Source organism: Carcharhinus amblyrhynchos, chromosome 7 (genome assembly GCF_965287045.1).
Source record: "Carcharhinus amblyrhynchos chromosome 7, sCarAmb.v2.hapA, whole genome shotgun sequence".
In the NCBI taxonomy this organism is placed as follows: Eukaryota; Metazoa; Chordata; class Chondrichthyes; order Carcharhiniformes; family Carcharhinidae; genus Carcharhinus; species Carcharhinus amblyrhynchos.
In genome coordinates, this window is record NC_137330.1 from 101,861,923 (window position 1) to 101,934,011 (window position 72,089).

At 46.4% G+C, this 72,089-nt stretch overlaps 2 protein-coding genes across 6 annotated transcripts in view; one reads left to right on the top strand and one right to left on the bottom strand.

Annotated features, from left to right (window-relative positions):
• Positions 1-7,819: 7,819 nt before the first annotated feature.
• mtres1 (mitochondrial transcription rescue factor 1) lies at positions 7,820-29,585 on the top strand. Of its 4 annotated transcripts, none has more exons than XM_080192844.1 (5): positions 7,820-7,901; positions 18,968-19,065; positions 20,144-20,578; positions 24,341-24,413; positions 27,597-29,585. In XM_080192844.1, exons 3-5 carry the CDS (start codon positions 20,157-20,159, stop codon positions 27,771-27,773), a joined length of 672 nt encoding a protein of 223 aa, XP_080048970.1. In that variant the 5' UTR covers positions 7,820-7,901; positions 18,968-19,065; positions 20,144-20,156; the 3' UTR covers positions 27,774-29,585. The 4 variants fall into 4 exon arrangements, with proteins under 4 accessions (XP_080048970.1, XP_080048967.1, XP_080048968.1 ...); XM_080192841.1 differs by having other exon boundaries at positions 20,152-20,578; XM_080192842.1 differs by having other exon boundaries at positions 18,968-19,043.
• Positions 29,586-59,323: 29,738 nt separating this feature from the next.
• bend3 (BEN domain containing 3) overlaps positions 59,324-72,089 on the bottom strand; it is a 14,699-nt gene continuing 1,933 nt past the window's right edge. The window contains exons 2-4 of one of the 2 annotated variants that reach the window (XM_080192845.1): positions 71,601-71,710; positions 67,414-67,616; positions 59,324-64,516 (exon numbers count right to left, since the gene is read on the bottom strand). In XM_080192845.1, coding sequence (XP_080048971.1) covers positions 62,255-64,516; positions 67,414-67,616; positions 71,601-71,703 — 2,568 coding nt within the window. In that variant the 5' untranslated portion in view covers positions 71,704-71,710 and the 3' untranslated portion in view covers positions 59,324-62,254. Of the gene's footprint in view, positions 64,517-67,413; positions 67,617-71,600; positions 71,711-72,089 lie in introns of those variants that run through there. The other variant, XM_080192846.1, reaches the window with a different exon arrangement.

Genomic DNA, 72,089 nt, shown 5'->3' on the forward strand with positions numbered 1-72,089 from the left:
AGGACAATCCTTTCATCCCAGGAATAAACCTGGTGAATCTCCTTTGCATTGGCTCCAGTGTTACTTTTTTTTTACTTTAAAGTAAATGAAGCGTTTTTGCAATGCCATCATTGTCAGAATGGAGGAAATCTGGCAATTTGCGCACAGGAACAGCCAAGTGTTAATAATCAGATAAACTGTTTGTGTGATGTTGATTGAAGGATAAATATTGGCCAAAACACCAGGGATAACACCACAGCTCTTCTTCAAAATCAGACAATCATAAACTCTCTACAGTATAGAAGGAGGCCATTCAGCCCATTGAGCCTGCTCTGACAACAATCCCACCCAGGCACTAACACTGTAACCCCACAGATTTACTCCACTAATCCTCCTAACACAAATTTAGCATGGCAAATCCACCTAACCTGCACATCTTTTGGAGTGTGGGAGGAAATGCCATCCAATTCTTAAGAGTTGTCACCATCCCAATCATTTCCACAGCTAACATTAACCAGTGCTTTTCACAGAAATCAAATCAGTCCAAATCACAGCCAGAAGGACTGTGAGGAATCTGCAATGTTAATTTGACCACCTTCACTAGCAAACTCGCTGTAATGTCAGGGGATCATTTATATCCATCTGAGAGGGCAGACAGGGCCTTAGTTTAACATCTCATCTGAAAGACAGCACCTCTGACAATGCAGTATCACATCAGTGCTGCTCTCGAGTCTGAGTCTATACTGTTATACTTAACAACATGCAAATCCTTCGAAAAATAAACTGGAGAGAAATAACACACAAGGGAATAACGGGAGCGACAAATCAATTCCTCACATCAGTATTTTAGAGAAACTCAAATGTTTATGATGGCCATACCCTAACCTGGAACTACTAAGGCATGTTAATTCAGTATTTTCCCCCACTGCCAACTAAATTGCAGAAGGCAGCAACTCTAGAAATCGTTTGGCATGAATGAAAAATAAGTCAATTTTCATGTGAACACAGTGGGGTTCTTTTTTAATGCTGAAAAAATGGGGTCTAATAACTTTACTTCATTGTTAGCATGGTAAAACCCCCCTGTGTCTGCCAAATTTATAATCTCATTTACCTTATGCATCTTCATTAATTGTCTGTTCTTTCCACATGCTTATGAGAATTAAGGTACTGCAACCACCCCCCAGTTCCACAATCCCCCCCCCACACAATTTTAGTGTATAATTCTAATCATTCCCCAGTCATTGAATACAAGGGGTAAGAAGATTACAAAGTGGGTAGACTGAGGAGAATAGAGAGGCAAGGCAGAGAAAGGAATATTGAGGGAGGTGCTATTCATCAAACCAGGGCAAGACCTATCAAACATTATTAATAAGATCCCATTAACCACTTACAAGGCACCAGTCAGGGGTGTGATGGAATACTCCCCGCTTGCCTGGATGAGCTCAACTCCAACAACATGCAAGAGGTTTGACGCCATCCAGCACAACACAGCCTATTCATTGGCACCCTATCAGCCATCTTAAATATTCATTCTCTCCAAAATGTACCCAAACAGGTGACTAGACAATTTTCACAGTAACTTCATTGTGGTGTTAATGTAAGCCTACTTATGACACTAATAAATACACTTTTAAAAACTTTAAATGGTGATGGTAGCTGTGGGATGTATCCTCCATAAAATTTCCTGCAGCGACTTGGCCAAGGTTCCTTCAGCCCTCCACACCTGTGGCTTCTACCACCTAGAAATGCAAAGACAGAGGATATGTAGGAAAATCAACACCTGCTAATTCCCCTCCAGGGCATCTCGACTTGGAAATGTATCGATGTTCCTTCACTGTCACTGGAACTCCTTCCTTGACAGAACTGTGGGCGTACCTACACTGGATGGACAGTGACAGATTAAGAAGGTGGCATTTTCAAGGGCAATTAGGGATGGGCAATACATGTTGGCCCAGTCAGCAATGCCCATATTCTATGATAGAATTGAAACAGGGCAGCTGTCTACATTCAGGTAAAATCATTGAGGCTTTCTTAAACAGAGACAAAAATTTAACATGTGACGCACTGACATTCTGTTAGCTCCTATACGAGGGCAGGGTGATGGGCAGTCAAACCTTATGATGAAACAGGACACATCAGAGGTTTGAAAAATTGATTGAGGGTGGAGGAAGGGAGGTTAGTAAAAGAGAGTATTACAGTAGTAGAATCTGGAGATGACAAGAATTTTGGTAAGAGTTTCAAATAGTGGGGGGAGGTGGGGGACACAGGGCCTGAGGTAGAGGAAAAGACAAGCATGTGTTGCAGGGATGAAAGCAAGCAACCCTGGTTATGGATAATATATGAAGTTGAAGATTTCCTCAGAGCTCAGCAAGCCAGCAAGATTACAGATGATCTGGTTCTACTTATGGGGGTGGTGAAAAGAGAAGTGGAATCAATGGCAAGGGTTTGTGGCAGAGGCCTTTGAAGGCAATGTCTCCAGTTTTCTCAGTATTGAATTGGAGGATGCTGCAAATCTCATTTAAGGCTGAGGCCATAGAAGTAGCCTGGCAGCATAGAAGCAGTTGGTAGATGTGGCAGAGAGGTAGCTAAAATCTCCAAATTTGGAGATGATACAAAGTTGAGTGGGAGGGTGAGCTGTGTCGGGGATGCAGAGATGCTTCAGCGTGACTTGGACAGGCTGAGTGAGTGGGCATGTGCATGGCAGATGCAGTACAATGTAAATAAAAATGTGCTGATCCACTTCGGTAGTAATAATAGGAAGATTATTATTTGAATGAGTGTAAATTCTGGATATCCAGTGAGACTTTGGTGTCCTTATGCATCAGTCGCTGAAAATAAGTGCACAGCTACAGTAGGCAGTAAAGAGGACAAATGGTATGTTGGCCTTCATAGCAAGAGGATTTGAGTACAGGAATATGGATGTTTTACTGCAATTGTACAGGGTGTTGGTGAGGCCACACCCAGAGTTCTGTGTAAGAGCAGATCCTTATCTGAGGAAGGATGTTCTTGCTATATAGGGAGTACAGCAAAAGTTTACCAGGCTGATTTCAGGGATGGAAAGCCTGTCATATGAGGAGAGAATAAGTCAGTTAGGATTATATTCATTGGAGTTTAGAAGAGTGAGTGAGGGTCTCATCTCATACAAAGTTAAAAAATTCTAACAGGATTGGATATGGTAGTTCCCGATAGTGGGGGAGTCCAGAACTAATGGTCATAGTTTGAGGATACGGGGATAAACCTTTTAGGACTGAGGTGATGGGAAATTTCTTCACCCAGACAGTGATAAATTTGTGGAATTCACTACCACAGAATGTTGTTAAGGCCAAAACGTTTTGTGGTTTCAAGAAGAAATTAGAAATAGCACTTAGGGAACAAGGTATATGGGGGGAGGAAGGTGGGATCAGGCGTTTGAATTTGATGATCAGCCATGATCAAAATGAATGGTGGAGCAGGCTCAAAGGGCCAAATGGCCTACTCCAGTTTCTAGTTTCTATGTTAGTATCTTGCATACTTTTAGCAAGAATTCCTTATTTCTATTCTCCATTCTCTATGAAATAAAGGCCAACGTTCCAATTGCTGTCTTAATTCCCTGGAATGTACATAGCATTTGTGATTTATGTACACGGACCCCGAAATCTCTCTGTGCTGCAGCTTTCTGCAGTCTTTCTCCATTTAAATTAAATTCAGCTTCCTACCAAAGTGCATAACTTCACACTTTCCTGCACTATATTCCATCTGCCAAGTTTCTGTGCACTCACTTAACCTATCCATATCCTTGTGTAGACTCTTTGTGTCATCCTTACCACTTGCCATCCCACCTACACATACTAGCAACATTTAAGAGGCATCTGAATGGGTACATGAATTGGAAGGGAATAGAGGATATAGACGGAGTAAGGGCAGAAGTTTTTTTTAGTTTACCTAGGGCATCATGATCGGCACAGGTTTGGAGGGACCCTGCCCCCTCATCCCACAACCATCCCCGTCCCATCCAACCTGAAGCAGCGTACAATACAGCCAAGCGATCTCACGACCAATGAATCAGGTCTAGGCTCTACAGTCCTGCCAAATCCAGTCGTGAATGGACAATTAAACAGCTAATTGGAAGAGGATGCTCCACAAATACCATAAATATCTCCATTCTCAGAGATGGACAGTGCAAGGCTGAAGCATTTGCAGCCATCTTCAGCCAGAAGTGCTGAATGAATGATCCACCTTGGCCTCCTCCTAAGATCTCCAGTATCACAGATACTAGTTTTCAGCCAATTCAATTCACTCCACTTTATTTTTTGGGAAACAGCTGAAGGCACTGGATACTGCAAAGGCGATGGGCCCTGACAACATCTCAGCAATAGTGCTGAAGGCCTCTGTTCCAGAACTTTGTTCTATCTTTGTGTCATCCACAAACTTAGCAATAGTACATTCACTTCCTACTTCCAAGTCATTGATATTCATGTGTGTGAACCCCAGGGTGGGAAGCCCCCTGCCAAGGGTCATTATTACCATCAGTATCAGCAGGAGTGGTATTCCCATTCATCTTCTACCCTTGTCTTTCTGGACGGTAGAGATCATGGGTTTGGAAAGTGCTGGCGAAGGAGGCACATTGATTTGCTGCAATGTAACTTAGATAGGACATTGCTGTCACTGTGCATTGGTGGGATGGTTATTACAGTGAATGTTTAAGCTGGTGGATGAGATGCCAATCAAGTCGGGCTGCTTTGTCCTGGATGGTGTCGGGCTTCTTGAATGTTGTTGGAACTGCACCCATCCAGGCAAGCAGGGAGTATTCCATCACACTCCTGACTTGTGTCTGGTAGATGGTGGACGGGCTTTGGGGAGCTAAGTTACTCATCACAGGATGCCTAGCATCTGATTTGCTCCTTAACTATATGGCTGGTCCAGTCCAGTTTCTGGTCAATGGCAACCATTAAGGTGTTGATAATAGGGGATTCCATGATGGTAACGCCATTGAATGTCAAGGAGCAATGTTTAGATCCTCTCTTGTTGGAGATGGTCATTGTCTGGCACTTAAGTGGTGTGAACTTGCCACCTATCAGCCCAAGTCTAGATAATATGCTGCAAATGAACATGGACTGCTTCAGTATCTGAGGAGCCATGAATGATCCTGAACATTGTGCAGTCACCAGCGAACATCCTCCCTTCTGATTTATGATGGAGGGAAGGTCATTCATGAAGCAGCTGAAGATAGTTGGGCCTAGCACACTACCCTGAAGTACTCCTGCAGTGATGTCCTGGAACTGGGATAATTGACCACCAGCTACCACAACTATCTTCCCTTATGCTAGGTATGCCTCCAGTCAGTGGAGAATTTTGCTCTTGATTCCAACTAACTTCGGTTTTGCTAGGGTTTCTTAATGCTGCACTGAAATGCTGCTTTGATGTCAATGGCCTCACCTCTGACCTTCAGCTCTTTTGTCTATGTTTGGACAAAGGTTGTAATGAAGTCAGGAGCTAAGTGGCCCTGACTGAACCCAAACTGAGCATTAGTGAGCAGGAGCATTGCTGAGTCAGTGCTGCTTGATAGATTGTCGACACTTTCCATTCCTGATGGTGCTGTAACTGATCGGGTTGGAATTTTTTAGACAGCACATAACTGAAAAGTTTTCCACATCGCTGGGTAGATGCCTGTTGTGTAGCTGCATGGAAACAGCTTAGTTAGGGGCTGGCGAGTTCTGGAACAGAGGCCTTCAGCACTATTGCTGAGATGTTGTCAGGGCCCATCGCATTTGCCGCATTCAGTGCCTTCGGCCGTTTCCCAAAAAATAAGACAGAGTGAACTGAATTGGATGAAAACTAGTATCTGTAATACTGGAGATCTTAGGAGGAGGCCAAGGTGGATCATCCAATCAGCACTTCTAGCTGAAGATGACTGCAAATGCTTCAGCCTTGCCATCACTGAGAATGGAGATATTTATGGTATTTGTGGACCATCCTCCTCCAATTAGCTGTTTAATTGTCCATCACCATACACTACGAATGTAGAGCCTAGATCTGATTCATTGGCTGTGAGATTCAAGTTATTACTGCCCCTTTTATTCCATGAGCTATAACTATGCTCACAAGCCTGTTGTTAGACAGAGTAGATTCAGAAAGAATGTTCCCAATGGTGGGGGTGTTTGAGGATAAGGGGGAAATCTTTTAGAACTGGGGTGAGGAGAGATTTCTTCACCCAGAGGGCGATGAATGTGTGGAATTCACTACCACCAAATGTAGTTGAGGCCAAAACGTTGTCTGGTTTCAAAAAGAAATTAGATATAGCTCTATAGGAACTAAAAGGATATGGGAGGAAGGGGGGGATCAGGATATTGAATTTGATGATCAGCCATGATCAAAACGAGTGGCTGATTCCTGTTTCTAGTTTCTATGTTTCTAAAGCCTGTTGTGCGGCTCTTCACCAAACATTTTTTGGAAATTCATGTCCACCATACCAACAGCATTATCCGCTCCATTGGCTCCATTGTACGCTGCTTCAGGTCAGGGGTCGTGGGGCGGGGGGTCATGGGATGAGAGGGCAGGGGAACTGGGGGAAAGGGCAGGGAACACTTTCAGAGCACCCTCTACCCCTTTTCCTGATGCTGAATGCCAGACAATGAAGGTTTACAAGTCAGCTTTCGGAAGGAGTGGGAGAGCCACCAAATTGTGGTGGGCTCAGCGACAATTAATTAATGAACCTAATTAATTAATGAGCCTAATTGACATTTCACTGGCAGGGAGTGGGTTTACCACAACAGGCCCTTATCTTTTGATCTGATTTGATTTATTATTGTCACATGAATTGGGATACAGTGAAAAGTTTTGTTCCTTGTGAACTAAACAGAGAAAACATGTCGTTCATAGAGTACATAGGGGAGAAGGAAAGGAGAGGGTGCAGAATGTAGTGTTGCAGATAGGGTGTTGAGAAAGACTAACTTAATATATAATAGGTTAATTCAAAAACATGATGGCAGGAGGGAAGAAGCTGTTCTTGAGTCAGTTGGTATGTGATCTCAGACTTTTGTATCATTTTCCCGACGCAAGAAGGTGGAAGAGAGAATGTCCGGGGTGCGTGGGGTCCTCAGTTATGCTGGCTGCTTTGCCAAGGCAGCGGAAAGTGTAGACAGAGTCAATGGATGGGAGGCTGGTTTGCACAATGAACTGCTCTATGTTCACAATCCTTTGTTGTTTGTGGTGTTGGTCAGGGCACGAGTCATTCCAAGCTGTGATACCTGGAGCCAGTTTTCCCAATGCTGGGAATTTTCCCAGCCCCATGCCCACTCCAGCAGGTCTCCATTAAATTCTGCCCATTCTTTCTTACGTGCCATTTCCGTATCAGAAAATAATGTAAAATATGGAAAATAAATGTAAAAATATATTGTGTCAACAATCACAACTTGCCCCAACCCATCCCAAATAATAAACTCTAAGAAAAATACAGCACAGGAACAGACCCTTCAGCCTTCCAAGCCTGCACTCTACCTAGAAGAAAAGATTGTTTCAGACCAGTATTCTTATTTTACTGGTGTTTCATTTTAGAGTGTACAAGACCAGTATCCTAATTTCACCGGCAGAACGTAAGAATTTACCCACATTTAAAGTTGCCAGCTGATTTACCATATATACATAACTAAGTTTCTCCTTGAATTTGGGGTCTCTGTATTGCAGGGGATGAGGTTGCAATTAGACTAACTCTAAAGGCAGTAGCCCCCACTTGGTGTAACTGCAGAGCTGAATTTTAACACTGGGAGTGTATTGGTAGCAGTTGCACATTTCTCCCTGTGGAGGAGCTGGTGGTTCAGAAGCACAAGAGAAGGAAGCTCATCTTGTTCACTTTGTGGTGCAGTGCAGTCTTTGTGCACAAGGATCAAGGGGAAAAGTTAGAGAAGGAGAGAGAGAGAGATATGTGTTTGGCGTCTTGTAAACAAGTAAGGTTATTGTGTAAAGTTACTGTGCAATGTTTAACCCTGATCTCTGTGCCAGGGCAGCCCTGCTGGGCACCAGGGACTTTCTGTATGTGCCTGGGGCCCTTCCTTTCCCATCCCCTCTGCCCACCTGGCATTATACGTGTGTAAGGTATGGGGCTGGTTATCCAGAGATCTGGCACAACACTGCCACTGGGCAACTGGGATCTTTAAGGTTTCCCCTAGAATCTTTCAGTTTTACTCTGGCAGTTCTTCTGTGCTTGGCTCGATGTTTGTCTCATTTAATTTTGTGGATAAGTAGCCCCCTCCCTGGATGCCACATTCTGCAGTCCAGTTGAGTGAGGGAATGCTTAATTACTAATTACTGTGCACAGTTCTGGTCGCCTCACTACAGGAAGGATGTGGAAGCTATTGAGAGGGTGCAGAGGAGATTTACAAGGATGTTGCCTGGATTGGGAGGCATGCCTTATGAAGTTAGGTTGAGGGAGCTAGGGCTCTTCTCCCTGGAGAGACGAAGGTTGAGAGGCGACCTGATAGAGGTTTATAAAACGTTGAGAGGAATAGATAGGGTGGATTCTTGGAGGTTATTTCCCAGGGCTGAAATGGTCGCTACGAGAAGACACAGGTTTAAGGTGCAGGGAAGCAAGTACAGAGGAGATGTTAGGGGTAAGTTTTTCACTCAGAGGGTGGTGAGTGAGTGGAATCGGCTGCTGTCGGTGGTGGTAGAGGCGAACTCGCTGGGGTCTTTTAAAAGACTTCTAGGTGAGTATATGGGATCTTATGGCATTGGGAGTTACAGGTAGTTCTATGACTTGGTAGGTATAGATGTGATCGGCACAACCAGTGGGCCGAAGGGCCTGTTTGTGCTGTAGTGTTCTATGTTCTATGTTTAAAGTTTATTTATAAGTGTCATAAGTAGGCTGACGTTAACACTGCAGTGAAATTACTGTGACACACTACCAGAAGGATGTGGATGCTTTCGAGAGGGTACATAGAACATAGAACATTACAGCGCAGAACAGGCCCTTCGGCCCACGATGTTGCGCCGACCAGTTAAAAAAAAACAACAACAATGACCCACTAACCTAAACCAATCCCTTTTCGTCCATAAACCTATCCACAGACCTCTTAAACGCCCCCAAACTAGGCGCATTTACAACTGCAGCAGGCAGGGCATTCCAATCTCTCACCACCCTCTGGGTAAAGAACCTACCCCTGACATCTGTCCTATAACTACCCCCCCTTAGTTTAAAGCCATGCCCCCTCGTGCTAGATTTTTCCATCAGAGGAAAAAGGCTATCACTATCCACCCTATCTAAACCTCTAATCATCTTATATGTTTCAATAAGATCCCCTCTTAGCCGCCTTCTTTCCAGCGAAAACAACCCCAAATCCCTCAGCCTCTCCTCATAGGATCTCCCCTCCATACCAGGCAACATCCTGGTAAACCTCCTCTGCACCCTCTCCAAAGCCTCCACATCCTTCCTGTAATGTGGGGACCAGAACTGCACACAATACTCCAAGTGCGGCCGCACCAGAGTTGTGTACAGCTGCAACATAACGCTACGACTCCTAAATTCAATCCCCCTACCAATAAACGCCAAGACACTGTATGCCTTCTTAACAACCTTATCTACTTGATTCCCAACTTTCAGGGATCTATGTACACATACACCTAGATCCCTCTGCTCCTCCACACTATTCAAAGTCTTCCCGTTAGCCCTATACTCAACACATCTGTTATTCCTACCAAGGTGAATCACCTCACATTTCTCTGCATTAAACTCCATCCGCCACCTCTCGGCCCAGCTCTGCAACCTGTCTAAGTCTTCCTGCAAACTATGACACCCTTCCTCACCATCTACCACACCCCCGACTTTGGTGTCATCAGCAAATTTACTGATCCACCCAACTATACCCTCATCCAGATCATTAATAAAAATCACAAACAGCAGTGGCGCCAACACAGATCCCTGAGGCACACCACTTGTAACCGAACTCCATGATGAATATTTACCGTCAACCACTACCCTCTGTCTCCTATCCGCTAGCCAATTCCTAATCCTGTTCCCTAGATCACCCCCATTCCCATGCATCTGCATTTTGTGCAGAAGCCTACCATGGTGAACCTTATCAAACGCCTTACTAAAATCCATATACACCACGTCCACTGCCTTACCCCCATCCACCTCTTTGGTCACTTTCTCAAAAAACTCAATAAGGTTAGTAAGGCACGACCTACCCGCCACAAAAGCATGCTGACTATCTCCAATCAACTCATTACTCTCCAAATAACTATAAATCCTATCCCTAATAATTTTTTCCAAAACCTTACCCACAACAGAAGTGAGACTCACCGGTCTATAATTCCCGGGGAAGTCTCTGTTCCCCTTCTTAAACAATGGGACAACATTCGCTAACCTCCAATCATCTGGTACTATACCAGAGGCCAACGACGACCTGAAGATCAGAGCCAGAGGCTCTGCAATCACTTCTCTTGCCTCCCAGAGAATCCTGGGGTAAATCCCATCCGGACCAGGGGACTTATCTATTTTCAGACCCTCCAGAATATCCAGCACATCCTCCTTATCAACTGTAACACTGTCAATTCTACTCCCCTGCAACCCAGTGTCCTCCTCAGCTATATCCATGTCCCCCTGCGTGAACACCGAAGAGAAATATTGGTTCAATGCTTCACCAATCTCCTCCGGTTCCACACATAACTTCCCTCTGCCGTCTATAACTGGCCCTAACCTTGCCCTAACCAACCTTCTGTTCTTGACATACCTATAGAACGCCTTAGGATTCTCCTTAACCCTATCAGCCAAAGTCTTCTCATGTCCTCTTCTAGCCCTTCTTAGCTCGCTCTTCAACTCCCTCCTAGCCAATCTAAAGCTCTCTAGTGCACTATCCGAGTGCTCACGTCTCATCCGAACATAAGCCTCCTTTTTCTTTTTAACCAACAAATCAACTTTTTTGGTGCACCACGGTTCCCTAGCCTTACCAATTCCACCTTGCCTGACAGGGACATACCAATCACAGAAGAGGTTTACCAGGATGTTGCCTGGTCTGGAGGGTATTAGCTACGAGGAAAGGTTGGATAAACTCGGCTTGTTCTCAGTGGAACAACAGAGGTTGAGGGGTGACCTGATAGAGGTTTACAAGATTATGAATGGCATGGACAGAGTGGATAGTCAGATGCTCTTTCCTAGGGTAGAAAAGTCAAGTGCTAGGGGACGTAGGTTTAAGGTGCATGGGGAAAAGTTTAGAGGAGATGTGCAAGGCAAGATTTTTACACAGAGGGTGGTGACTGTCTGGAATGCACTGCCCCGGGAGGTGGTGGGAGCAGATATGATAGCAACATTTAAAGGGCAACTGGGCAAATACATGAATAGGATGGGAATGGAAGGATACAGACTCTGTAAATGCATATGGTTTTAGTTTAGGCAGATAACATGATTGGTGCAGGCTTGGAGGGCCGAAGGGCCTGTTCCTGTGCTGTACTGTTCTTTGTCCTTTTGTTAAATTCCCCTAGGGTTGGATGTTATTGAAAAGCTCACGTCTGCAAGATGTGGATGATGCCAGGAAGGGTGTTTTTTATTCTCTATCCACGATGACCCTGAGGTGGTGCTGAGTCTCTTTGAACCACTGCAGTTCTGGTGCTGCTAGCACAGTATTCTCCTTCTAAACATTTTAGTTAAGGCATTTCAGATTTTGCCGTAACAGCAAAAATAAAAATGCCATTCACACCCATCAGGTAAATAAATGCATTCTCTATGCAGAGAGGAAGGTGAGATTAATGTTTCAGAATCACAAACTTTTTACAGTGCAGAAAGAGGCCATTCAGCCTATCGAGTCTGCAGCAACTCCATAAATGAGCATTAGTGCCGTCCCTGCCTTTTCCCCATCCTCCTGCATGTTCTTTCTATTCAGATCATCATCTCATGGCCTCTTTTTTTTGTCTGTTAGGGATCTCATGGCCTCTTGAATGCCTTGATTGAATCTGCCTCCAACACATAGGCAGTGCGTTCCAGACCCCAACTGCTTGTTGCATGAAAAAGCTTTTTCACGCATCACATTTGCTCCTTTTGCAAATCATTTTAAATCTCTGCCCTGTTGTTTTCAATCCTTTTACAAGGGGGAATCATTTCTCCCCATCTGCTCTGTCCAGCCCCCTCATAATTTTGAACACCGCTAACACATCTCTTCTTAGCTGCCTTCTCTCCAGAGGGAGCAGTCCTAACCTCTCCAATGTATCCTCAACAGAAGTTTCTTCTCCCTGAAACCACTCTTGTAAACCTCTTCTGCACTCTGTCCAATGTGTTCACATCCTCCCTGTAGTGTGGTGCCCAGAACTGAACACCACACCAACTAGGGCCTTGTATATAAGTTCACCATAACCTCCTTGCTCTTCTATGCCCCAATTAATCAAACCCAGAATACTGGATGCTTTATTAACTGCTCTCAAAACATGTCCTGCCACTTTCAATGATCCGTGCACGTATACACCCAGCTCCCTACACTCCTGCACTCTATTAAGAATTGTATCCTTTTTCATATTGCATCTCCATGTTCTTCCTACCAAAATGCATCACCTCACACTTCTCTGCATTGAACCTCATCTGCCATCTATTCACCCACTCTGCCAACCTGACTGTGTCCATCTGATATCCTATACTGTCCTCTTCACAGTTTACTATACGTAGAAGTTTTGTGTCATCTGCAAACTTTGAAACTGTCAAGGATCTAGATCATTAATATATCAGGAACAGCAAGGGTCCCAATACCAACCCCTGGGAGCACCACTCCAGCCCGAAAACTATCCATTGACCATTGCCCTTTGCTTCCTATTATTCAGCCAATTTTATATCCATGTTGCTATTGTCCCTTTTATTGCGTGCACTATAACTTTTCTCACAAATCTGTAGTGAGGCGCTGTATGGAATGCTTTCTGAAGGTCCGTGTACACCACATCAGCAGCATTACCCGTATCGACCCTTCTGTTACCTCCTCAAAAAAACTCCAGCAAGTTAACTAAACACAATTTCCCCTCTCGAAATCCATGCTGACTCTTCCTAATCAACCCACATTTTCCCATGGGATTAATTCTACCCAAATAATTATTTCCCGAGGCGTCCACACATACGACTAGTCTATAATTGTTGTGTTTATCCTGATAATATTTTTTGAACAAGGGTGAGATCATTCCGCCGGTCCTTTGGACTCTAGACTCCCCCGAATCTAGAGAGAAAACTGAATGTCTTAGCCTTTGCCCCTGCACTTCCCACTCTCAACTAAAATGTAGAATGTATGCAAGTCAGTGCTCTTTGACAGAACCCCCCCCTTCCCATTCCCAGGTCAATCTCCTCCCCATTTAATATTCCTAGATCAATCTGCACCGCACTCTTGGTGCCCCCCCCACCCCTCCTCCATCAGCTCCCTCATTGAGCACTGCCTCAGCCAGACCCCAATTGTCATAACCACGTGCCCCATTTCAGCTTGCGATGAACACCTGACCCCATGCCTTATCCATTGCAAAGACTTTGCCCTTCTACACGGTGGAGGGTTTGGGAGTTACTGTGACAAAGAGCTAGATTAAGCTACATCACTATTATCAGTAATTCATTTAGAGATTAAAGCCAAATTGTTTCACATTAAGTTATATGCACCAGAAAATATTGAAAATGTGTGGTAGCATGCATTGTATCAACAATCTCAATTCTCCTCCTCATCAGCCACCAGATATAAGCTCCAAACATAATGTGGAATATTTAAACTTCTAAAAGTACAAACTGATTTACCACTCTAACCACCGCCCCTTAACATTCAATGGTGTTACCATCACTGAATTCCCCATTCTTTGGGCCACCATTGACCAGAAACTCAACTAGCACATAAACACTGGCTACAAGAGTAGGTCAGAGCCTAGGAATACTGCAATGAGTAACTTACCTCCTGAATCCCAAAGCCTATCCACCATCTACAAGGCACAAGTCAGGAATGTGATGGAATACTCCTCACTTACCCGGATGGGTACAGCTCCAACAACACTCAAGAAGCTTGACGCTATCCAGGACAAAGCAGGTATGACATCTACAAACATTCAATCCCTCCACCACAGACACTCAATAGTAGTGGTGTATACTATCTACAAGATGCATTGCAGCAATTCATCAAAGATCCTTAGACAGCATCTTCCAAACCCACGACCATTTCCATCTAGAAAGACAAGAACAGCAGATAAATGGGAAAACCACTACCCGCAAGTTTCCCGCCAAGCCACCCATAATCCTGACCTGGGAATACATAGCTTTTCCTCAGCACTCGCTGGGTCACAATCCTGGAATTCCCTCCCTAACTGCATTGTGGGATAACACACACAACTTGGACCTCAGCAATTCAAGAGGGCAACTCACCAGCACCTTCTCAAGGGCAACTAGGGATGGGCAATAAGTGCTGGCCATCCAGCAACACCCATTTCCCACAAATGAATAAAAATAATTTTTAGAAAATTTAACACCCAGGATTAATTTCTGCTTAATTTCTCCCTAAAGCGGGGATCTCTGTATTGCAGTCTTTTTTGCAGTGCACGGTGAGGACCAGCCTGATTCAGAGCGAAAGCACAGAGTTAACCACCAGCACCCGATGTATCTGTCAGTGATTGCACATTTCTCCCTGCCTCTTGTCCATTCTGTGATGCTGTTTAATGAGGGAGCACCTCCTCTTTCCACCACCTGTAACATTGCCCACCTCAGTCCCTCCACTGTTTAAAAACATAGGTCTGCACTTTGACGTCTCTCGACACTTCATCCTCTGATTAGTCTCCCACCCTCCACTTCATGAACTTCAGCTCATCGAAATCCATATCTTGCCCTGAGCCAAGTCCTGCTTGCCTGTCCTCACTGACCTACCTTGGTTTCTGCTCATCCAACACCTCCTACTGAAATATTCCCAATCTCTTGTTTAAATACCTTCATAGCTTCACCAATCTTTATAATCAAAAAAGAATGAACATAAGAACATAAGAAATAGGAGCAGGAGTAGGCCATCTAGCCCTTCGAGTCTGCCCCGCCATTCAATAAGATCATGGCTGATCTGTCGTGGCTCAGTTCCACATTCCCGCCCTCTCCCCATAACCCTTAATCCCCTCATTTATCAAAAACCCATCAACCCGCGTCTTAAAAATATTTAGTGAGGCAGCCTCCACCACTTCAACGGGCAGAGAATTCCAGAGATTCACCACCCTTTGAGTGAAGAAGTTCCTCCTCAACTCCGTTCTAAACCGCCCCCCCTTTATCTTGAGGCTGTGCCCCCTAGTCCTACTGTCCTTTCTGAGCGGGAAGAGTCTCTCCACCTCTATCCTATCCATCCCATTCATCATCTTATACGTCTCAATGAGATCTCCCCTCATTCTTCTAAACTCTAACGAGTACAAGCCTAGTTTATTCAGCCTCTCCACATAGCTCAACCCCCTCAACTCTGTTATCAGCCTAGTAAACCTCCTCTGCACTCCCTCCAAGGCCAAAATATCCTTGCGTAAGTACGGCGACCAAAACTGCACACAGTACTCCAGCAATGACTTGCATTTATACAGCAACTTTTAAAACAATGATAGTTTCCAAAGCATCTCAACAGCCAGTGAAGCATTTTATTCATTCTTTCACAGCACATAAATACCAACCTTCCCCTCCCATAGACACACATAATTCTCATAGAATTCCTACAGTGCCGAAGAAGGCCATTTGGTCCATCGAGTCTGTTTGACTTTCCGACAGAGCGGATCCCACATATTTACCCCACTAATCCCCCTAATATACACATCTTGGGACACTAAGGGGCAATTTAGCATGGCCAATCCATCTAACCTGCACATCTTTGGGGTGTGAGAGGAAATCCATGCAGACAAAGGGAGAACGTGCAAACTCCACACAGACATTGACCCAAAGCTGGAATCGAACCTGGGTCCGTGGCTGAGTGAGGCTAATCATGGTGCTGCCCTGTCTTACATTGTGCAGGAATAGCCAGTAAGGTCTTTCGATGAATATTCCTCACGAGCAATGTCAGTATCCCAAAAGCCAAATGTCATTGCTGGTCTAACCTTTTCGGAACAACACAAAAGCAAACACTGTGGATACTGGAGATCAGAAAATGCTGCAAAATACTCAGCAGTCGGGCAGCACCTGTGGGGAGGGAAAGCAGAGTTAATGTTTCGGGTTGATGACCTTTCCTCAGAACTGGGAAAAGTTAGATATTTTAGCAAGTGGTTTTAAACAAGAGAAAAAGTGGAGGGGGTGGAAAAATAACATAAGGGAGGGTCTATGATGGAATGGAGGGCAGAAGAGATTAATTGATGAAAGGATTAGTGGGGCAAGGCGAAAAGGAAATGTAATGGGAAAGGGGGAAAAAAATACATCTTGAGTTAGTCTGAATGGCAAAACCCTGGACAGCTGCTGCCCAACTATGAAAGCAAAACCTGCGAAGAGCAAGAAAATAAAATGGCAGCAGAGGTTATGGCACGGTGGTTAGCACTGCTGCCTCGCAGCACCAGGGGCCTGGGTTCAATTCCGGCCTCAGATGACTGTCTGTGTGTAGTTTGCATGTTCTCCCCTGTCTGTATGAGTTTCCTACGGGTGCTCCAATTTCCGCCCATTGTCCAAAGATGCGCAGGTTAGGTTGACTGGCCATCCTAACTTGCTCATTAGTGTCAGGGGGATTAGCAGGATGGATGTGTAGGGTTGCAGGAATAGGGCCTGGGTGAGATTGTTTGTTATTGGTGCAAGCTCGAAGGATCAAATGGCCAATTTCTGTACTACAGGAGTTCTGTGATTGTGGAACTCAATGTTAAGTCTGGAAAGTACCTAATCGGAGAGTTAGTACAGACTTAATGGGCTGAAAAGCTTCCTTCTGCGCTGTAGGGATCTTATGTCTGTGAAAGATGCTGTTCTTTGTGGTTACGTTAAGCTTCATTGGAAGCTGGGGCCAGGAGACATCAGCCTGAGACTAAGGTGGAGAATTAGAGTGACAGGCCACAGAAACTTGGGATCCTCCTTGTGACTGAACATGGGTATGCCCCAAAACAGTTAGCAAACGTGTGTTTGACCTACCTAATGTAGAGAAGACCACATTCAGACAAGTGAATATACTAAATAGAAAAGAAATACAAATACATTGCTTCTTTACCTCGAAGGAGTGTTTGAGTCCTTGGACAGTGAGGTTTCTGTTCTTATTCCAAGTCTTCCTCACTTTTACTCCCCAGATCCAGTACTGACCTCCTGGCAGTTAGCCATCTTTCAGCCCATGGTTTTCCGTTTTTATCCTCGCATGCTGTAAATGCAGCGATTGAATATTGTTCTGCAAACTTTCCTCGATCAGTTGAATTAACGAGGTTTGTGGTGTAAATCGCAACAGTTCAGTATTCCAAAAGAGGAATGTGAACCCGAGAAAGAGGGTCTAAATTATCGTTCAATTACAACATTGTCACTAAACCAAATAGCATAACCATCATCAATCATCGAAATCCTAGCAAGCAGCAGATAGATTTAAAGCAGGAAAATGCCTCGCCTTGAACTCCACAGTAAATATTATTTTATAAATGGACAGATGGAAGCAATTTTTACGCCTGTAATCTGCACTTGGAGTTCAGGTAACATATAAAACAGCTCTGCGTTCGTGCTCACGTTTCACGACGTTATCTAACCTCCTTTAGTGGGTCTGGATTTGAGTGAGTGTATTATACCTCAGTTACCTTTTGTACACATCGTACCGTTCCTCAATTAGCTATGGTGAAAGGGTCAAATTTGGAGATTTGTGCAAATGTTTGGTGTTGTCTAATATTTTCTAACAAAATAAATGTTCCTTCTGTGCCACCGCCATGATGAGCTGTCTTTTTAAAGTAGTCTTAGGTTGCTCGTGTTTTATAGAATCATACCGTGCAGAAGAGGCACTTCGGCCCATCGAGTCTGCACCAATACATGAAAAGCACTTTGCCCATAGCCCCGAATGTTATGACACAGCAAGTACTTTTTAAAGGATGTGAGGCAACCTGCCTCTACCATCCTCCCAGGCAACGCAATCCTTACAGTGAAGAAAGGAGGCCATTTGGCCCATCGAGCTCTACTGACAATGATCTCCCCCACCACCCACCCCCACAAGTCCTAGTCCTGTAACCCCAGGTATTTACCCTGCTAATCTCCCTGACACTAAGAGGCAGTTTAGCACAGCCAGTCAATCTAACCTGCATATCTTTGGAGTGTGGAGGAAACCAGAGCACCCAGAGGAAACCCACGCAGACATAGGTCTAAACTCCACACAGCCACCCGTGGCCAAAATTGAACCTGGGGTCCTGGCGCGGTGAGGCAGCAGTGCTAACCACTGTGCCACCATGCTGCCCATTCCAGACTGTCACCGCCCTCTGAGTAAAAAGGTTTTTCTTCACATCGTCCCTGAACCTCCTGCCCCTCACCTTGAACCCATGTCCTCTCACAACTAAGGGAGACAGCTGCTCCATATCCACTCTGTCCATGTCCCTCGTAATGTAGTACACCTCGATCAGATCGCCCCTCAGTCTTCTCTGCTCCAACGGAAACAACTCAAGCCTACGCAAGCTCTCTTCATAACTTAAATGTTCCATCTGAGGCAGCGTCCTGGTGAATCTCCTCTACACCCCGTCCAGTGCAATCACAGCCTTCCATCCCCTCCTGCCTGTATTCTGCCTGTTTCCAGTGTGTGGCAGTGTAGCGCTGCTTGGCCAGGGTAGAGCAGGGAGGCTTCATCCAGCTGCAGCGAGTGAGACTCCCATTGCGGGGAGGTGGGGTGAGGGCCAGTTCATTTGTCAGTAGAGGGCGTTTTAAGACAGAGGGAGTCAGCACCATGATGCCAACAGCCTTGGCTCCGTCACAATATCTGAGAAGCCAGGCACTGCTCTCCGATCCACTCAGTATGTCGTTGCTATGGTAACACCCCATCACTCTGATGCTTGTGGAAAGGCAAGCTGGTGGTCGCGATTAGGACGACAAATCGGAAGCATGAGATTCCTTTTTCTTAAGTGGATGAAATTTTATATTCTGCAGCTGAGGAATTGATAATCCAGCCGTACCTGCCTCCTGCCATCCCATGTCCCGAGCAGCTGGAGCAACAGAAGCACGAGTGAGTCAAATCGACTGACACGGTAACTTTTTAACAGTTGCTTTTTTGACTCTCACTGTTTTGCGATAGAACCACATGAATTCCTTTTGCTCCCTATCAAATCCTGTGCGGAAAATATCTATAAAGCAATCTGCGCTATGAGTTCACAAGCCTCAAATGCCTCTTTCAACGGGGTAGGACACTGGGTTAGTCTTCCTGCCTCACAGCGCCAGGGACCTGGGTTCGATTCCCACTTTGGGTTACTGTCTGTGCGGAGTTTGCACATTCTCCCCATCTCTGCATGGGTTTCCTCTGGGTGCTCTGGTTTCCTCCCATAGTCTGAATGATGTGCTGGTTAGGTGCATTGGTCATGCTAAATTTTCCCTCAGAGTACCCAAACAGGTGCCGGAGTGTGGCGACTGGGGGATTTTCACAGTAACTGCATTGCTGTGTTAATGTAAGCCTACCTGTGACACTAATAAGTAAACTCTAGACTTCTTTCAGTAGCCGACAATGTAAACCATTAGGGCCTAATGACTTGAGTACCTTGAGGTCTACTTATTTTTCAATTTGCTCTTAGCAAACTCCCACAAGCAGCAATGTGACAAAGGCTAGATATTGTTTTTTGTGATACTGATGGAGGGATAAAATTAGCAGGACACTGGGGATAACTCTCCTCCAAAATAACTCCCCAAAAACATTCACTGAGCAGGCAGATGATGTTTTGGTTTTAACATCTCATCTGAAAGACGGTATCTACGACAGTTACAGGCACGGTGGCATGGAGGTTAGCACTGCTGCCTCACAGTGCCAGGGACCCAGGTTTAATTCTGGCTCAGGTCACCTTCTGTATGGGATCTGCACATTCTCCCCGTGTCTGCCTGGGTTTCCTCCTAGTGCTCCGATTTCTTCTTTGCCTAGAGATGTGCGGGTTAGGTGGATTGGCCATGCTAAATTGCCCCTTAGTGTAAGGGGGACCAGCTGGGGTAAATTCGTGGAGTTACAGGAATAGGGCTTAGGTGGGATTGTTGTCAGTACAGACTCAATGGGCCAAATGGCCTTTTCTGCACTATAGGGATTCTATGATTGTGGTGTACGTCCTGATTTTAGCGCTGTGTTAGTTTTTCAGGCAGCATGAACAGCTTAATCTCTCCAGTCCGTGCCCTGAAGAGTTTCAGTGCCTACAGGGTCCTCTGGAGGAAGTGTGGGTCACCCGAGCTGTGTGGAGCGCAGAGCGTGAGGGCGAGCTGTGGGAGTTTCTACTTGAAGTTAAACAATGCTGAGCAGAGACCCAAACAGCTCTGCGAGCAACCTGCACTGCGGGTGGGGGGTCTGCTTCCGTTTGCGAGACACAAAAGCAACAAAACCTCAAAAAAGGGGAGAAAGCAAATGCCGCAAGAGGAGTCGGACGAAGAAGATGATCCTGAGAAAAGTGACTACGAGGACCAATCGGAAGAGGAAGACACCCAGCCCAAAGCTTACAGAGACCTCGAGAAGGTTGTACCATCTTTCCGATTTGACCTCATCATGAAAGCTGGCCTGGATATGGCGAGGAAGTAAGTGTTGTGTCTTTGAACTGTCAAAAGCACTAGGAAGGCGCAAGAGTGTTGATGCTTTTATTGTATTTCAACAGCAGGTACATGCCAATCCGATCTGACACACTGATAGAAACTAGAAGCAGGAGTAGGCCATTCAGCCCTTTGAGCCTGCTCCACCATTCATTATGACCATGGCTAATTATCAAATTCAATATCCTGGTCCTTTTAGCTCCAAGAGTTATATTTAATTTCATCTTGAAATCAGACAATATTTTGGTGTCGATTGTTCAACCAGGCAGCTTCTTGCTGGTCAAGGGATTACCTTCTAGAACAATCCAGTGAATGGCTTCACTTGTTTTGTTAAGCTGAAACAGATGCAGTATCCATACATTTTCTTTCAGTCTGCACAAAACATGACCCTTTGCATTAATAAATGTAGCTTTCAGTACAAGCAAAAGCGCCATGCTGCGAATTAAGCTGCCTGGTTTAAATTTCAGACAGTGCTTGGCAGTTAACTGCCAGTCGCCATCAACTGGTGCATTCTCCATGGCAATGCCTACACCAATCAGAGCCCACTGGCCAACAAATCAGCATCCTCTTTTAATGCACTATAAGGTTGATGCTTCCCCAGACATTGGTATTCTTGTGATTGTCCTGCTGAGTGCAAGGTGAAAAACTTCAACACATAATCTTTTTTCAGCAATACTCAAGTTTTCTGACCATTTGTAGGCCACACAATTGTTTAAACATATTGAGTCCTGTGAAGCTCCTTCTGCATTATTTGGCTTGCAAAGTGTTGTATCCTTTATTTAAACTCTTCTGTGAGATGTGTGTGACATTAGCAAGGAAATATTTATTGCCTATCCCTATTTATCCTGAGTGCAATAGGGGTTAATTGTATCGAGTGATCTGGAGTCACGTGTAGGCCGGGCCAATGTTCTCTTCCAGGAAGGCTGATAAGTGAACCAGTTGTGTTTTTCCATCAATTCAGCAGCTTTCTGATGCTATCTTAAAAATATATTGAATTCCGTTTCTCTGCTGTAGGACATGCAGTCCAAACCATGTGGGAAAATAATCCACCAAGTATCACGGTAGTACAGTGATTAGCACTGCTGCCTCACAGTGCCAAGGACCCAGGTTCAATTCCCAGCTTGGGTCACTGTCTGTGTGGAGTCTGCACATTCTCCCCATATCTGTCTGGGTTTCCTCTGTGCGCTCGGGTTTCCTCCCACAGTCTAAAGATGTGCAGCTGAAGTAGATTGGCCATGTTAAATTCCCCTTAGCGTCAAGGGTCTAGCTAAGGTAAATGCATGGGTTTATAGGGATAGGATCTGGGTGGGATTGTGGTCAGTGCGGACTTGATGGGCCAAATGGCCATCTGCTCTATATGATTCTGTGAACCTGCAGGTTGTGGAGCTGTCACTGTAACTACAGGATATCCGCTACCTGAGGTTGGTGTAGCAGCCTTTCACATAGAAATATATTAAAACCCTCCGGACGTCCAGTTACGTGGACATGGGGACTGCCTCTGGGCAGCTGAGGTATCCCTTTGTCAGAAACATTCAAGAGTTGGCATCTTCGACCTTTGAAACCAAGTTGGCTGCTATTTGGTGTATTATTTTCCCGTATAGTAATCCTCGACTTGGTTTGCCTGTTACCGATAAACTAATGGATCTGAATTTACACGAATGTGCTTGGTCAATTTTCTAGACTGCTTTACTCCCTCGTGATGACTGTCAGCATTTTATCCTGAGACTCACTCAGCGTTCCCATTGGGTAGTCTCTAACCCTGGGGAATTATCTGTTTGAATCGTTAGTCTGTCTAAGATACAAGTGATGTTGAAATCGTTAACCTCAAATGTTGCTAGCATTTCTGTGGCCGTTTCAACAAAGTAATCATTCTTCCTCCATCCCAACTGCACCTTTCAGAAATCTCCACTTTTCACTGGTCACTCTCTTGCTGTAACAGTTCTCACTGTGTGATGCCTGCAGCTGGGTATATTCTAGCCCTTTCCGGTGCCTTAGGTACCCTGCTCACAAACCCTAAGTAAAGTTATTTATTAGTGTCACAAGTAAGGCTGCAAAGCAGCCCCTGTGAAATTCCCCAAGTCGCCACACTCTGGCGCCTGTTCAGCTCAATGCACCTAACCAGCACGTCTTTCAGACTGAGAGAGGAAATTGGAGCACTCGGAGGAAACCCACGCAGCCACAGGGAGAAAATGCAGATAGTGACCTAATCCTCCACTTACACCTTTACCTCCTCCCGCCTCCTCATCTTTAGATCACCCAAACAACATTTCCCACCCGAAGTGGGTCCTGCTTTGTTGCTGCTGCCATTGCTAGCCTGGATGGCTACGGCCACTACTCGACACTGTATTCCCCTTCCCTCCTGTTGATTTTCAATGGACTGGGTGGACTTGATTCCCTTTCCCTGGGATAACTTGGCTTCTGAGGAATGGGTATTCTGGTGTGTGTTTCAGTTGATAGCTAAGGCATCAACTGATCAGACAATGTAGGTCACTGGTACCTTACAATTGTTAGTTCACTGCCGTACCTACAGTAACGTTCCCCATTGACATTGTGTCTGTGACCTCCTGTTATGCGGCTGTCACAACATTTTTCTTGTTGTAGTTAAAACTATTGTTCCCCTCAAGTAGCTAGACAAAGATACAGTGTGATTAAGATGATTTATTATCGCAGCTACAGAACTCTGACCAAATCTTTAAGACAAATCTGACTGCAGAACTCAGAAATACACAAGCAATTATAGTTGCAAATTCAATTACAAGTAATTAGCATATACCAATCAAAATATAGGAGTTACCTCTATCCACTCAGCTATTGATTAAGGTTACATCATGCATACATAAAGGTATAGTGGCTCTGACTCTGGGGAATGATATATCAGCCTTCCTTTCCACTGTTCATTGTTCTAATGGGCAAACATAAACTGCAGCTACACATCGTTCAGTTAAATGGCCCTTGACTCTTATCTGGGTCTACTTTAATCAAGACCTGTGCTTTTCACGTAGCTTTCCCTGTGTGACTGAGATACAGCTTGCAGCTGGTGATTTTTGTGATGTGGGGATGCAGTATTGGACTGAGGTGGGCACAGTAAGAAGTCTCACAACCCCAGGTTAAAGACTCACCTGATGAAGGAGCAGTGTTCCGAAAACTCGTGGTTCCAAATAAACCTGTTGGACTTTAACCTGGTGTTGTGAGACTTCTTACTGTGATTTTTTAATGATTATTTCTCCTCCCAAATCCATATGGTGAAATGAGCTGGTACCTGCTAAAGTGATATTGGGTTCTTTCAAAATTGGTTTTCATAAGAACATAAGAACATAAGAAATAGGAGCAGGAGTAGGCCATCTAGCCCTTCGAGCCTGCCCCGCCATTCAATAAGATCATGGCTGATCTGTCGTGGCTCAGTTCCACTTTCCCGCCCTCTCCCCATAACCCTTAATCCCCTCTCTTATCAAGAACCCATCAACCTGCTTCTTAAAAATATTTAGCGAGGCAGCCTCCACCACTTCAACGGGCAGAGAATTCCAGAGATTCACCACCCTTTGAGTGAAGAAGTTCCTCCTCAACTCCGTTCTAAACCGCCCCCCCTTTATCTTGAGGCTGTGCCCCCTAGTCCTACTGTCTTGATCTGCTTTTGTGTCACTCGCGACTGCCACCAGTTGGGCTTTGATTAGAAGCTGTGAGTCCTGCTGCTATTGCTAAATGTAACAGTACCTAGTGTGCTGTAACACCGACTTGTGTTTTGCCTTGCAGTAAAGTGGAAGATTCATTCTATAGCAACAAACTGAGACTGAACGGAGAAAAGCTACTGAAGAAAAGTAAAGTGGTGCGTGTTTATATTTTCAACTCCATTTATTTTGAATGCACACATCGTGCAATCTAAAAGCTGTCTGCATAACGTTAATTGGTGGGAGAAGAATAAACTTCATCCTTCGCAAAATCTGCCTCTCTCGTCAAAAACAAAACTTACAATCCTTCACACTTATCCCAAATGAATGGCTGATGTTTGTTGTGTTTTACACTGAGACACTCCACAGCCCTTCATTAGTGAAAAACCAGAGCGCTGGGGATTGATGGACTGCAGTGTTGGAGTCAGATTAGTTTGAGGATTTGGAATGTTCTTTTACCTACGCTCAGGGTAAACACTGAGTCAGGGGCCCAGCTGGAGGTGGGGACTCCCAATTAATTGGGAAATTTGAATATTCACTCGGGAGGGGGAATCTTTTTTAGGGCAGAGAATAGAGGATCTGATGTCGTTGTAATCCCACCGAGCTGTTCCTGGTTAAACGAAAATGTCACTGAACGGTTACTGAATGATAGAACAGATTCGCGTGAGCTCAAAACACGAGACTGAAACATTTGCCTAATCCCTGGTTCTGGGCATGGTGGGTGGGTAGTATCATCATTAACCTAGGCAGGGATTGAAACCATCTGCCCAGTGATAAGATTACCCTGCTGCTCTCGCTGAGCAGTCCCAGCTGCTGTCACTTTGCTGCCACATTTGTACGTTGGGAAGGAACACTTTCCAAAATCACCTTTCCTCTCGCCCACTGAGCACAGGAGGATGTGAGAGATTTCGAGAAGCCTCCCTCCTCGTTCCTTCTTGCAGCAGAACTTAACTTAATGCTGGGTCCCTACGGTTTGCCGTGGTTATAAGGATAAGAGATGTTTAACACAGTGGTTGGCACTGCTGCCTGACAGCGCCAGGGACCCGGGTTCGATTCCCGGCCTGAGTCACCGCCTGTGCACATTCTCCCCGTGTCTGCGTGGGTTTCTTCCGGGTGCTCCGGTTTCTTGCCACAGTCTGAAAGACGTGCTGGTTAGGTGCATTGGCCATGTTAAATATTCCCTCAGTGTACCTGAACTGGCACCGGAGTGAGACAACTGGGGGATTTTCGCAGTAACTTCATTGCAGTGTTACTGTGGACCTACTTGTGACACTGATAAATAAAAATTTTAAACATTCATTCTGGAAAGCTGAGACAAGTGTTCTGTTTGCTGGGTTATTCACAGATAGAGAATGAACTTACCTCGCATTAAGTTGACCTTTCTCTACACCCTAGCTATGACTGTAACACTATATTCTGCACTCTTTCATTTCCTTCTCTGTGAATGGTGTGCTTTGTGTAACATGCAAGAAACAATACTTTTCATTGTATGTGAATACATGTGACAATAATAAATCAAATAAAACAAACACAGAAGGGAAACGAAATAGAGCTGTGGAAAATCTGAGATAAAATCTGCAAAATCCTTAAAATAAACACAGCTCAGTTAGCAGCTATGGAACTGCTGTGGTTTCATCAGGACCAACCCAAAGTCTCTGTCCAGTATGACACTCTCCTGATAAAGGAGCAGCACTCTAAAAGCTCATGTTACCAAATAAACTTATTGGACTTTAACCTGGTGTTGTGTGACTTCTCACTGTGTCAATCCAATATGTTAGCTTCCAAAGAGGGGAAAGATTACGATGCTAAATGTCATCTAGGGCTCAGTTGGTAGCACTTTCACCTCTGACTCACAAGAATGTATGTTCAAGTCCCACTCCAGGACCTGAGCTCAGTGGAGGAATTTGCAAAAGTTTGGTGCAGCAACAGTAAAAGGACCAGTGATGTAGTTCCAAGTCAAGATAATGCGTGACTTGGATGGCAACTTGCAGGTTGTGCTGTTCCCATGCGCCTGATGCCCTTGTTAGTGGACGCAGTAGAGGTGGCGGGTTTGGAATGTCCTGTCTAAGGTGCCTTGGTGTGTTGCTGCAGTGCATCTTGTAGATGGTGCACACTGCTGCCACAGTGCACCATCGATGGAGGGTGTGATGGTTTAAGTTGGTGGATGGACTGCCTTCTCTGGGTGGCTTCTTGCATATTTTTGGAGCTGCACTCACCCAGACAAGTGGGAAATATTCCATTATGCTCCTGAGTCACTCACTGCAGAATTCTCAGCCTTTAACCGACTCTTGCAGTCACAGACTTGTCCCATTAAGTTTCTGGCCAATATTGACTCCCCACCCCAGAATGTTGTTTCTCACATAGGGCTGTTACAGCACAGAAGGACGCCATTTGGCCCATTGTGTCTGCACTGGCTCTTCAAACGAGTATCATGGCTTAGTGCCATTTCCCTGCCTTTCCCATATCTTGACACTTTGTTTCTATTCAAGTAATCACCCAATGCCCTCTTCAATGCCTCGACTGAGCCTGCCTCCACCACACTTCCACACAGTGCATTCCAGATGCAGTATGAAGAAGTTATTTCTTGTATCACATTTGCTTCTCTTGCAAATCATCTTAAATCTGTGCCCCCTTGCTTTTGCTTCTTGTACGCATGGAAACAGTGTCTCCCTATTTACTCTGTCCAGCCTGCCATGATTTTGAACATCTCTATCAAACCGCTTCTTGGCTTTGTTTAATGCGTCATATTCGAGGAATCAACTTAAATGAGATTGAAAGAAGCATGGGTAGAATTAATATCCAAATCTCCTACAGTAAATTCAGCGGATGTCCCAGGGAAGTAGGACCTATACTGGTGTTTATATCGATGTTCGGGAAATCTGCTAATCTTCTGCTGAAATTGCGAGAGATCAGGAGAACCAGCACAGATCCTCAGTCCTGCCCTTTTGCATTTTGGGTATGGATAATGGGTCCCTATTGTTTGTAATGGCAATACAGTGTCACAGCGGTTAGCACTGCCACCTCACAACTCCAGGGATCTGGGCTCGATTCCCAACTTGGGTTACTTTCTGTGCGAAGTCTGCACGTTCTCCCTGTGTCTGTGTGTGTTTCCTCTGGGTGTCCCAGTTTTCTCCCACAGTCTGGAAGACGTGCTGTTTACGTGCATTAGCCATCTTAAATTCTCCCTCCGCGTGCTCAAAGCGGCGCCGGAGTGTGGCGACTGGGGGATTTTCACAGTAACTTCATTGCAGTGTTAATATAAGCCTACTTGTGACACTAATAAATAAACTTTAACTGACTTAAGGTCGGGACTAATATTTGTTTTCTCTTTATATTTGTAGGTGAAAGAGGGTGATGTCCTGGATTACCTTATTGGGGAGGATCAGGAAGATGAAACTGTCACCGTCATGAGGATTGTAGTGAGAAAGATTGATGAGGAAATGACGAATACGGATAAATACAGAGTGACTTTGAGGTGCTGGAAACATCTCCGGTTGTCCAGGGAGGAGATTAAATAAGATTCTGCTTTCCACCAGGAGGAGCACTGACTGCAGCTGAGATGTGGTGCAGAGAGTTTATGACACTAGACTGCGTGACACAACAGGAATTCATGTGGCCGACGCGCTCCTTTTCCTATTTTTCTCCATGACAACACACATTCACAACAGTTTGCACTGATGTAATGTTGGTCACGTGAGGACCATTCCCAGTTGTTTTATGGGGAGATACATCAACAGAGCAAGTGAGGGAACTTGGAGCGGTGAGAGGGAGCTAAGAGAGGTTTTAGAAAGGCTTTTGGAAGAGAGCCAAGGGTGTTTCCAAATGAGTTCAAGCAACCAAGGGAATAATGCTTCAAAATGCTGCCTTGTGTAGTGGCATGGAGGGAATGGAAAATAGCAGGAATCAGGAGACTGAGGCTGGGGGAAAGAGGGTCAGGGTTGAACAATATGATGGATGAGGTCATTCCGAAACAAGGATCCTGAAATGAATTGGCTGAGATACGCAGCCAGTTAGGTTTGGGTGACGATTGTGCTGCAGGCATTTCAATTAACTGTGCAGGCAGGGCAGCATGGTGGCACAGTGGTTAGCACTGCTGCCTCACCGCGCCAGGGACCCGGGTCCAATTCCAGCTCGGATCACTGAGTGTGTGGAGTTTGCATGTCCTGCCCATGTCTGCGTGGATTTCCTCTGGGTGCTCTGGCTTCCTCCCACAATCCAAAGATGTGCAAATTAGTTGGATTGGCCGTGCTAAATTGCTCCTTAATATCTAAAGATGTGTAAATTAGGTGGATTGGCCATGTGCGGGGCTATGGGGATGGGGTGGGGGGTGGGCCTGAGTACGATGCCCCTTTGGAGAGTTGATACAGCCTCAATGGACCAAATGGCCTTCTCCTGCACTGTCGGAATTCTATAATCATCTCTGGTCTAGTGAAAAAGAGCCCTCACCTCTTGTATCGCTCTTCGTAACCTCTCGTATCTGTTGATGTACAACAATGGTTGAAAAGTTTTGTGTATTTAGAAAGTTGCTCTTTCAGGTGATAAACTGATGGATTTGGCTACAATGGCAATTAAATCGCAACAAATCCTCACTATACCAGATAGTGTTATTACTGTACTTGGTTATCCACATCTAGAAAACTCTTTAACCCATTAGCTATTGTTTGTGAAAGCAGCAGATGAACATGTCCCTTTGGCTGTAACTTTAATACATTTATTTTGAGCTGGTGAACGTCTTCACTGAAGTGACAGTGGAATATTGTAGGAGAATGACAGCTGGAGGTAAGCACCTGTCCAGTAACTCAGCAGCAGTCATTTCAAGATCATTAAAATTGCTGCTTCTGACAGCGGTTCACCTGAACTCTCTGAACTTTTCGACCTGCTGACAGTGTCCACCGCTCGTGAGCCGACAGCTAGGATTCAGGCAAGAGGGGCAATTTCTCTTGAGGGTGTGTCTCCTGCGGATGAGAAGCCAGGCCCAGTCAATCAGGAGCCCTCTGACAGTCCACGCAAGATCAGCAGTGTGCTAATGTATGGAGAGTCCTGAGTGCCGAATGTTCTGGACTACAACACTGTCACTTAATGTGTTTTCATTTTATCAGCTCATTGTACTGCTAAAAGCAGTAATTATTTACCTTTTGCAAACTGCTGTAAGTAGGACTTTTGTCACGTGTACAATATAGGGGAGGTGATGGTCTAGTGATATTATCGCTAGACTATTAATCCAGAAACTCAGCTAATGTTCTGAGGACCCAAGTTTAAATCCTGCCATGGCAGATGGTGGAATTTGAATTCAATAAAAGAAATCTGTAATTAAAGAATCTACTGATGACCAGAAACTATTGTCACTTTTTGGAAAAACTTATCTGGTTCACTAATATTCTTTTAGGGAAGGAAATCTGTCATTCTTACACGGTCTGGCTTACATGTGACTCCAGAGCCACAGCAATGTGGTTGACTCTCAACTGCCTGTTCAACAAGAGTAGTAAATGCTGGCCAGTGATCACAGTGGAACTAATTTCTAATCAGTCTCTCATGATTTACTCTTGATGCTTCTGCTGCTGATTCCCATCAGTTGCGGTGTTAAATAATGGATAGCGGGCGGTGATTGCACGCATGCCTAGAGACATGGAGGCAGTGTCACAGTAATACCCAGGCTCTAACCTCATTGTATGGTTCATACAGCTAAACCAACGAGGAGTGCAAAGCTGTTAAGGTTTTTAGAATGTGTCTGAGGAGGCTACAGCATTGAAATTATCTTAGTGTCTAATAGCTGTCCAGATGTGTATCTCCAATGTGCTCGGTGTTTCAGTTTTGTCACAATTAGAGCTGCTTTTCAAGTTTCTTAAACCGGATTGCTCACACGCAGTTTCTTGCAGATAAAAAAATCCATTTGTTTTATTCTATGGAGCAATTCACCTCATCGACTGCCTATTTGCAGCCAGGATTCAGATTCCACTGGGTGTTAAGGCGCAGTGCAGCTGCAGCTCAGGAAATGGCCCAATATCCCAGATCTTCTGGGATTCTGCCACATTTTATTTCAATCTTGTGAGCCATGGATTTTTTTAAAAAAATATTTGGCTTTCTTTTGATCATTTGTAAATTGTGAAGAACTTCAAAATAGAAACTTTCCTCACTGCCACAGGGATCAGAAACATGTAGAAAATTCTATCTTCAAATTCACTTTCACAATCGCACTTGTCTTTAAAAAATATAAAGAAAACTGGTCTGACGTGTATTTCACCCAATGGTTGACTTTGCGAATACACCCTGTAGCCTAAAAGTGCTGCGCACCTGCACGTTCAGCACCAGAGTAATACACATGCTGCAGGCTCTAAAGTGGCATATCCTGTCACCAAGGGGTGGCACAGTGGTTAGCACTGCTGTCTTACTGCGCCAGGGATCCAGGCTCAATTCTGGTCTCTGGTCACTGTGTGGAGTTTGCACATTCTCCCCATGTCTCCGTGGGTTACCTCCAGGTGCTCCAGTTTCCTTCTGCTGTCTTAAGATGTGCGGGTTAGGTTGATTGACCATGCTAAATTAACCTTAGTGTTAGGAGGATTAGCAGGGTAAATTATTAGGGAATAGGGTCTGGGTGGGATTGTGTTTGGTGCAGACTCAATGGGCCAAATAGCCTCTTTCTGCACTATAGGGATTCTATGATTCTACTCTAAGGTGGTACATCCTGTCACCAAGGATTAAGGAGCAAAGATGAGTAAATGAGTTTGAGATACGAGGCCAGCATGATCTGATAGAATCACCTGACGAACAGGGTGGCCAAATGTTTCATTTTAAGGGATTATCTGTTGTTTTGACTGTTTATCCCAAAGGGACCCTTTTTGTGTCTTATTTCCAGGCCCGATGTGGGAGACAGGCTGGGAGTCTCCACTTACCTCTGCCCTTGTTTATTTTTGTCATGCATGTGCAGTCTAACTGTCAGCCACCAGGGGGAGGTAAGGTGATCATAAACCAACCTTCTTGAACAGTGTCCCCATGGTGATAGTTTTCCTTATTTTATTTTGCAGGAACTTGAGGAGCTGGATGGCCTACTGTAACTGCAACAGGTGATCCACCATATATAAAAATCTAGTACACATCTGGCAAACTGCACAGACATCATGTTGTAAATGTTAAAACCATTATTTATGAAACAAGAAAAGCTAATTGTTGACCTGGAGCCTTGCGTTTACAAGTACGTCTTTGTCATCATAGAATCGTACAGTGCAGAAGAAGCTTTTCAGCCCATCGAGTCTGGACGACACGCGAGAAACATTTGAAATCCCACCTAATCCCATTTACCAGTACTTGGCCTGTAGCCTTGAATATTATGGCATGCCTAGTGCTCACCCAGATATTTTTTAAAGGATGTGATGCAACCTGCCTCTAACACCCAGCCAGCGCATTGCATACCATCACCAGCTGTCTTAAGATCTCCCTAAAGTAAAGTTTATTTATTAGTGTCACAAGTAGGCTTCCATTAACACTGCAATGAAGTTACTGTGAAAATCCCCTGGTCACCACACTCCAGCACCTGCTCGGGTACACTGAGGGAGAATTTAGCATAGCCAATACACCAAACCAGCACATCTTTCAGAATGGGAGGAAACCGGAGCACTCGGAGGAAATGCCAAGCAGACAGTGATCCAAGCCGGGAGTCAAACCCGGGTCCCTGGAGCTGTGAGGCGGCAGTGCTAACCACCCTGCAACTTGTTGCCCTAATTGAGAGGAGTGACCTTTTAAAGAGGTTGGCAAGCTATATTGCAGAACATTGTGAGTATTAGAACAAAGAGAACAAAGAAAATTACAGCACAGGAACAGGCCCTTCGGCCCTCCAAGCCTGCACCAAACATACCGCCCGACTTAACTAAAATGACTTACCCTTCTGGGGACCATATTCCTCTATTCCTATTCACGTATTTGTCAAGATGCCTCTTAAAAGTCAGTATCGTATCCGCTTCGACCACTTCCCCCAGCAAAGAGTTCCAGGCACCCACCGCCCTCTGTGCAAAAAAATCTGCCTCGTACATTTCCTGTAAACCTTGCCTCTCGCATCTTAAACCTGTGCCCCCTAGCAATTGACTCTTCCACCGATGGAAAAAGCTTCTGACTATCCACTCTGTCCATACCTCTCATAATCTTGTAGACTTCTATCAGGTCTCCCCTCAACCTCTGTCGTTCCAGTGAGAACAAACCAAGTTTCTCCAACCTCTCCTCATAGCTAATGCTCTCCATACCAGGCAACATCCTGGTAAATCTTTTCTGCACCTCTCCAAAGCCTCCACCTCCTTCTGGTAGTGTGGTGACCAGAATTGAACACTATATTCCAAGTGTGGCATAACTAAGGTTCTATAAAGCTGCAACATGATTTGCCAATTTTTAAACTCAATACCCCGGCCGATGAAGTCAAGCATTCTGTTTGCCTTCTTGAATACCTTCTCTACCTGCATTGCTACTTTCAGCGACCTGAGTACCTATAAACCCAGATCCCTTTGCCTATCAATACTCTTAAGGGTTCTGCCATTTACTGTATATTTTCTATCTGTATTAGACCTTCAAAAATGCATTACCTCACATTTGTCCAGGTTAAACTCCATCTGCCATCTCTCTGCCCAAGTCTCCAACTGATCTATATCCTGCTGAATCCTCTGATGGTCCTCATCACAATCCACATATCCACCAATCTTTTGTCATCCACAAACTTACTAATCAAACCAGTTACATTTTCCTCCAAATCATTTATATATATTACAAATCCCGAGGAACGCCACTTGTCACAGCCCTCCATTCAGAAACGCACCCTTCCACTGTCTTCTTTGACCAACTAAGAAATTTAACAACACCAGGTTAAAGTCCAACAGGTTTATTTGGTAGTAAATGCTTTCGTGGCTTTGCCCCTGCGTCAGGTGAGTGGGGAGTTCTGATCACAAACAGGGCATATAAAAGCACACACTCAGTTTACAGAATACTGATTAGAATGTGAATCTTTACAGCTAATCAAGTCTTAAAGGAGCAGACAATGTGAGTGGAGGTAGCATTAAGCATAGGTTAAGGAGATGTGTATTGTGTCCAGACAGAACAGTAAGCGGAATGTTGCAAGCCCAGGCAAGTCATAGGGGTTACAGATAGTGTGACCTGAACCCAAGATCCCGGTTGAGGCCGTCCTCATCTATGTGGAACTTACTTATCAGTCTCTGCTCAGTGACTCTGAGCTGTCGTGTATCGTGAAGGCCGCCTTGGAGAACGCTTACCCGAAGATCAGGGGGCGAATGCCCATGACCGCTGAATTGTTTGCCAACAGGAAGAGAGCAAACATGGGACATGGTGGACAGAGTACCCTTCATCTAGCGCTTCCCCAGAGCAGAGAAGCTACGATATCTTCTCCAGAGTCTTCAACATGTCATTGATGAAGATGACCATCTCGCCAAGACCATCCCACACCCCCATTTCTTGCCTTCAAACAACCACACAGCCTCAAACAGACCATTGCCTGCAGCAAACTACCCAGCCTTCAGGAGAACGGTGACCATGACACCACACAACCCTGCCACAGCAACCTCTGCAAGACATGCCAGATCATCGACACCGATGCCATCATCTCACGGAAAACACCATTCACCAGGTACACAGTAAATACTCTTGCAACCCGGCCAATGTTGTCTACCTGATACACTGCAGGGAAGGATGTCCCAAGGCATGGTACATTGGGGAGACCATGGAGATGCTACAACAATGGATGAATGAACACCGCTCGACAGTCACCAGACAGGACTGTTCTCTTCCTGTTGGCGAACAATTCAGCGGTCACGGGCATTTGGCCTCTGATCTTCGGGTAAACATTCTCCAAGGCGGCCTTCACGACACATGACAGCGCAGAGTTGTTGAGCAGAAACTGATAGCCAAGTTCTGCACACATGAGGACGGCCTCAACCGGGACCTTGGGTTCAGGTCACACTATCTGTAACCCCCATGACTTGCCTGGGCTTGCAATATCTCACTTACTGTCCTGTCTGGAGACAATACACATCTCTTTATGCTTAATGCTATCTCCACTCACATTGTCTGCACCTTTAAGACTTGATTAGCTATAAAGACGCTCATTCTAATCAGTATTCTGTAAACTGAGTGTGTGCCTTTATATGCCCTGTTTGTGATCAGAACTCCCCACTCACCTGATGAAGAGGCAAAGTCCCAAAAGCTAGTGGTGTTTGCTACCAAATAAACCTGTTGGACTTTAACCTGGTGATGTGAGATTTATTACTGTGTTTACCCCAGTCCAACGCCAGCATCTCCACATGATGACTTCTTTGCCCAAGCTAGTCCTGTATACATCTTGCCTCACCTCTGATTCCATGCGACTTCACCTTCTGCACCAGTCTGCCACGACGGACCTTGTCAGAGGCTTTACTGAAGTCCATGTAGACAACATCCACTGCGCCACCCTTATCAATCATCTTCGTCACTTCCTCAAAAAACTCGATCAAGTTCATGAGTCACGATCTGTCCTTCACAAAACCACATTGCCTCTCAATAATATGTCCACTTCTTTCCAAATGGGAATAAATCTTGTGTCAAAGAATCCTTTCCAATAATTTCCCTACCACTGATGTAAGGCTCACGGCCTGTAATTACCTAGATTATTCTTGCTACCTTTCTTAAACAAAGGAACAAAATTGGCTATTCTCCAATCCTCTGTAGCCAGTGAGGATACAAAGATTTCCCTCAAGGCCCCAGCAATTTCCTCCCTTGCCTCTCTTAGTATTCTGGGGTATATCCCATCAGGCCCTGGGGGCTTGTCTACCATAATGTTTCTCATGAACTGCAATACCTCCTCCTTTTTGATCTCAACATGACTCAAACTATCTACATATCCTTTCCCAGATTCATCACCTAAAAAGTTCTTCTCTTTGGTGAATATTGATGCAAAGTATTCATTTAATATCTCGCCCATTTCCTCTGGCTCCACGCATAGATTCCCTCCCCTGTCCTTGAGTGGGCCAATCCTCTCCCTGGCTACCCTCTTGCTCTTTATATATGTACAAAAAGGCTTGGGATTTTCCTTAATCCTGCTGGCCAATGCTTTTTCGCGGCCTTTTTAGCCCAACTTACTCCTTGCTTAAGTTTCTTCCTACTTTCCTTGTATTCCACACTTGCTTTGTGTGTTCCCAATCTCTTAGCTTTGACAAATGCTTTCTTTTTTGCTTTGACGAGGCTCACAATAGCTCTCATTATCCAAGGTTCCCAAAACTTGCCATACATATACTTCATCCTTACAGGAATATGCTGGTCCTGAATCCCTATCAACTTACACTTGAAAGCCTCCCACATGCCAGATGTTGATTTGCGCTCAATCATCTGTCCCCAATCTACATTCTTCAGTTCCTGCCTAATATTGTTGTAATTAGCCTCCCCCCAGTTTAGCACCTTAACTTGAGGACTACACTTATCTTTATCCATCAGTACCTTAAAGCTTACTAAATTGTGGTCAATGTTCCCAAACTGCTCCCCTACTGAAACATCGACTACCTGGCTGGATTCATTCCCTAATACCAGGTCCAGTATGATCCCTTCCCTAGTCAGACTATCTATATACTGTTTCAAGAAGCCCTCCTGGACGCTCCTTACAAACTCTGCCCCATCCATGCCCCTAGCACTAAGTGAGTCCCAGTCAATGTAGAGGAAGTTAAAATCTCCCACCACAACAACCCTGTTACTTTTACACCTTGCCAACATCTGCCTACATATATGTTCTTCTAGCTCCTGCTGGCAGTTGGAGAATCAGTAAACCCCCAACATTGTGACTACACACTTCCTATTCCTGAGCTCTACCCATATTGCCTCAATGTAGGAGCCCTCCGAGGTGTTCTTCCGCAGTACAGCTGTGATATTCTCCTTAACCAGAAGTCTAACTTCCCCAGCCCTTTTACATTCCCCTCTTTCCTGCCTGAATCATCTCTATCCTGTCCTTCCCTTAACCAAGTCTCTGTAATGGCAACAACATCATAGTTTCTAGTACTAATCCAAGCTCTAAGTTCATTTGCCTTACCTGTTACTCTTCTCGCATTGAAACAAATACACTTCAGGCCACCAGACCCTCTTTGATTAGCAACCTCACCCTGCCTGCTGCGTCTGAGTCTTACTGGCCCTACTCTTCAGCTAATTCACCTTTGCTTTGGTTCCCATCCCCACCAAACTAGTTTACATCCTCCCGTGTGACACTAGCAAACCTTCCAGCCAGAATATTTATGCACTTTCAGTTTAGATATAACCCATCCTTCTTATATAGGTCCCACCTGCCCCAGAAGAAAGCCCAATGGTCCAGATATCTGAAACCCTCCCTCCCACACCAGCTGTTTAGCCATGTGTTGAGCTGCACTATCTTCCTATTTCTAGCCTCACTGGCATGTGGCACAGGGACTAATCCTGAAATTACAACACTAGAGGTCCTGCTTTTTAACTTTCTACTTAACCCTAACCTGCTGCTGCAGGACCCCATCACTCTTCCTACCAATGTCGTTATTACCAATACATACTACAACCTTTGGCTGTTCACCCTCTCCCTTCAGAATGCTTTCTGTCCATTCAGAGACATCCTGGACCCTGGCACCAGAGAGGCAACACACCATCCTGGAGTCTCTTTCACATCCACAGAAGCACTTATCTGCACCCTTAACTATAGAGTCTTCTATAACTATTGCTCTAGTCCTCTTTGTCCCTCCCTGCTTAACAGAGCCAGTTGCGGTGCCACTGCTTTGGCTGCTCTTGCTGTTATCCCCTGCTAGGCCATCTCCCCCAACAGTATCCAAAATGGTATACTTGTTAGAGAGGGGGATGATCACAGGGGATTCCTGCACTGACAGCCTACTCCTGGTGGTCACCCATCTATCTGCCTGCACTTTGGGTGTGAACACATTTCTAAAGCTCCTATCTATGATGCTTTCCACCACCTTCCTGAGTGCATCTAACTGCTGCTCCAACCTATCCATGTGGTCTGTTAGGTGCTGCAATTAGGTGCACTTCCTGCAGACACAGTCATCCGAGATACTGGAAGCGTCACGGATCTCCCACATCTCACACGTGCAGCACTTAACCCCACTGACCGATATTTCCAGCACCAATTAGATTGTTTGAGAAAATTTATAAAACTCTTACCTTCACTTCTACCTTCTCACAATGACCTCTTCTTTTTGATCAGAAGAGGAGGGAAGGAGGGAAACACTAATGTAGTGTTTTGGTCTTCCACTTTGGTAGGAAGAATGGTAGGAAGGATTATTACTTGCGTGGAGAAAAACTGCAGCAGGCGACGGTGCAGAGGGACCTCGGGGTCCTTGTGCATGAGTCGCAAAAACCCAGCTTGCAGGTGCAGCAGGTGGTCAGGAAGGCGAATGGGATGCTGGCCTTCATAGCGAGGGGGATTGAATATAAAAGTAGGGAGGTCTTGCTGCAGCTGTATAGGGCATTGGTGAGGCCGCAGCTGGAGTACTGTGTGCAGTTTTGGGCGCCGCACTTACGCAAGGATATTTTGGCCTTGGAGGGAGTGCAGAGGAGGTTTACTAGGCTGATACCAGAGTTGAGGGGGTTGAGCTATGAGGAGAGGCTGAATAGATAAGGCTTGTACTCATTAGAGTTTAGAAGAATGAGGGGAGATCTCATTGAGACGTATAAGATGATGAATGGGATGGATAGGATAGAGGTGGAGAGACTCTTCCCGCTCAGAAAGGACAGTAGGACTAGGGGGCACAGCCTCAAGATAAAGGGGGGGGCGGTTTAGAACAGAGTTAAGGAGGAACTTCTTCACTCAAAGGGTGGTGAATCTCTGGAATTCTCTGCCCGTTGAAGTGGTGGAGGCTGCCTCGCTAAATATTTTTAAGACGCGGGTTGATGGGTTTTTGATAAGCGAGGGGATTAAGGGTTATGGGGAGAGGGCGGGAATGTGGAACTGAGCCACGACAGATCAGCCATGATCTTATTGAATGGCGGGGCAGGCTCGAAGGGCTAGTTGGCCTACTCCTGCTCCTATTTCTTATGTTCTTAAGTTCTTATGTCTTACTGCTCCTCGACACAAGATCTTCCGCTTCCTACTTCTTGGTAGACGTTGCTGGTCCAACATCTCCCAGATTGCACCAGTGAAGTCTCTCAGCCGCTTCTACCGGACATTAGTACACTTTATATGGCAGTAAGTTTTTGGTGTAGAGAAGTTGGTTGTATGGTGAGAGAGATAGTGTTGGTGTGCGATTTACACACCGAATTAGCAATCATTTGTACAACAGTGCAGGGTTGAGGAACAGCAACATATAGCAGCAAGTAAAAGTACACCATATGCTATTGTTTCTTAGCTCCTAAGTGTGAATTCTCTATGTAAACTATTATGGAAATGAAAATATTTTCAATCCCTTACCTGCATTTATAATCCTGTGTGATCTGGTGGATGATCTTAGTAGATCTTGATGTTGAAAAACGGCAGGATTTGGATCCTGGTATAAGTAGCAGGATGATTTGCTGATAACAATTCAAGAAAGAAGGTGGCATCAGGGTGAGATCATTTCATTGTATTACATGAAAGAAGGGAGTCTGGGAATAACCTGGCAGTTTTCACTCCAGAAGATAGTGCCTAGACTCCCCATAAACAGCAGTGCTGCCACTGTATCTGGCAGCACTTGACATAGAAAGTGCAGCACAGAAAGAGACCTTTTGATCCAAATTGAATCCTTCAATGCAGGAGGAGGCCATTTGGCCCACCAAGTCTACACTGACCACAATCCCACCCAGGCCCTATCCCCCATAACCTCATGCATTCACCCGAGCTAGTCCCCCGATACTAAGGGGCAATTTAGTGTGGCCAAACCACCTAACCTGCACATCTTTGGACTGTGAAAAGAAACTGGAGCATCCAGGCAAAACCCACTCAGACACTGGGAGAATGTACAAACACCACACAGACAGTGACCCAAGACGGGAATCGAACCTGGGTCTCTGGCACAGTGAGACAGCAATGCCACCGTGCCGCCCAGCTTTATGCCTGTGTTTATGTTCCTTTCTTCTCACCCTATCATTAATTATTCACTTCAACTCTTTATGGGAGTGAATTCAGCATTCTCGCTACTATCTGGGTAAAAGATTTCTCCTGAATTCCTGCTTTAGATTTATTAATGACTATCTTACATTTATGGGGAGGTAGTGTATTGTCATTGGACAAGTCATCCAGAGACCCAGAGCAAGATCTGGGTCCAAACCCCACCATGGCCCATCTCTAATGTCCAGTGCATGGCCCTTACTCTCATTATTGACATCTTTTTATGGATGAGCTGAGTCACTGCATTGATTGCACATTATATCTGTGGTCCAATATTGGAAGGTGATGAGGTTTGAACTTGGCAAAATCTGGGTAATGATCTTTTGGCAACAATGTACCTGCTGCCTTGGGTTGTCATCTCTGGTTGGATATAGGATTCCCCCCATCTCCCATTGCCCTGCTCCCACCAGAAGTTTATGCCCTATCTGTCCCAGCAATCAATACTTTTTCAAGCCAACTGAGAAGCAAACAAACTCTTCTTTATCTCACTGGATGTTTCTCAACTTCAAACAGCTGGAGTATTGTGTACAGTATTAGTTTTATTTAAGGAAAGGTCTAAATTACCAGGATGCTGCCTGGTATGGAAGGGCTGTCTTACGAGGAAAGATTGAACGAACTTGGGCTGTTTTCCCTTGAGAGACATCGGCTGAGGGGGGATCTAATAGAGGTTTATAAGATTATGAAGGGGATAGATAGAGTAAATGGTGTTAAGCTTTTTCCGCTATTAGAAATGGATAGAACGAGGGGTCACGGGCTTAGGGTGAGGGGGGCTAGGTATAAGACAAATATTAGAGGGCAGTTTTTCACGCAAAGGGTAGTGGGGGTGTGGAATGCACTGCCGAGTAAGGTGGTGGAAGCAGGCACGCTAGGGTTGTTTAAGAGTCACTTAGACAGCCACATGAGCAGACTACATATAGGGGGATATAGTAGGCCTTACTAAACATTGTAGGCTTGGGAATACGTTTGGCCTCAGGGATGTTACAGTCTTTGCCTGTTTAATAATGAATTTTTTTGTCTCCACAGGCATTTAAGTCCAGCAAGGGGCATGCATGCGGCAGGTTGTAGTGGGCTGCTCTTGGACGTTGCTTCGGGAGTTGCCTATTGCTTCATGTCATTAGTGTGCTTAAACTGGACCATCTCGAGGGCAACATGACAGCTCAGAGACTATCTCTGTTGCTGTGCGGACACATGGATTTGGGCCTGTGTCTGTGGGAGTTTGCACGTTCTCCCCGTGGTTGCGTGGGTTTCCTCCGGGTGCTCCGGTTTCCTCCCACATCCCCAAAGATGTGCTTTTAGGCTGATTGATTGGGTACTAAATTGTCCCTAAATTGGACCTCCCTGATCCTCGCACATTAGGCGTAGACTAAAATCATGAATAGGACACTGGGACAGTGGGACGGCGGCGCGGGCTCGTTGGGCCGAAGGGCCTGTTTCCCGTGCTGTGTTGTTCTTTGTTCTTTGTAAATGTATCAGAGGCAGTTCAAAGGCTAGGAATGGGCAGATTGTCATGTGAGGAAAGGTTTGACAGGTTAGGTTTGTGTCCACTGGAGTTTAGAGAAGGAAGGGGTTACTTGATCAAGGTAGTTAAGGTTCTGAGGGAAGCAGGAAATGCTGGAAAATCTCGGCAGGTCTGACAGCATCTGTGGAGAGATAATAAAGCCAACATTTCAGGGTTCGATCCAGACTCGAAATGTTGGCTTTATTCTCTCTCGCCAGAGACTGTCAGACCTGCTGAGATTTTCCAGCATTTTCTGTTTTTTGTTTCAGATTCCAGCATCCACAGTATGTTGCTTTTATTAAGACCCTCTAGGGGTCGTGATAGGGTGGATGTTTCTTCTTGTGGGAGAGTCTAGAACTGGGGGTCGCTGCTTAAAAATAAAGTGTTGCTCATTTAAGGCACAGCTGAAGGAAAAATGTTACCTCTTAGAGAATTGTGAGTCCAAAAGGCAGTCATTGAATATTTTTAAGCCAGAGTGAGGTAGATTTTTGATAAAGAAGGTGAAAGGTTATCAGGCAGGAATGTGGAGTGAGTAGAGTCAGATCAGCAATGATCTGATTGAATGGTGAAGCAGGCTCGAGGGGCCAAGTGGCTGGCTCCCGCTCCTAATTCATATCTAAGTTTGTTTGTTATTTATTAGTGTCACAGGTAGACTTACATTAACACTGCAAAGAAATTACTGTGAAAATCCACTAGTCGCTGGGAATCGAACGCAGGTCCCTGGCACTGTGAGGCAGTAGTGTTAGACACTGTGCCGTCCTCTTGCTGCTGCAAAAGCAGCAGATGGACTACTTCCTCATCCTGCCACAAGCTAAGTGGTGCATGGTATCTGACTGACGGATCGCATGGTGTCAGCTCAGCTGTTAGCTGCTCGAGCTGCATGGTCTTGCAGTCTGTCACTCATTGTGCACTACCCCAGCTGTGAGGGTTCACAAGTGAACTGCATTCATATAAAATAGGTCAGTTGTCCTCAAGAGGATATGATTAAATGAAATGTGTGTATGAGGCGGGTTGTGGGGGTGGGGGGGTGGGGGGGTGGGCGGTGTTGTTGTAGTGTCCGTAGCAGCGAGAGGAGAAATGCATATATTCATGAGATCTATGCATGGAAAAAGTGAATATTGGACTTGCTTTTAACTAAAACATCAAAATAAATAGAGGTAGACTTAGAACTTTTAAAGAACAGTGATGTATCCTGCAACTAACAATCTTCTCTCAGCCTGGAATGTAATGTGAAAGAGGAACAGAGAGGATGTTATAGCAGGAGTTGCATGTTTCAGTGATGCTGAGTTACAGAGCTTAGGACACATAATAGGTTCTGGTGCAAAGGGGATTGCAAGAGACGTACAGAACGATTCGGATGAGAGGAGCATCTTTTGTAATGTCCTTAAAGACGTGACCTGGATTTTCGCCTCTCCATCACTGCAAAAATAGCAAAGGAGGCTGAAATCTGGAAGATAACCCCCTACCATGCCTCTCCCCACCCCCTCCGCCTTCCCAACCATGGCACTTGCCAATGTCACAGGGCAGGAATGGGGTTGGGTTGGGATTCATGCATACACATTTCATAGAGTCATCTGCCCATACAAAACAGCAATTACCTCCTTGATTTTTATTAGTCAGGAGGGGAAACATAAGATGTACAGATTAGACTTGGAAGGAGCAGGTCTAAATGTTGTGGGGTCCTTTGGAAATCTAGTGTATCACTTTGGATATAATACTGGATACCTTTACAGGAGGTATGATGCCCTTTGAGATTGTTAAAAGTGGACATGAGTGTGTGTAAAAAGTTCATAAACCCATTGAAACTGTCAAGAAGAACTGTCAAAACCAATTGTCAAGCTGGCAAGGCATTTAAAACTTCTGTTATTTGAATCTTTTAAAAAAATGGTACGGACTGCTTGAAAGAAAATTGCTTGCTATTTCACGACCTTACATTACCACAGTGAGATGTCTCCTATTTCACAGTTTGATTGATAACTCCAAGTTATAGTCTTTAAAGTGAGGCTTTAAATTCCAATGGTTCTCCTCATAAGGGATTAAGCACTCACATTAAATATTTGTCTTTATAAGGGAATCATGTATTTGAAGGAATGTAAATGTTGTGAATGTCTTTTTTATGAATAAAACTGTATTCTGTAATAGACATGTACAATTCTATTTTAGTTTATGTTGTCATGGTCCCTGCGTTCTGCCAATAGTGGATACTAGACGAGCTGGCATGGAGGATGTAAGGGTGATGAGTGGGGGCATGGGTTGGCATGTGTTGACACTAAGTTGGCATGGGGAATATAAAGGAGGGGTGGGTGGAGAGCAAAAGTTGGCATGGTAGGTATGAGGGTTCATGAAGAGATGAGGGGAGGTGACTAGGTTGGCATAGAAGGTATGCAGCTCCATGGGGTGGAAAGAGGGGCATAAATTGGCATTGAGGGACTGAGGTGCCATGAATGGGGTCGGTCAGTAGCATAGGGTGACACAGATGGGACACAGGAACAGTGGGTGGGCAGTTTTTCATTTAAAATTTTGAATTAAGAAAAGCAGTCAAGAGAAGGAGAAAGGTCACAACCTAAAGTTGGTGAACTCAAAGTTCAGTCCACAAGGCTGTAACGTACTCAGTCAGAAGATGAGTGTTGTTCCTCCAGGGCTTCACTGGAGCATTGCAGAGGTCAAGGATGGTTATGTGGACATGAGAGTGAGATGCTGAGTTGAAATGACAAATGACTCAAAGCCATGCTTGTGGACTGAACAAAGGTGTTCCGCAAAGCGGTCACCCAGTCTGCGTTCAATCTCCCCAATGTTGAGGAGATTATATTGGGAGCAGCGAATACAGTAAACCAAATGGAAGGAAGAGTAAGTGAATCACTGCTTCACCTGAAAGGAGTGTTCTGGGCCTTGAACGGTGAGGTGGGGGAGGAGGCAGATGTTGCATTTTGCCTTCTAATGGCACCTTCCCTTGCAATCGCACAATGAGGAGTTGGGGGGTGATGGAGCAGTGTACCAGGATGTCAAGGAGGGAGTGATCCCCGCAGAATGCTGACATGGGGGTGAGAGGAAGTTGTGTTTCATGGTGGCATCATGCCAGAGTTAGCAGAGGATGATGCTTTGAATGCAGAGGCTGATGGAAAGTGAGGGCAAGAACATAGAACATAGAACATAGAACATTACAGCGCAGAACAGGCCCTTCGGCCCACGATGTTGCGCCGACCAGTTAAAAAACAATGACCCTCTAACCTAAACCAATCCCTTTTCATCCATAAACCTATCCACAGATCTCTTAAACGCCCCCAAACTAGGCGCATTTACAACTGCAGCAGGCAGGGCATTCCAATCCCTCACCACCCTCTGGGTAAAGAACCTACCCCTGACATCCGTCCTATAACTACCCCCCCTTAATTTAAAGCCATGCCCCCTTGTGCTAGCTTTCTCTTCCGAGGAAAAAGGCTATCACTATCCACCCTATCTAAACCTCTAATCATCTTATATGTTTCAATAAGATCCCCTCTTAGCCGCCTTCTTTCTAGCGAAAACAACCCCAAATCCCTCAGTCTCTCCTCATAGGACCTCCCCTCCATACCAGGCAACATCCTGGTAAACCTCCTCTGCACCCTCTCCAAAGCCTTCACATCCTTCCTATAATGTGGGGACCAGAACTGCACACAGTACTCCAAGTGTGGCCGCACCAGAGTTGTGTACAGTTGCAACATGACGCTGCGACTCCTAAATTCAATCCCCCTACCAATAAACGCCAAGACACCATATGCCTTCTTAACAACCTTATTATTGGTTCTGGGAGGGAGGGGAAGGTGTATGGGTAAAGGTGAGGGAAACGGTTTGGACCTGGTTGGGTCTGAACCACAGGGGGACATCTGAGTTAGGAAAAAAGGCAGACATGCCAGAAACACCATTTTCAAAGCTGGTATCATCAGAACAGATGTGATGGAGGTAAAGAAACTAGGAGAATGGAATGGAGCCTCATAGGAAGCAGAGTGTGGGGAGCTGTAGTTGAGTTAATATGGAATTTGGTGGGCTTGTAATGAATATTCACAGTCAGTCTATCACCAGAAATGGATACAGAGAGGTCAAGGAAGGGAAGTATCAGAGATGGACCTTGTGAAGGTGAGAGATGGGTAGAAATTGGAAGCAAAATCGCTAAATCTTTCCAGATCCAGACCAGATCACAAAGCAGCGCTGATCCAGTCATCAATGTAACAGTAAAAGATTTGCAGGAGAAGACCTGAGTGTGACTGGTACAAGGAATTTTCCACATATCCCACAAAAGGATAGGCATAGCTGGGGTCAGTGTGGGAACCCATAGCCATACCTTCTATTGGCAGGAACTGAGACAACTTATAGGAGAAATTGTTAAGTAATAACAGAAAAAAGATCAGTCAGCCAGGCAGAGTGATGGTGGATGGGAATTGTTGGGGCCTCTGCTCAAGGAAGAAACGGAGAGCCCTCAGGCTCTCCTGGTGAAGAATGGCGACAAAGAGGGATTGGATATCCATAGTGAGGAAGAGGCAGTTTGGACCAGGGAGTGCAGGGCAACAGAGGAAACACAATTGTAGGTGGGAAGAGACTGGACAAGGGGAGAGAGGATGGAATAATGGAGTCAAGATGGGAAGAAATGAGTTCCTTGGGACAGGCTGGGTCAACCAGGACGGTCCTGTTTGTGGATTTTGGGAAGGAGATAGAAGCAGGCTTTGTGGGATTAGAGGACTATGAGCTTGGAATCTGTGGGGGGAAGATCTTCAGAGGTGATGAGGTCAGTGACAATCTTGGAAACAAAGGCTTGATGTTCTGCAGAGGGGTTATGATCCAGAGGGAAGTGGGACGAAGCATCTGGGAGTTGGTGCTCCGCTTGGTTAGTATGCCAGACAACAACAGCACCAGCTTTGTCGGCAGGTTTGATTACAAGGTGTGAGAGTGCGGACTGAAGAAGGAAACAGCTTGGAGTGGGTGAGAGAAACAGCATTTGTTTAGGAGCAGATTTGTTGGCTGTTTGATTATTTACCTTGTAACAAACTGCATTCTGACGGTGACTCTATTTATTGTCATTTGACTCAGTGGTGCTTAATTCAGATACTGATAGCTCATTAACTGAAATGTATCTGCAGTGAGACTTGACTATTCCAACACATTCCTGGCTGGTCTCCCACATTCTACCCTGCTGTGAACTTGAGGTCATTTCAAAACCCTGCTGGCTACATCTTAAACTTGCAGCAAATCCAACTTTCCCATCGCCCCCTGTGCTTGCCTGACCTAGATTGACTCCTGGTCGTGTGACATCTTGGCTTTAAAATTCTCATCCTTGTTTTCAATTCCCTCCGTGGCTTTGCCTCTGTGTAATCACCTTGTAATCTGGGCCACGTGGCAATTCCAAATTATATTTCCTCCACCTTTGGTGGCCTTGCCTTCAGGTTCCTAGGCCCCAAGCCTCACTACTTCACTTCCCTCCTTTAAGGCATTCCTTAAAGCCTACCTCTTGGACCAAGCTTTTGGTCATCTGATCTAACATCTCTTTGTGTGACTTAAGTGTGATATTTAGGTTTAAAATGCTCTCTTGAAGTGCCTTAGGGTATTTCATTAGGTTAAAGGCATTATCTAAATATCAGATGTTGTTGTAGTTATGAGCCAGGAAAAAAAGACTTGCATTTATTCAGTACCGATCATGACCATCGCGTGAAATCACAGCCAGACAATTGCTTTTGAAGTATAGTTATTGTTTTGATGTCAGAAAACACAGTTGGGCAATTAACACAGAGCAAGATCCCAATGCTAATGAAATAATGACCAAATAATCTATTAATTACTCACATTGGGGGTCTGGTGGCAGATTTGATTACTACCACATGAGGGAGGTAAACAGGATAGGCTCGCTCTGAATAGCTTGGCCGGAATTCTCACATCCCACCCGCTGCTGGGATTCTAGCGGGCGGAGTACGGACAATGTAAAGGTTCATTGACATCAGATGGGAATCTCCAGTTTTCAAGCGAGCATGGCCAGAGAATCCCGCCCCTTATATTTTTAATGCTGGTCCTTTACGAATTCAACTTAAAAGCCAACATTGTGATGATACTGTGCCTTTAAGAAATGTATTTAATCATGTCCTCTGCAGTTGTTTTTAGGCAGGCCTGCCATTTTTGATTTTGCCACCTTGCTGTCTGAACCAGTGTGCTCTAATTGTTGTTGAAGCAATATAATGGGCATCTTGTTTAATTTTTTTCTGGGCCTAATGCTGTTCCTGGAGTTTTATGACCGTTTTGGGAATTGTTGATTTGCAACTGTTTGGCAGGTCAGGTGCCTTTGGGCAGTTTTTTTTTCTCTCACAGGAGAAGTGCATAAGGTTTTATTTTCATTTTGGCAGAAGCTGTTGGGACTGCAGACTGAAAGCAGTGTTCTCTGTCTCTAACTCTCCGGAGTGAAATTCTGCCCTCTGTGAGGTGCAGTCAGAAGCTATAGGCAAGCAGTATGTCTGTGTGCCTCAAGGTGTGCAAAATGTTCCAGGACTGAGAAGACCTCAGTGTTTTCAATTCAAAATCCAAAAGAATAATCCACACAGCAAAAGCTGCAAGATCCGGTATCCCCTGAGCATATTGTTTTCTGTACTAAGCCAAGAATGGGGTGTGTGATTTTTTTGTGGGAGTTGTTCAGCTTGGAACAGTAGCTGTACCTGCTAAGGTTGATACAATGTTATAGTTGTATTTTTGTAATTGGTACAAGTTATTGCTAATTTTCTATTTATATGTTAACTGTGTTCTTAAATAAACTTCTTTGATGAAAGCTCCCTTGTGGGTCACTTGCATCATACCTACAGTGAAACATTTTATGCTCACCTGTGCCAAATTCAAAGTGCAAAACTTATGATATGGGCTGACTTCATAAAACACCTTGGAGTTTCTGGCTGGGATTATAACAACATTTTAAAAAATGGTGTCATAAAGATTTATAGCAAGGAAACAGGCCCTTCAGCCCAACTTGCCCATGCCACCCTTTTTTTAAACTACTAAGCTAGTTCCAATTGCCTGCATTTGGCCCATATCCCTCTATGCCCATCTTACCCACGTAGCCATGTAACTGTCTGTGGAAACGGGTTGTTTATGATGGGCAATTATCAGAAATCGGACAAACTCTGCTTCCCAGCATGCTATAGACACTGAATGCCTGATGTAGACATTATGACTGACTTTAATATACTAGCCAAGAGGCAACTAACAAAGCCATCAGACCACAGAATGGGTAGGCATCTGCAAACTGCACAGTTGTAAGTAATACCTACAGATTCAGTCCCCACATTCCTTGCAATTGTTAATCTCAGAGAAGGTTTTGATTAGAGAGAAACCAGCTGGATATTACAATCACGATCCTCTCCATCAAAACCACCACCAAATTAACTATTCATGAACTTTGACAATATGTAAGAAGACACAGGTTTGAAGAAGGGGATGTGACAAAAATAAATCAAATCAAAATAATAAATCAAATCAAAATCAAATCAAAACTATCAATATTTGAGTAAGAAATTACCTTTAAAAGTGGGATGGTTATGAATCATCACAGCTGCATCTGATCCTTTAATGGGAGCTGATGGATGAGAGCAAATTTCTTTGGCCAAGAGGATGTCTAAATGGCTAAACCATGGGGTGACACAGTGGTTAGCACTGCTGCCTCACAGCTCCAGGAACTTGGGTTCAACTCCCTGCTCAGGTCACTGTCTGTGTGGAGTTTGCACATTCTCCCCATATCTGCATGGGTTTCCTCCGGGTACTCCAGTTTCCTCCCACAAGCCAAAGATGTGCGGCTTAGGTTGATTGGCCATGCTAAATTGTCCCTTGGAGTGTCTTGGGATGTGTAGATAGAGGGATTAGTGGGGTAAATGTGTGGGGTTGTAGGGGTGAGGCCTAGAATGGAATTGTTGTCGGTTCAGACTTGATGGGCTGAATGGCTTCCTTTTGCACTGTAGGATTTCTATGATTTCTATGTGGTTGTTTTGACAGATATGTGAGAAACAGAATTTCCGCATGTGAAAAAAGATGGAGAAGGATGAAGGGCCAGGGCGAAAGGATTCTATAATAGCGAGGTTAATGAAAGAAGTGTAAGAGGGTAGACAGGTGAGAGAAGGCAGGATAAAGATAGATGCAAGGTGCTGAACTTGAAGCCTATGAGGACCATTGTGAAATGAGGAGACAATGGACCAGCTCCAGAACAAGTTACTGAGACAGAAAGGTATTTTTAAAAATTCATTTGCAGGATGTGGGCGTCACTGGTTAGGCCAGCATTTGTTGTCCATCCCTAATTACCCTTGAGAAGGTGGTGGTGAGCTGCCTTCTTTGAACTGCTGCAGTCCCTGAAGTATAGGTACATCCACTGTGCTGTTAGGGAGGGAGTTCCAGCATTTGACCCAGAAGGAACAGCGATATATTTCCAAATCAGGATAGTGAGTGACTTGGAGGGGAACTTCCAAGCATTGGTGTTCCCTTGTAGGTGCTGCCCTTGTCCTTCTAGATGGTAGCAGTTGTGGTTTTGGAAGGTGTTACCTAAGATGCCTTGGTGAGTTCCTGCAGTGCACCTTGTAGATGGTACACACTGCTGATGAAAGGGAGTATGTTAGATAAGTGGTGGGAGAAGGTAGAAATGGAAGTCATAGGAAGGGGAGAGAAAAGTGGTTGTAATATAGGACATGATGTGATGCACCCAGTACAACACACACCATTACCCAGGGGAAACCCCGTGAATCACAAAAACCCAGCTTGCAGGTGCAGCAGGTGGTCAGGAAGGCGAATGGGATGCTGGCCTTCATAGCGAGGGGGATTGAATATAAAAGTAGGGAGGTCTTGCTGCAGCTGTATAGGGCATTGGTGAGGCCGCAGCTGGAGTACTGTGTGCAGTTTTGGGCGCCGCACCTGCGCAAGGATATTTTGGCCCTGGAGGGAGTGCAGAGGAGGTTTACTAGGCTGATACCGGAGTTGAGGGGATTGAGCTATGAGGAGAGGCTGAATAAACTAGGCTTGTACTCGTTAGAGTTTAGAAGAATGAGGGGAGATCTCATTGAGACGTATAAGATGATGAATGGGATGGATAGGATAGAGGTGGAGAGACTCTTCCCGCTCAAAAAAGACAGTAGGACTAGGGGGCACAGCCTCAAGATAAAGGGGAGGCGGTTTAGAACGGAGTTGAGGAGGAACTTCTTCACTCAAAGGGTGGTGAATCTCTGGAATTCTCTGCCCGTTGAAGTGGTGGAGGCTGCCTCGCTAAATATTTTTAAGAAGCGGGTTGATGGGTTCTTGATAAGAGAGGGGATTAAGGGTTATGGGGAGAGGGCGGGAAAGTGGAACTGAGCCACAACAGATCAGCCATGATCTTATTGAATGGCGGGGCAGGCTCGAAGGGCTAGATGGCCTACTCCTGCTCCTATTTCTTATGTTCTTATGTTCTTATGTTTATCACAATGAATGGATATGAGAGGGATTTAGGGACCATCAGAAGAGATGCAGAAAGTCACTTTTAGTGTCTGTAAACAATGATGGTGATGTAGGATTCTGACAAATCTGAGAAGAAGAAATATTTGCTTTTTAGTTGGAATGAGGCTGCTTTGTCGGGGTTGCCCCAAGATTCCTTATATTCCCAACCAACAGGATAATGCAAAGCAACTGTTAGAAGGGGTGGCACAAACTACCCAGGGAGAGAGGAACTCCAAGAATCATTCATTAGTAGATTGTGGCCTGTTTACAGTGAAACATAAGAAGAGCGTTGAATTGGGATCAGCTGGCAGCAGACCATCTCTGCAGATGGTTAAGAGATCTTACAGCTTATATAGAACATGTTACTGATACAGCAATGTCAGAGTTTCGTTTGGGATACACAGGAATGGCAGAAGCTCACGTGTTAAGGAGGTTGATTATGTTATGGCAAGTTAAACAGGGCAAGCAGGATAAGGACAGGGCAGAAAGGTGGAAGGGAGATAAAGAACAGAAGCTGGAACCCCAAATAAACTTAGAGTTGCCCCCTATACAGTGCCAAGGGACAGTAAAAAGTCTCACAACACCAGGTTAAAGTCTAACAGGTTTATATGGAATCAGGAGCTTTCGGAGCACTGCTCCTTCATCAGGTGAGGCACTCCACATCAAAAGAATTTGAGAAATCGCTAACAGAGCTCAACATCCTCAACACTTGTGAAAAAAAAGGTAGGTCTGGAAAGAGGTAGCTATTGGCCTATCTTTCACACCTGACTGTTTAGGTGTAGCCCTGGCTGACATCAGGATTTTCTGGCCCTACTGTGGCAGGATCCATCACAACCGTTTGGGTGACCCAGCCACCAGACCATTGACATTCTGCAGGACAGGAGATCCTGGCAGCAGAGCCAGAGGAGTTTATTAGGTGGGGTGGAATCATAGCATCGCTACAGTGCAGAAGGAGGCCATTCAGCCCATCAAGACTGCACTGACCACAGTCCCATCCAGGCTCTATCCCTGTAACCCCAAATATTTACTCTGCTGAACCTCCTGACACTAATGGACAATTTAGCACGGCCAATCCACCTAACCCGCACATCTTTGGATTGTGGGAGGAAACCGGAGCACCCGGAGGAAATCCATGGAGACACAGGGAGAACGTGCAAAATCCACACAGACTGTGACCCAAGTCAGGAATTGAACCCAGGTCCCTGGCACTGCAAGGCAGCAGTGCTAACCACTGTGCCACTGGGCCCCCCCTCATCTCGTGCTGCTCACAGAGTCGACTGGATTGTCTTCGGATTGACTGCAATGCAGTGAAAATCAGAGAGTTCCTGACAGCAGCCAGATTTCACTCAGTGCAATCTGTCCTGGTGGCACATACAGAATTCACTCAATCATCTTTTCCTGCTCATCACTTAAGAGTCAGGAATTGTTATTTTCATGTCAGGCTATATGTTATTCTATTTATTATTTTGAGATTGAAATTTACACTATTGGAAGCTCCCCCAGCCAATCCCGGTTGCAGTGTGCATCGCCCCCACCCCCACCCACCTCCACTTTAGGCGCTGCCTCTTCAGTCCCACCCCCTCTCAAGAGGCCCCACGCTCCTCAAGCCCTGTCATCTTGGCACTGCCTGCTGCCCAGCAGGCACTGTAAGTGTGACAGGCTGACCATGCCAGTGCCTGATGGGCAGTGCCAGGGTGCCAGGCTGGCACTGGCCAAGGGGCACCCCCTACCCCCAACCATCCAGTGTGGGGGAGGGGGCTTCAATGGCCTTTGGTCCTACCAGCGAGGTCATCACGACAGGTTCCCTTTGCTGGGGACCATATGTGAACCTCACCAGTGTGGACTTTCACCGGCGAGGCCACTAAAGCAAGGGGGCCTGGACAATTGTGTCCCGGGCTCACTTGTAATATTTAGCATGCAATATTGATGGGCAGCACAGTGGCACAGTGGTTACTCCAGGGGCCCGAGTTCAAATTCGGGCTGTGTGGAGTTTGCATGTCTTCCCATGTGTGCGTGAGTTTCCTCTGGGCACTCTGATTTCCTCCCACACTCCAAAGATCTGTGGGTTAGGCGGATTGGCCATGCTAAATTGTCCCTTAATGTCAGGTGGATGAGCTAGGATAAATACATGGGGTTGTAAGGATAGGACTGGGATTGTGGCCGAATGGCCTCCTTCTGCACTATAGGGTTTTATGATTCTATTTGAATTGAAATAGTACACTTTTCAGGCTCCAAGTATCTGTTACCAGTACGATCACAAGAGGCCAGAGATCAGGCGTGAACCCGATTTTTCGGCTCTCGTGATCTTACTGACTTGCCTCACCCATCAACCGGCAGGATGAGATGGTAAGGTCACCCCAATAGAGTTGGACAGCATGGAAAGAGGCCCTTCGGCCCATCGTGTCTGCACCTGTAATCAGGCACCTATCTACTCTAATCCCATTATCCAGCCCTTGGCCTGTAGCTTTGTGTGTTTATGGCATTTCAAATGCTCATCTAAATCTCTCTTAAATAGTAAAGGTTCCCGCCTCTCCCACCCTTTCAAGCAGTGTTCCAGATTTCCACCACCCTCTGAGTGAAAATGTTTTTCCTCACATCTTCTATAAACCTCCTGCCCCTTAATTTAAATCTATGCCCCTGGTTATTGACCCCTCTGGTAAGGTGAAAAGTTCCTTCCTATTCACCTTGTCTAAGCCTCTCATAATTTTATGCACCTCAATCAGGTTCCCCCTCAGCCTTCTCTACTCTAAGGAAAACAACCCCAGCCTAACCAGCCTCTCTTCACAGCTGAAATGTTCCAGGGAGCATTCTGCTGAATTTCCTCTGTACCCTCTCTAGTGCAATCACATCCTTCCTATAGTGTGTCAACCAGAACTGCACACAGCACTCCAGCTGTAGCCTAACCAGCATTTTAAAAGGCTGCATCATAACTTCCCAGCTCTTATATTCTGCCTCAACTAATAAAAGCAAATATCCCTTCTTAACTACCTTATCTACCTGTCCTGCTGCCTTCAGAGATCTATGGATTCCATAAAGTGTGAGATGATACACTTTGGAAGGAGTAATTTGACAAGGAAGTACTCAATGAATGATAGGACACTCGGAAGTTCTGTGGAACAAAGGGACCTTGGCGAGTTTGTGTAAACATCTCTGAAAGTGGAAGGGCATGTTAGGGTGGTGAAAAAGGCATGGGGGACACTCGCCTTTATCAATCAAGGCAAAGATTACAAAAGCAGAGATGTCATGTTGGAGTTGTATAGAACTTTGGTGAGGCCACAGCTGGAGTACTGTGTGCAGTTCTGGTTGCAATATTACGGAAGGATGTGATTGCACTGGACGGGGTGCAGAGGAGATTCTCCAGGATGCTGCCTGGGATGGAACGTTTATAAAGAGAGGTTCAATAGGCTTGGGTTGTTTTCGTTGCAGCAGAGAAGACTGAGGGGCAGCCTGATCGAGGTGTACAAGATTATGAGGGACGTGGACAGAGTGGATAAGGAGCAACTGCTCCCTTTAGTTGAAGTGTCAGTCACAAGGGAGCATAGGTTCAAGGTGAGGGGCAAGAAGTTTAGGGGAGATGTGAGGAAAAGCTTTTACCCAGAGCGTGGTGACGGTCTTGGACGTGTTGCATGGGAAGGTGGTGGATGGTGTGAGTTGCCTCACAGCCTTTAAAAAGTACCTGGGTGAACACTTGGCACATCATAACATTCAGGGCTAGGGGCTAAGTGCTGGCAGATGGGATTAGGTGGGAATTCCAGTGTTTCTAATGTGTCGGTGTGGACTTGATGGGCCAAAGGGCCTCTTCTGTGCTGTGTGATTCTATGACATGCACACCAAGATCCCCCTGTACTACCTAGGGTCCAAGCATTCATTGTCCATTCCCTTGTCTTGTTAGTCTTCCCAAAACATTACCTCACACTTCTTGTTCAGTATATATTGATGAGGTCATTGAGCCCATCTCACTCATTCTGTCACACAGAATGGTTTGTGGATTAGCAAAAAAACACCTTTTAAACCTGAAATATTACTGTATATTCTGTAAGAAACAGTTCATGAAGCATTTGTTTCGAAAGGTCTGATGTCCGTAGCTGGAGAATCCAATTTTCATGTTTCTCTAGGGTTAGTCACCAGAGAACGAGCTTGAGAAGATGGTCTGCCCTGTTTCCTTTCGAATGCCCTTTAATTTTAAATTAAGCAATTAGTAAACCAGAATCCCCTCAGTGAAAGTTTTCCATGCAAAACATGATACTGCATAACTCATTATTTCTTTTACATGATATCAATTTACTGTGAGCCAATTCATCTGCTCACTCTGGTAACTGCCAATTTATTCAGGACCAAATGTTGGTGCTTTACTTTTCACATTTTGCAATCAAATTATCCATTTTGAAGAGTTCTACATCAGAAAGATCCTTGAGGGTCTCAGTCCAGAGCTAACCATGTGGGAAGAGAAGCCAATGCAGAAACTTCCTTCGCTCCAACTAGATAGATAATCATAGAATCACTGCGGTGCAAAAGGAGGCCATTCAGCCCATTAATCCCACTCAAGTCCTATCCCCATAACCCCATGTATTTATCCTGTTGGTTCCTGGTACCAGGAGGCAATTTAGCATGGCCAACCAATCTAACCTGCACATCTTTGGATTGTGGGAGGAAACCAGAGTACCCAGAGGAAACCCATGAAGACACAAGGAGAACATGCACACTCCACATAGACAGTGGCCCGAGGTTGGAACTGAACCTGGGTCCCTGGTGCTGAAAGGCAACCACTGTACCACCCAGAATGGAATCATTCTTACCCAGGTGGACAGTGGAGAACAGGCACTAGAAAAAGATGGTTTGGTTAACTATATCAAATGCCACATTGAGACCAATCAGGAAGGATCGTGTACCAATTACAAAGCCCATCAACACCTCTATTTTCTCAGAAGACTAAGGAAATTTGGCATGTCAGCTACAACTCCCACCAACTTTTACAGATGCACACCATAGAAAGCATTCTTTCAGGTTGTATCATAACTTGATATGGCTCCTGCTCTGCCAAAGTCCGCAAGGAACTACAAAAGGTCCTGAACGTAGCCCAACCCATTACGCAAACCAGCCTCCCATCCACTGACTCTGTCTACACTTCCCACTGCCTTTGCAAAGCAGCCAGCATAATTAAGGATGCCACACACCCGGATATTCTCTGTTCCACCTTCTTCCTTCGGGAAAAAGATACAAAAGTCTGAGGTCATGTACCAACCAACACAAAAACAGCTTCTTCCCTGCTGCTGTCAGTCTTTTGAATGGACTTACTTTGCACTAAGTTGATTTTTCTCCACACCCTGGCTATGACTGTAATAGTACATTCTGCACTCTCTCATTTCCTTCTCTATGAATGATATGCTTTGTCTGTATAGCGCACAAGAAACAATACTTTACATTGTATGTTAATACATGTGACAATAATAAGTCAAATCAAATCTACATAGGGCGTCACTTGCTATTTATTGTCATTATCCAGTGCAATGGAATCCTGGTTAGAGATATTTGCAACATGGAGTTGTGGGGAAGGTGGGCAAGGATTGAAGAAATGACACCAAGTACCAATGACTCAGTCCACAATAAATTTATACAACATAAACTGATGAGCTATCCAATATCATGTTTTGGCAAAGGTTATTCCGGCAGTGATTCCAGTTTTCTAATTGTCTTACTTAAAACTAAAGGGTGTCTGAGAGGAAACAAGGTAGTGCCTTTGAGTCTTTTTGATTTCATTATTTGATGACTAACTCTAAAGGAGCTTGAAATGTGGACTGGGCTCCCCTATTTTTCATTAACTCGCTGCCCCTCAGCAATATCACTTTAAAATCTGTTAGGTTCTAAATGCAGACTCAACCCCACAACCACCTGTCCCTACCCCTCCACTGCCTTTGTGTTGTCAGACTGAATGCCCCAATGTCCAGTCCTGGATGAGCCAGAACTTTCTCCAATTAAATGTTGTGAAGACCAAAGTCATTGGCTGGAATTCTCTGGCCGTTCACGTCGGTGGGATTCTCCAATCCCGCCGGCAGTGCATCCTCGCCTGCAGGTTTTCCGCCGGCATAGGGTGACATCAGTGGGAATTCTGACTGACAGCAGCAGGACCGGAAGGCAGGTTGAATAATCATTTGTTTGCCCCTTCAACAGCGAGGAACAGACAGAGTAGCATTTAATTTTCTGTAGTAAGGTCTTCAATGGCGATGAAATGGATCTTTTGGAAGGAACGAGCATCCACAGAGTGAACAGTGGAATCCAGTTGGTTCTGCTTGAGGATCTTGATTTTTTTTAGATGAAATGCCCTTTGCTGCAGCAAAAAGCACAGTAGGCGATGCTTCCATAACTGTTCCCTCAGCTACGCTTTTTTATCTTGAGCCACTTATGGATGTCCATTTTTCAGTTTTGGAGTTACGTCAAACTACAGTGTGGGTATGCCTCAGTTGGCAGTACTCACAGCTGAGTCAGAAGGTGGGCAGTTCAAGTCCCATTTCAGGGATTTGCACAAACCAGCCTCCTATCCATTCACTCTGTCTACACTTCCCGCTGCCTCAACAAAGCAGCCAGCATGATTAAAGATCCCATGCACCCTAGACATTCTCTCTTCCGCCTTCTTCTGTTGGGAAAAAGATACAAAAGTCTGAGGTCACGTACCAACCGACTCAAGAACAACTTCTTCCCAGCTGCTATCAGATTTTTGAATGGACTTTCTTTGCATTAAGTTGATCTTTCTCTACACCCTAGCTATGACTGTAACACTACATTCTGCACTCTCTCGTTTCCTTCTCTATGAACGGTACATTTTGTCTATACAGCGAGCAAGAAACAATACTTTTCACAATAAATCAAATCAAATCATTTGAGCACAGTAATCTCGGTTGACATTCCTGTACTGCACTATCAGAGATGCCATTTTCAGATAGACATTAAACCAAGCTCCCATTTGCTCTCTCAAGTGGATGTAGCAGATCACAGAGTATTATTTTGAAAATAAAAAGCAGTGTAGTCATCCCCGTGTAGTGACCATTATCTATCTCTCAATGAACATCACATAAACACATTGGGATGAATTTTCCCGTTCCACCCGCCACGGGAGTGGTATCGAATGGCGGACCATGGGAAGGTCTGTTGACCTCGGGCAGGATTTTGTGTAGCAAGTGTGGCCGGGAAATCCCACCCATCGACTTGTCATTGTTATATTGCTGCTTGTTACAGCTTTCTACATACAAATTAGCTACCGTGCTTTCTTCATTACAGCAGAGGCTACATTTAAAAAACACTTCATTGACTGTAAAGTGCTATGGGGTGACCTGTGGCCATGATAGGTGCTATATAAATTCAATTCAAATCCATCTTTTAAGTAGTCTTTATGTCTTTTTTGCAAAACACAACAAAAATCATTTCTCATCTGTCAATGTGCCATAAAAGAATTTTAGGATTGATTCATGGACAAAACCATAAAAGATATTACTGCCCCCTGAGCAGATGCACCACAGAAAGCATTCTTTCTGATTGTATAGAATCCCTACAGTACAGAAAGAGGCCATCTGGCCCATCGAGCCTGCAGTGCCAACAATTCCTCTCAGCCCCGTAACCCCACCCCTGCTAGTCCCCCTGGCACTAAGGGCCAATTTAGCATGGCCAATCAACCAAACCCGCACATCTTTGGACTGAGAGAGGAAACCGGAGCACTCGGAGGAAACAGCATGCAGACACGGGGAGAATGTGCAAACTCCACAGACAGTGGCCCAAGGCTGGAGCTGAACCTGGGTCCCTGGCGCTGTGAGACAGCAGGTCTAGCTGCTGTGCTGGCTTTAACTATTAGTACTATTCCCTCTCCTTTTTTATCTCTCACTCTATCTACATCACAGTTTGTTATGGCTCCTGCTCTGGCCAAGACTGCAAGGAACTACAAAGAGTTGTGAACGTATCCCAGTCCGTCACACAAACTAGCCTCCCATCCATTGATTCCGTCTAAACTTCCTGCTGCCTGGGGAAAGCAGCCAGTATAATCAATGACCTCACAGACCCTGGACATATCCTCTTCCACCTTCTTCCATTCGGAAAAGGTCACACACCAACCAACTCAAGAACAGCTTCTTCCCAAAAACAAAAGGGGGCTGTCCGAGATTGGGAGATGTGAGGTTGGAGGCTGTGGAGGGAAGATCCCTGGAGGAGATGAGGTTATTAACAGTCCTAGAAACAGTGGCTTGATGTCCGATGGATGGGTTGTAATGTGGGGGGCGGTGAGAGGAAGCACCCGAGGGTTGGCACTCAGACTCTATGAGGTAGAGGTACATACGCCAGACAACAACAGCACTGCCTTTGTCAGCGGGTTTGATGAAAGGTCAGGGTTGATCCTAAGAGAGAAAAGTGCAGCAAGTTCAGAAAGAAACAAGTTAGTGGTTGAGAACAGCAGAGAAATTGAGATAGCCAATGTCTTGACGACAGCTTCTTCCCAAGTTTTGAATGGATCTACTGCATATTAAGCTGATCTATCTCTTCACCCTGGCTGTGACTGTAACACTATATTCAGCACCCTCTCCTTCCCTTTTCCCCTATCTACTTTATGAACAGTATGTTTTGTCTATATATTGCACAAGAAACAATACTTTTCACTGTATCCCAATACATGTGACAATAATAAATCACATCAAAGATACAGAGACAGCAATCAAAATAGGAAACTTGGATTCAATTTTGCTTTGGAAAAGTGGAAAATTTGAGATGATCTAATTGGTGTTGTCACCATTACTAAGGGAATGAGCAAAATCGATCAGAGCAAATTCTTTGCCATGGTGAAGTTCACCTCCCAGGGCACACAAGTTAAAAATGAGGATGGTAAGAATGAGAAAGTACCAAACGATGACAAGCTGTGCATTAAAGTGGGACCACATTGTATCGAGAGATACGTGGATGCATTTCTGGCAAAAGAAGGGATTAAAGGATTATGGTGAGAATGTGGGTTGATAGTCCAAGCTTCAAACAACATAAAAGGCAAATTGTAGGTTAACCACACAAATGTCAAAGAGTATCGTTAATATTGCAAGAATTTAATCATTTCCATAAAGTCATTCAAATTAATGTCAGGTTGAATGAACTGTTCTTTCGTATTGATGGGTCACTACGAGGTACTTTGGTAGTAATGTCTTCACAGTTCCAACAGAAATAAAATTGCCAGTGCTCAACACAAGTGGTTTTGTTAATAAAGATAATAATTCTATTTAAAATATTATTTACATGAGCTGATTATCAATAACTAACTTATACACAATTAGACTGAAACAAGATAGAGTAAGTGATAACCAAACTATAAAACCTGGGCTCGGTCTAGCAGCAAAATCCTCAAAAGGCAAATTCATCACGACGGTATTTTTATAAGCACTAAAATGGAGAATTCTTTCAGAAAAAAAACCTTCTGACTGTTCTCACAGACATTGGCTTATCTGTGGGAGAGGCAGAAAGAGGCCATTCAGCCCATCATCGAGCCTACACCAACCACAATTCCACCCAGGCTCTATCCCCATAACCCCACGTATTTACCCTGCCAGTCCCCCTGACACCAAGGCAAGATTTAGCAAGGCCGATCCACCTAACTCACTGAGAGGGGAAATCAGGGCACTGGGAGTAACTCCACGGAGACATGGAGAGAATGTGCAAACTCCGCACAGACAGTCGTCCGAGTCCGAAATCGAACCCAGGTCCTGGTGCTATGAAGCAGCAGTGCTAACCACTGTGCCACCTGTGGTGTGGTGTGTTTTTAATTCTTTATTATGCTCCTGAGTAAAACCACTAGCACTGACCTAAGGTGTTAACCTGGAAAATGCTCAAGCATCTCAGTGTATTTTTCCTTCGCCGTACATTGTGTTTCAAAGACAACAGTTAGGCAACACGTAGGTGTTGCCAACTGGTGATCAGTTGGCTAATTTGTGACCACTGTTTCCAGTACTCCTGTTTCTGACACCCGATGAGATGTTAAACTGGTTTCAGCATGATTTCTCCTCACCTCAGCCTCCCACATTTCCCTTCGCTTTGGCAAACCGGCAAAACTTCTGAGCCGCGCTCTCCTGCGGGGTGAAAGGTCGGGGCTCTCACATTCTCCACGGGAATGAGCAGCTCTGACCAGCGTCTCTCTCATACACACTACCATCTCCATGGAAACAAGCCTCACCAGACTAGCCTCCCATACTGGCATCTCCATGGAAACCAGCTTTTCCCCGGGCCCAGCCTTTCACAGGTCTGTATCTCCATAGGAACATGGGCCTGCGGGCACCTACTTGCGTCACATCACCTCTTCACCACCAAAACCTGTCAAACTCCCACCCGTGAAAGATGGGGCGGAAGAAAATTAAAAAACTGCACGCAAGAGTAACAGAAACAGCTGGAAGTCGCTGTTCCCTCAGACAGTAGGATAACAGCACCATTACATCACATTCAGCACATTTACTGTGGATTTATACATCAGGACATGTTAAAGACTCTGACACAGGGAGGGGAAACAGGGCTAGTTGCTGGCCTTAGCTTTTCTCTGGGTGGGAGCTGCAGAGTGAAGGCCAGCCCTCTTCCCCAGGGATAGTCACCCCCAGGCTGCTCTGGGCACCCACTATAGTTGCAGTAGTAAGACAGCAGCTTTCCCATCCATCTGCCCACCCTCCGGGGGAGACTCAATGTGCCTTTCACTGGCAGTTGGATTTGAAGTCAGACCTTGGGAATGAAAAGTCAGCACAATAATCACACAACAGCCCACGTACCAGGTTATCGAATATTCATTTTGTACACCACAGGGCTGTTGTTATCACTCCCACCCCATCACAGTGAGAATTGTGTGGGTGAATGGTTAAGGACGGCACAGTGGTTAGCACTGCTGCCTCACAGCGCCAGGGACCCGGGTTTGATTCCTAGCTTGGGTCACTGCCTGTGTGGAGTTTGCACATTCTCCCCATGTCTGTATGGGTTTCTTTTGGGTGCTCCGGTTTCCTCCCACAGTCCAAAGGCGTGCGGGTTAGTGGTTTGGCCATGCTAAATTGCCCCTTAGTGTCAGGGGGCTAGCTAGGGTAAATGCATGAGGTTAAGGGGATAGGCCCTGGCTGGGATTGTGGTTGGTGCAGACTCAATGGGCCGAAAGGCCTCCTTCTGCACAGTGGGATTCTATGGTGGGGAATGGCTGGGAGAGTGAGTGTTGGCACCATTTTCCCAATGAGTTCCCACCACCTGCTATTTTTACTTCCCTGAATTCAGGTGCAGGATTGGCCACCCGAACCTACATGCCTGGGGCCTCACTGAAACATGTCATCAAGACAGACATGTCATTTTAACCCCAGGCTTCAGTAACGCCTGGGCAGTCTCGCAATTGTCAATATAACCTACCTCGGATCTGCCAGGCCCGGGTTACATCACCCCCCCCCCGTCCCCCATTTCCTGCTTTCATTGCAACCTTGTCAAATCCCCACCTCAGCCCAAATCTGAACTCATCTCACTGGGGGGACCATTTCCGTGGGACCCCAGCAATCAGCGGTCCACCAGTTTTGACTACATTCCTGCCAGCCATGAGGCAAGACTCAGTGTTGGGTTTAAACTGGTCAGGCCTCACACTCCAGCCCAACAACATGGCTGATTTCACCTACACCTTCTTGGTCACCCAGTTCCCAGTTAAAACCTGACCCTTTCTGATACGTTCACTGCACGAGGAAGGACACAGAATCAAGCTTTCTCTGCAATGAAGGAAACTAACAATAGCAGGGCACCTTTCGCTTTGCGATAGCAACAGTAGGGAGACTCTGCACCCAATCAAATAACTCGTTTATTCGGGGTTTGGGGATCGGAAAACAAATGAATTAAACATGAAATAAATAATAGGTGAGAACTCCCAGAGTGTGCTCTTTTCTGAGCTGGCACTTGTAAAACACATTTTTAGCTTATCTACGCCTGTCATAATCTTCACACATTTGCCATCAAAAAGCTGCCTAAACCTGAGTGTTTCTAGTGGTGGGATTTCTCGTGGCCTTGGCCTTTCCCATCACCTTGGACTTCCTCCTGTCAGGCCTCCTGCACCTCTCGTCGATACTGGGTATGCACTCCAGGTGCCACACTTGATCGTTGCTGGCTCGGGGATAAACCGCTTCCACGTAATGGCGGATAAGCCTCAAGCGGAGCGGATCCAGCTGCTTCTTGTTGCAGGCGCCCGAGTGGTTGTACTGCAGCCTGAGATTTTCAGAGGTGAAGAGCTCCGGGAAGATCCGGACGAGAAGGCGGGCGGCAAAGTTCCCGATGGACAGGCTGTCCTGGACTATTTCCTTTAACTCTTTCGTGGAAAGCAGGTGCTTGTTTGGGACTGGGAAATCCAGAGTGGGCACGGTTAGTTCGTCGAGCGCCACTTTGCAGAAGTTCCTGTGGTAGCGCTCTGTCCTCTCGGGTGCCAGGAGGACGGTTTCCTTCCTGGCGGGCTCTGGTTGCGCCGAGGTGTTGGGTTCTTCCTTCACTGTGCCGATGATGGTTTTCTTCCTCTGCTGCTGATAAACGCGCCTTTGCTCGGTGTCCCTGCGGCGGCACCTCTCGTCCAGCTTGGAAACAAACTCTTGGTTCCACACCTTGTCGCACTTGGCCCTGGGGTACATCAGCTGCACGTAGTGTCGGATGAGCTTTATCCGGACCGGGTCCAGTTGCTTCTTGCCAAGGGAGCCGCTGCAGTTGTACTGCTTCCTCAGGTTCTCCAGCGTGAAGAGCTCGGGAAACAGCCTGACCAGCAAGCGGGAGGCAAAGTTTCCAATGGACAGGCTGCTCTCGTAGATGTTTTTCAACTGCTGCTTGCTGAGCAGGTAGTCTGGGCAAGGTACCTCAAAGTCGGGGGGGGGGATGACGAGGCTGTGGAAATCGATGGGCATCAGCCAGATCTTCTTGGACCTCTGGCTGGATCGATCCAAGTCGCAGCTGTCGCTGCCGGCGGGTAGGTTCGGGGAGCAGTGGCTCCCAGTTCTGAAGACGTCGGACTCGCTCTCGTCGGAATTCATGTTCGCCAGCTCTTCGTCCACCTTCTGGGTGACCTGCTGAAACCAAACCTCGTCTTCCTGCACGTCGGGGAAGTAGATCTCCACGTAGCGGCGGACAACCTGCAGTCTCTGAGGGTCCAGCGGCTGCTTCGCCGACGAGCCGTAGCAGCTGGACTGCGAGGCCAAACACCGCGTGTCGAAGAGCTCGGGGAAGAGCCGGCGCACCAGCAGAACGGCAAATTCTCCAGGAGACGAAGCCTCGTCCAGGTACTCGCTGATCTCCTGGGGTTCCAGGACCAAGTCCGAGCTGGCGCTGCTGCAGGAATCCAAGGACAGCCCTTCGTCTTGTGCGTTGCTGTCAGCGTAGCGGTTGGGCTGGGGCTGCTCCGCCACCCGGTCGGACTGATAAAAACCGATCGCCTTGGCGTCCTGCTGGCCGCTCTCCATCTCCCTCTGCGCCCAGAACCTGCTGAAGAAGTCGCTCACCTGCGGCAGGCACTCCGTCTGCCAGACGTCCCCGTTCCTGGCCGACGGGTAACAGACCTCAATGTAGTTTCTGATGAGCTGGAGGTGGAGAGAGTCCAGCTTCTTCTCAGACACGTTGCCGCAGGCGTCGCAGCCCCTGCTGGCCCCCTGGTCTTCAGTGAAGAGCTCCGGGAAGAGCTGCACTAGCAAGCGGCAGGCAAAGTCCCCGGTGGAGGAGCTCTGCTCCAGGACCTGCTTGAGTTCGGCGTTGTTGAGCTGGTACTCCGTGGGTGGCGAGAACTCCATCACCAGCTCGCCAGGGTCCACTTGCTTCTTGATTCTGTTCACCTCCAACGAGAGCAAGTCGATCTTGCTGTGCAGCTGGCTCATGGTAGAGTTCAGGGTGTTGAGAGTGAAAATCATCTTGTGGATCAGTGAGTAGAGGGTCAAGTCACCGTCAGCCCCTTGGGCTGGCGAGGGGGAAGGGTAACTCTTGCGGTGGTCGCTGAGGTTTCGCTGCTGTGAGAGGCTGTTGAAGTAAGCTCGCTCCGAAGCCTCGTGGGACGAGTGCTGATCCACAGCCTGGACGCTTCGCCGCTCTGCTATTTTGTGTGAGATGCTGTACAGTGGCTTCCTGTACGAGGGCTTGTCCTGAGGACCATCGTCACATTCCATCAACAAATCTGTCGTGCCCTCCTTCACTTTGGCTGCATCATCAGAGTTTCCCTGGGGAGATACTGCAGCGTCTATGCCATTTAAACTTGCAAACCTGCCCTTAAAACACAAAGTACAACACCTTTAGTGAAAATTGTACAACCGAAATCCCTACAGTGCAGAAAGAAGTCATTCGGCCCATTGAGCCTGCACCACCCACAATCCCACCCAACCCCTATCCCATAACCCCACATATTTACACTGTTAATCTCCCTGATACTAAGGGGCAATTTACCATGGCCAATTCATCTAACCCACACTTTTTTTTTGGACTGTGGGAGGAAATCGAAGTACCTGGTGGAAAGACATGGGGAAAACGTACAAACTCCACTCAGATAGTGACCCGAGCCAGGAGTCAAAGATACAAGCAAATGTATCTGCCCTCCTTAGATTTTACACTATGTCTATCATACAAACCAATAGCAAATGTTTCCCAACATTTCTTTGCTTGTTTTGTTTAAATGATATTCAGTTTATAAAGGCTGGAGGCAGGTCATGCCACAGCTAACTGGATATGTTATTCATTTGTGGGTATGGGTGTCGCTGGCTGGCCAGCATTTATTGCCCATCCCTAGTTGCCCTTGGTCAGACGGCAGTTGAGAGTCAACCACATTGCTGTGACTCTGGAGTCACATGTAGGCCAGACCGGGTAAGGACAGCAGATTTCCTTCCCTAAAGGACATTAGTGAACCAAATGGGTTTTTTCTGACAATCGACAATGGTTTCATGGTCATCAGCAGATTCTTAATTCCAGATATCTTTTATTGAATTCAAATTCCACCATCTTCCATGGTGGGATTTGAACCCGTGTCCCCAGATCATTAGCTGAGTTTCTGGATTAACGGTCTAGCAATAAGATCACTAGGCCATTGCCTCCCCTAAATTGAAAAACTGTTACTCCATTACATAACAATCCAACTACACGAGCTGCAGAGAGGCGATGGCCAAGTAGTATCGTCACTGGACAAGTAATGCCAAGAGCCAGGGTGATGCTCTGGGGATCTATGTTCCAATCCCACCACAGCAGTTGGTGAAATTTGAAGTCAATAAAAATCTGGAACTAAAAGTTTAAATGTTGACCATGAAACCGCTATCATTTAATAAAACTCATCTGGCTCACTGGCTCATCTGGCTCATAATGTCCTTTAGGGAAGGAAATGTGCCTTGACTCCAGAACTACAGCAATGTGATGAATTCCTCTGAAACGGCCACTGAGTTCAAGGGTGTCTCTGTACGGGCGGAGGGTGCGGGTGGGTTCTCTGTGCAGGGGGAGGGTGCAGGTGTCCCTGTCCGGGTGTCTCTGTGCAGATGGAAGATGCGGGTGTCCCCGTGCGGGGGGGAGGAGGGTGCGGGTGGGTGTCTCCGTGCGGGGGGTGGGGGGAGGGTGCAGATGGGTGTCTCCTTGCAGAGGTGGAGGGGGCGGGTGGGTGTCTCCGTGCGGGGGGGAGGGGGAGGGTGGGTGTCTCTGTGCGGGGGGGAGGGGGCGGGTGGGTGTCTCCGTGCGGGGGGGAGGGGGAGGGTGGGTGTCTCCGTGCTGGGGGGGGAGGGTGCGGGCGTCTCCATGCGGGGGCGGAGGGTGCGGGCGTCTCCGTGCGGGGGCGGAGGGTGCGGGCGTCTCTGTGCGGGGGCGGAGGGTGCGGGCGTCTCCGTGCGGGGGGGGGGAGGGGGAGGGTGCGGGCGTCTCCGTGCGGGGGGGGGGAGGGGGAGGGTGCGGGCGTCTCCGTGCGGGGGGGGGGAGGGGGAGGGTGCGGGCGTCTCTGTGCGGGGGGGGAGGGTGCGGGCGTCTCTGTGCGGGGGGGGAGGTTGCGGGTGTCTCTGTGCGGGGGGGGGAGGGTGCGGGCGTCTCTGTGCGGGGGGGGAGGGTGCGGGTGTGTCTCTGTGCGGGGGGGGAGGTTGCGGGTGTCTCTGTGCAGGGGGGGAGGGTGCGGGCGTCTCTGTGCGGGGGGGGAGGGTGCGGGCGTCTCTGTGCGGGGGGGGAGGGTGCGGGCGTCTCTGTGCGGGGGGGGGGGGGGAGGGGGGTTGTCACCATGCTGGTGGAGGGCGTTTCTTTAAAATAACTGTGAGAAATATGTACCCTATTGAGATACCTGAGGACCTGAGAATAGGAGCAAGGATGTCTGACTGCTGGTGGAGGGTGACTCTGTACTGGTGGAGGGTGACTCTGTACTGGTGGAGGGTGACTCTGTACTGGTGGAGGGTGTACAGCTCTCCCAGAGCTTCTCTTCATACATGGATGGCCTGGGGGCTCAGATTGCTGCTTTGTGCCTCGTGGGTCTGGAAGTGCTGGTGCCTATTGATACATATACATATAGGGATGGGCTGGTCAAACCAGCGATGCCTATATCTCATGAATTAATTTTTTAAAATTGAAACACAAAGAGGGGAAGAACTTAGTGTTTCTTTGAAATAACTGTGACAAATATGTACGCTATTGAGATACCTGAGGATCTGAGAACAGGAGCAAGGATGTCTCACTGCAGCTATACAGGGCCTGGGTGAGAGCACACCTGAGATATTGTGCAGTATTGGTCTCCTTATCTAAGCAATAATATACTTGCCATAGAGGGAATGTCACAAAGGTTCTGGGGATGGTAGGGCTGTTGTATGAGGAGAGATTGGGTCAACTGGGTTCCTGAGAGGTCCACAACAGTGGCCATGAAGATCAGAGCTGGGATGTCCAGTTCCAGTCAGTCGCCATGAACTTCTCCCAACTCAACAGCAACACAACTGTGACCAAGAGCTTCGTAAAAAGTGGAATCCAACCTACATTTGACCACAGCGCATGAAAGTGCATCAGTACTCCAAAGCCTGGCCTCTGGCGCTAAGTTAAAGCACATTAAAATATAACTACATATAGATCAATAACATTTAAACAGTATGTTATTTTGGAATAAAGAATGACAAGGCTGAAAGATCTTCGTATGGTTAAAATATACTGCGATATAGATGATACTTACCTCACGGATAACTCTCCTCCTTTTCCGGACAATGGGACTCCCGCCTTCCGGAATCATCTCAGCAGAACCATTCTGTATCTGCGTTCGTTTTGCCGAATCCTGTACATAGCTGGGCTCTGTGGCTCTATGCGGACTGCAGCCACCCACATCAGCCTCTTTGCTGCTAATTTCTGCTTTGACCCTGTCAATACTGACCTTTGTCGCTGTGAGGGCGAGAGGAAAACATAAAGATATCAAGTTATTTGTTCCCACAATACGATAACAGCATTCATTGATTTCTCAGTTCAAGCTCTATCTGAACTCTAGCTTTATTTTGCTCTACCTCTTTCTGGTGAACAAACATGTAGTTGACTTAAACATCAAAGTGAAAACAGAAGGATATTCAGGCAACTTCGGTACCTTAGATATTTACAGGTTCAGACAACAGATAAGAATGGCTCTTTAGCAGGAAGAGTAAGGACTTTGTTTCAAAATTTATTAAGTTTTATAAATACAATTTGGCAATTAATTTAAGGCTTCAAGAATTGTAAGTAGCTCTGACCGAGGGGTATAGATTTGAATGCACAAGATAGAGGCATGTCTGTCCTAATGCAGTGAGGTGTATACCCTTTCAGGTCTAAATCCTTTGGGGGTTTTAATGTTTAAATCCCTTAGATTGGAGCTAAGAACTCTTCCAGTGACTGAATAAGCATATATATATGTACAAATATAGCAATTAAGAAAGCCAAAGGCCATTCGGCCCCTTAAGGCTGTTCTACTACTTAATATGATCATGGCCGATCTGAAAATGGCCTTAACTCCACTTTCCTGTCTGGTCACCATAATACTTGATTCCTTTCTCGAACAAGAATCTAACTGAGCTTTCAATATTTCCAAAGACTCAGCCTCCTCTGCTCCCTGTGGAAGCAAGTTACCACAGGCCAACGGTCTTCTGAGAGAGAAAAATCTCCTCATCTCCATCTTATTTTTAAACTGTGTACCCAAGTATTAGCCTCACCCACATGTGGAAAGGCCCACCCAGAATCCACCCACCAAGTCCCCCAGGCTCTATATGTATCAATAGGCAGCAGCACTTACAGGTCCCAGAGGCACAAAGCAGCAATCTGACCCCCCAGGCCATGTGTGAAGTGTAAGCTCTGGAAGAGCTGTTACAGCGCTCACCCACACCCTCCCCCGACACAGACACACCCACACCCTCCCCCGACACAGAGACACACCCACACACTCCCCACACACAGACACACCCACACACTCCCCACACACAGACACACCCGCACACTCCCCACACACAGACACACCCGCACACTCCCCACACACAGACACACCCGCACCCTCCCCACACACAGACACACCCGCACACTCCCCACACACAGACACACCCGCACACTCCCCACACACAGACACACCCACACACTCCCCACACACAGACACACCCACACACTCCCCACACACAGACACACCCGCACCCTCCCCACACACAGACACACCCGCACACTCCCCACACACAGACACACCCGCACACTCCCCACACACAGACACACCCGCACACTCCCCACACACAGACACACCCGCACCCTCCCCACACACAGACACACCCGCACACTCCCCACACACAGACACACCCACACACTCCCCACACACAGACACACCCGCACCCTCCCCACACACAGACACACCCGCACCCTCCCCACACACAGACACACCCGCACCCTCCCCACACACAGACACACCCACACCCTCCCCACACACAGACACACCCAGACACTCCCCCGACACAGAGACACACCCACACCCTCCCCCCGCACAGAGACACCCGCACCCTCCCCACACACACACACACCCACACCCTCCCCACACACAGACACACCCGCACCCTCCCCACACACACACACACCCGCACCCTCCCCACACACAGACACACCCGCACCCTCCCCACACACAGACACACCCGCACCCTCCCCACACACAGACACACCCACACCCTCCCCACACACAGACACACCCACACCCTCCCCACACACAGACACACCCGCACACTCCCCACACACAGACACACCCGCACCCTCCCCACACACAGACACACCCGCACCCTCCCCACACACAGACACACCCGCACCCTCCCCACACACAGACACACCCGCACCCTCCCCACACACAGACACACCCGCACCCTCCCCACACACAGACACACCCACACCCTCCCCACACACAGACACACCCACACACTCCCCACACACAGACACACCCACACCCTCCCCACACACAGACACACCCACACACTCCCCCGACACAGAGACACACCCACACCCTCCCCCCGCACAGAGACACCCGCACCCTCCCCACACACAGACACACCCACACACTCCCCACACACAGACACACCCACACGCTCCCCCGCAGAGACACACCCACACACTCCCCCGACACAGAGACACACCCACACACTCCCCCGCAGAGACACACCCACACACTCCCCACACACAGACACACCCGCACACTCCCCCGACACAGAGACACACCCACACACTCCCCCGCAGAGACACACCCGCACCCTCCCCCGACACAGAGACACACCCACACCCTCCCCACACACAGACACACCCACACACTACCCCCCGCAGACACACCCACACCCTCCCCACACACAGACACACCCACACACTCCCCCGACACACAGACACACCCACACCCTCCCCACACACAGACACACCCGCACCCTCCCCACACACAGACACACCCGCACACTCCCCCCCGCAGAGACACCCGCACCCTCCCCCCCCGCACAGACACACCCGCACCCTCCCCCCCCGCACAGACACACCCGCACCCTCCCCCCCCGCACAGAGACACCCGCACCCTCCTCCCCCGCACAGAGACACCTGCACCCTCCCCCCCCGCACAGAGACACCCGCACCCTCCCCACACACAGACACACCCGCACCCTCCCCCCCGCACAGAGGCACCCGCACCCTCCCCCCCGCAGAGACACCCGCACCCCACCCCACCCCTCCTATCTATCCCACTGCCACCCCCCACCACACCGTTTCCAAGTAAATGTAAAGAATATCAGCTCAGAAAATTAAGAGGCAGAATGAATTTTGTTGGGAGCTACAAAGCTGGTGGGGCTTGTTTATGGACCCCTAACAGTAGTTGTAGTATTGAGCAAAATACGCATTAAGAAATTCAAAGTGCATGAACTTGGCTAATACAGTAACCTTGGGATTCTTTAATCTGTATATCGACTGAGTAACCAAATTTGTAGTAATAGTGCAAAGGATAGATTCACAGAATGTATTCAAGGTAATTTTGTAGATCAGTCTGTCCAGCTGCCAACTAGGAAACATGTTATTTTAAATCTAATATTTGCCTTTCATACCTACTGAGTTTGTTTTATTCAGATTTAAGATCCTAGTTTCATATTTAACCATAGAATGCCTACAGTGCAGCAAAGGGCCATTCAGCCCATTGAGGCTGTACTGACAACAATCCCACCCAGGCATTATCCCCGTAACCCACATATTTACCCCACCAATCCCTTTAACCTACACATCTCCAGGACCCTAAGTGGCAATTTAGCATGGCCAATCAACCTACCCCGTACATGTTTGGACTGTGGGTTTTCTCTGGAGCACCCGGAGGAAACCCACGCAGATATGGGGAGAATGTGCAAATTCCACACAGATAGTGACCCATGTCAGGAATCGAACCTTGGTCCCTGGCACTGTGAGGCAACAGTGCTAACCACTGTGCTGCCCCGAATCATTCTCAAACTCAATATAAACTTGAATATATTATGATTGCTCTTCCCAGAGGCTCCTCTTCGACATTCATTAACTCTGTCTCAATGCAGAATATTATATTTAGATGCCTGACAATCACAAACCAAATAAATCATAAACTGCGCTTGTGCTACCCAGGTGTCATTTCATCGTTTGTCCATCTGGCGGGTAAGAAGTTAGCATGAAGAAACTTTAGTAAAACTGCAGAAGTTACCACTAAAAAACAAAGGATTGGAAAATTAAACCATTCAAGTTCCTGCTATAAAGTCAGTACTTCTCTTCTAATCTTTGCCCACGTATTGTTGAATAAGTCTGCAAATCAGTGTTTCATATCAGTCTAGAGCATAAATCCCATCACGTCAAGATGATCCTCACTCCTCACAAAATAATAATTGTAAAGGAAATTACCACGTGCTCCTGTTCCTAACTCTTCATCCTTGCAGACGGAAAGATTCTGAACTATGAATGGTGCTCTGGCTCCAAGTTCTTCATTCTGCCCTCCAATGTTCATTGTCCACCTGGAATAAAGAACTTTGCAGTTAAAACACAAATAAAGCCCACGTAATAGGTATGTGAATAACGGCTAATAAAACCATCTGGGTTAACAGCTAACAAAGCTATACATTCAATCATTAACCCTTACATAAACCCTTCTGAATTTATCAGCTTCATGCAACGAGGGGCAAGGTTTAAAGGAGATGTAAGAGGCAGATTTTTGACACAGTGAGTGGTGGGTGCTTGGAACTTATTGCCGGGGGCGCTAGTGGAAGTGGATATGGATATGGTAGTGACTTTTAAGGGGCATCTTGACAAGTACATGAATAATGATGGGAATAGAGGGATATGGTCCCTGGAAGGGTAGAGGGTTTTAGTTAAAGTCAGGCAGCATGGTCAGTG

Coding starts and splice junctions, on each gene's coding strand:
- mtres1 (XM_080192844.1), top strand. CDS start 20,157: ATGAACAGCTTAATCTCTCCAGTCCGTGCCCTGAAGAGTTTCAGTGCC. Junction 20,579..24,340: donor GGCCTGGATATGGCGAGGAA/GTAAGTGTTGTG, acceptor TTTGCCTTGCAG/TAAAGTGGAAGATTCATTCT. Junction 24,414..27,596: donor TACTGAAGAAAAGTAAAGTG/GTGCGTGTTTAT, acceptor TTATATTTGTAG/GTGAAAGAGGGTGATGTCCT.